This window comes from Impatiens glandulifera, chromosome 4 (genome assembly GCF_907164915.1).
Source record: "Impatiens glandulifera chromosome 4, dImpGla2.1, whole genome shotgun sequence".
NCBI lineage: Eukaryota > Viridiplantae > Streptophyta > Magnoliopsida > Ericales > Balsaminaceae > Impatiens > Impatiens glandulifera.
In genome coordinates this window covers 12,911,049-12,983,137 of record NC_061865.1, presented here as the reverse complement: position 1 = coordinate 12,983,137, position 72,089 = coordinate 12,911,049, and the positions used below count along the sequence as shown (strand labels likewise).

Genomic DNA, 72,089 nt, shown 5'->3' with positions numbered 1-72,089 from the left:
CCTAAACTTATAATAAACTCTACATTGTTAATTAGAGTTTATTGGGTTTTCTTTTTTTTGGTTTGGGCTTGGGCCTGACCAAAGTTATTTAGGTTTATTACCTGAATGTTTACCCTATAAATATGTAATTATTAAGGGTTTACATGGTGGAGACAGAATTCTAGAGAGATAAAGTGTGAAGCAAAAACTATGTATTCCTTCTTCTTCTTCATAGTAAATTCGGTGGTGGCTGAAGTGGATGTAGCACAATTTGAGTGAACCACTATAAATCTGTGTGTTCTTGTGTTCTTATTTCTTGTGTTTTTAAAAATTGTTTTCAAGTAGGTCGGATTTAGGAGATACAAATCCTAACAACTGGTATCAGAGAAGCTAGGCTAGATCTGAGAATTGGAAACAATGACAAGTGAGAACAGTATAAGACATGGGATTGGAAGATTTGATGGGACAGATTATGCCTTCTAGAGAATGCAGATTGAAGATTATCTCTATGGAAAGAAATTTCATGTTCATTTGAGTGAGAAACCAGAGAAGATGGATGAAGCTGAATGAAAACTCCTTGATAGACAAGGTTTAGGAGTTGTCCGATTGACGCTAGCCAAGACAGTTGCTCACAATGTAGCAAAGGAGAAGACCACCATGGGTCTGATGAATGTTCTTTCTGATATGTATGAGAAACTATCTGCTAACAATAAGGTACACTTAATGAAAAGACTCTTTTACTTAAGAATGGTTGATGATACTTCTGTCACTACTCATTTGAATGAATTCAATACAATTGTGAATCAATTGTTATCTGTTGAGATTGATTTTGAGGATGAAGTTAGTGCCCTGATTTTGTTAGCATCTCTACCAAATACTTGGGAACCTATGATGGCAGCAATTAGTAATTTAGTTGGAAATGCTAAACTAAAATTGTTGAAGTTAGAGATCGTATTCTTGCTGAAGAGGTTCGTAAAATTGATTCTAGTGAAACATTCAAAGGTTCTGCTCTAAATGTGGAAAACAGGGGTAGACATAATGATAGAAATTTCAACCGAGGTAAGAGAAGGTCTATGTCAAGGAGCAGTAGGAGTCAGTCCAAGTCTGGACGGACATTTGAGTGCTGGAATTGTGGTAAACAAGGTCATTTAAAGAGGAACTGCAAAGCACCAAAGAAAAACGGTGATGATAAAAATGATGCAGCCAAAGTTGTTTTAGAATCTATCACTGATGCGTTACTTCTGTCTGTTGATAGCCCGATAGATTTATGGGTTTTGGAATCGGGAGCGTCTTTCCACACCACTACCCACAAAGAATTAATGGAGAATTATGTGGATGGAACTGTGGGAAAGTTTATCTCGCAGATGGTGAGTCACTGGATATTGTTGACATGGGAGACATCAAATTGAAGATGACAAATGGTTCTGTTTGGAAGATTAATAAGGTGAGACAGATTCCAGGTTTAATGCGCAATCTGATCTCTGTTACACAACTTGATGAAGAAGGTCACAATTTCAGTTGTGGAAATGGTGCATGGAAGGTGACTAAAGGAGCAATTGTTGTTGCTCGAGGTCATAAAACTGGAACGTTATACACGACTTCAACTTGTAGAGAAACAGTTGCTGCTGTAGTTGATGACTCGAAAAACAGTGAGCTGTTGCATTGCAAGTTGGGCCATATGAGCGAAAAAGGGATGAAAATTCTTTTGAAGAATGGACAGATTCCAGAACTTAAGTCTGTTGAACATCAGTTATGTAAAAACTGCATTCTTGGAAAACAGAAACGGGTGAGTTTCTTAAAAATTAGGAAGGAGCTCAAGAAAGAAAGGCTAGAGTTAGTACACACTGATGTGTGGGGACCTGCACCTATTTCTTCTATTGGCGGATCACAATACTACGTGACATTTATAGATGATTCGACAAGAAAGGTATGGGTAGATTTTATGAAGCACATGTCTGAAGTATTTGCTATTTTCAAGAAATGGAAGGCTTTGGTTGAAAATGAAACAAATCAAAAAGTTAAGTGTTTGAGATCCGACAACGGAGGTGAATATATCAATTCATATTTCAAAGAGTATTGTGTTGTGAATGGGATCAGTATGGTGAAAACTATTCCCCGAACGCCTCAAGAGAATGGAGTAGCTAAACGAATGAATCGAACATTGAACGAGCATACTAGAAGCATGAGATTGCATGCAGGGCTTCCTAAAACCTTCTGGGCAGAAGCTATTAATACTGCTGCCTATTTGATAAATAGGGGACCCTCTGTTCATCTTGAATTAAGAATTCCTGAAGAAGCTTGGAGCAATAAAAAGGTAAACCTTTCTTATTTGAAAGTGTTTGGTTGTTTATCATATGTTCATATTAATGAATGTGATAGGAACAAGCTTGATCCAAAGTCTAATAAATGTTTTTTCATTGGTTATGGTGATATCGAGTTTGGTTATCGTTTCTGGGGTAATCAAAATTGGAAGATCATTCGTAGCAGAAATGTTATCTTCAATGAACAGATTCTCTACAACGATTGTGTTGGGAAGACATCAGATGGTGATTCCAAGTTAGAAGAGACTGGTATAGTCGATTTGAGAGAATTTTCAGCTGAATATATACTGATTGTCGAAGAAGAACAATATGTTGTTGAAGATGAAATCGTTGAGAACGTGGCCCTAGAGGTAAATCATTAAACACTAGTTATACAGTTGAGAAGATCATCAAGGAATCGAAAACCAGTTGAGAGGTGGTCTCCATCTCTGAACTATATCTTGTTGACAGATAGAGGTGAACTTGAATGTTATGAGGAAGCAATACAATCTGATGAATCAATTAAGTGGGAGTCTGCTATGAAAGATGAGATGAATTCTTTGAAGTTGAATCAAACTTGGGAGCTCACTAAGCTACAAAAGGGAAAGAAAGCACTTCACAACAAATGGATCTTCTGGATTAAAGAAGAACATGATAAAACCATGAGGTACAAGACAAGGTTGGTTGTGAAAGGATTTCAACAGAAAGAAGGTATTGACTACAATGAAATCTTCTCTCCAATAGTTAAATTGATGACAATCAAAACTATTTTGAGTTTGGTTGTGAAAGAAGACCTTCATCTTCAACAAATGGATGTCAAAACTGCTTTTTTTCATGGTGATTTAGATGAAGAGATTTATATGCAACAACAAGAAGGATTTAAAATCAAAGGAAAAGATGAGCTTGTGTATAAGCTTCGGAAGAGTCTGTATGGTTTGAAACAAGCTCCAAGGCAATGGTACAAGAAGTTCGATAGCTTCATGAAAAGTAACAATTTTCTAAGGTGTGAAGCTGATCATTGTTGTTATATCAAGAGATTTGATAAATCGTACATTATTCTGCTCCTCTACGTTGATGACATGTTTATTGATGGAGCAAGCTTGTATGATATTAACAAGCTCAAGAAAAAGTTGTCTGAAAAGTTTGCAATGAAGGATTTAGGTGCTGCTAAACAAATCCTTGGGATGAGAATTTTCAGGGATAAAGAAGTTCTCAAGCTTTCACAAGAAGAATATGTGAAGAAAGTTCTAAGCAGGTTCAACTTGTATGATGCAAAACCAGTTACTACCCCCTTAACTAGTCACTTTAGACTATCTAAAGATCAGTCACCTTCAACAGAGGAGGAGAAAAATTACATGGCTACTGTTCCGTATGCCTCTGTCATTGGTTGCATTATGTATGCGATGGTTTTCACAAGACCAGACATAGCACATGCAGTGGGAGTTGTTAGCAGATTCATGAGCAACCCGGGTAGACAACATTGGGAAGCAGTAAAGTGGATACTACGATACTTAAGAGGAAGTACGGGTCTCGCTTTGTGTTTTCGAAAGTCTAATATGAGTTTGAAAGGATATGTTGATGCTGACAATGGTAGTGATGTTGATAGTAGGAAGAGCACAACAGGGTACATTTATACTCTGGGAGGTACTGCAATCAGTTGAGTTTCAAAATTACAGAAGATTATTGTTCTTTCTAGTTGTGAGGTAGAATATGTTGCTGTGACAGAAGCTGCTAAGGAAATGATGTGGTTATAACCCTTTTTGCGAGAATTGGGTCATGACTACGAGGGAAATGTGTTGCGATGTGACAGTCAGAGTGTCATTCATTTGGCAAAGAATCCTGTTTATTATGGCAGGACGAAGCATATACAAGTTCGTTATCATTTCCTCTGGTCAACTTTAGAAGATGGAGTATTAGCTCTTGAGAAGATTCCCGGGAGTGAGAATCCAGCTGATATGTTGACGAAAGCTGTGACAAATGAGAAACTGAAGTTGTGTGCAATTTCAGTTTGTCTTCTTCGTTAAGACACCGAATGGAAAGCCACTACCGATCGAGAGATGATGAAGTTAGTCTCCAAGTGAGAGATTGTTTAGTTATGGAGCCTATACTTATAATAAACTCTACATTGTTAATTAGAGTTTATTGGATTTTCTTTTTTTGGTTTTGGGCTTGGGCCTGACCAAAGTTATTTAGGTTTATTATCTGAATGTTTACCTTATAAATATGTAATTATTAATGGTTTACATGGTGGAGACAGAATTCTAGAGAGATAAAGTGTGAGGCAAAAACTCTGTATTCCTTCTTCTTCATCATAAATCTGTTGGTGATTGAAGTGGATGTCGCTCAATTTGAGTGAACCACTATAAATCTGTGTATAATTGTGTTCTTCTTTCTTGTGTTTTTACAGATTATTTTCAAGCAGGTCGAATTTGGGAGATACAAATCTTAACAGTTCCAGCAGGATCTATGCTTCTCTTCCCTAGTGAAAGAGCAGTTGGAATTCAGGAGAGGAGGAAGATTGATGGTCATAAAGAAGTAAAGAATTTGATCGTTCTTGATGGGACATGGGCAAAGGCAAAGAGGATGTACAAGGAGAATCCATGGCTGGATCTGTTGCCCCATTTGAAGTTGGAAATGGAGATGATGAGTTTGTACAGTGAAGTAAGGAGTCAGCCAAGGGATGGATGCTTGTCCACCATTGAAAGCATTGTATATGCTTTGAAAGGCTTGGGAGAAGAAACTGATCATGGGCTGGATGAACTATTACAGGGCTTTGGATCGATGGTTGAAGATCAAAGACGATGCAAGGATCAAAGAAGATCAATGACAGGTAAAATTAATTAACTTTTTATTTATTTCATTTGGACTAGATTAGTATATCATCTCACCAAATCCAACAACATTAATATATATGCCATTAAATTCATTATGTTTCGTGTTCTTCCTTCTTGAGCGCTCATAAGCATGTACGTGTGGCCGGCAATAACAATGTCTACTGTGGCACCATATAACAACGGTTCTATTGTGGTCATCATATTTTCCCCTTCACCATGATGAGCATAATTACTGTTATACCATGGAACATGAACACTACAACCAGCCAAGGCCTTTTCTTCATCCTATCCACTTTCAAGAGATCAGTCTTCACATGGTGTAACAACTAAGCATGATAACATGAACTTTGGCAACATGACTGAATATGATCAGCGTGACAAGTCTCACGGGAGAAGGTAACGTCGTACTCACAATGTTTGATGTGTTCAAGTGTTGTTTTAGTCCAACCGGACTGACCTAAATCACCAGCCACACAGCAAAAGTTAATGGGTATTTAGATGGAGGGTTTTAAAGTTGAATTAGGAACCTAATCCTCCACATCTATAGAAATAGATAGTTTCATGTTTCAATGGGCCGATTACAGTATAATGAATCTTTCCTTATTTGTAGAGTAGAGATAAGTGAATGAAGTGGTTTCTCCTTGAGCTACATTGGTGTAATTATTTGTCAAAGTTCGGTATTGAACTATAGATGAAGCTTGATGATGTTCACTCTTTGTTATCCAACTCACTTGGATGTGTGCTTCACCTGCCAATGAGATATGCACCTGCAGATTTTTGTAAAGAAATATGAGAGTGCCCCAACAACCAGAGAGATCGAGATGAGTAGTGAGATTCAGGAGCTTTCTGGGCTTAGGACGGACATAATCACCGTTGACAGTGGCCACATCAATCAATAGGAATTATGTAAACTATAGTTCCATTTAAAAAAAACATAATTTCTGGTTGGGTTGATGAGGAAAGAGGAAGGAAGGTTAGCGGGTTGGTTGACATCGATCCTTTTACATTGCAGAAAAGAACAACCTTCAGAAAGTGTGAGAGAGAGAGACAAATCACGGTTCGAATGTTCATGATATTCAGTTCATATCTTTCATCCTTGAGCAGTAAAGTGAATTATACAATTAGAACCGATCAAATGATTCACAAGCTAGTGGTGTAAATAATGTTTGAAACATGTATTGAGTCATTTATCTTTGAAGTCTTAATAAAAAATAAGTGAGTTAATAATTTTTGAAAAATGAATATTCATAATATTAGCCATAACTCCTATTGGTCCGAAATTTTTATATGTGTTATATCAACCTCTTATATACAAATTTGTGTAGGTCAACAATTTTTCAAATTCGAACTCTAAGAGTGTCTATCGAATGAGACAAACAAATATGACAGTTAAAACCTGATTTTAGTCATTTGATAGATTTCTGGGGAGCCAACTTAGAACTCATTTTAACACCAATTTTTGTGAAAAATTTAAAAGATCTAGATGACTCATATATCTATATTTTTGTGTTGAACTGTTTTGTCAATCTTAAGTCTATGTAGGGTATATAGAAACAATATACTAAGGTTCTTAAATCAAGAATATCTTAATTTTTTCTGTCATAATTTGGTAGAATTTTATGGTGAGTTGGATAGTGATCAAAACTGAATGACTTTTTAATACATCATAAAATAATTAAAATTCTAAAAATAAATATGTAAATCAATAAAAGTAGTGAGAGAATTATTATTAAGACTCAATTTTTTATTAATATAATTTATTTGTTTAATATTTATATTTTATTTTAATATATTTAATTTTAATTATATATATTATATTTATAAAATTAAATAATGTATAAATTAAATAAAAATGTAAATATATTTAGACACGTGATAATTTGATAATGTTAGTGTAAAGGTAGATAGTTTGAATTAGAAAATATGAAAGAGAGTGGAAAAGTTGGGTATAAATTATAAATATATCACTAGTAAAAAAAACTTCAATAACGACAACAAATGTCGACGAGAAGAAAAACCGTCAGTATAGCACACCATTGCCGACCAAAGCAATAATGGTAGGTATTTAATAACGACCACTTAAAAAACCATCAATATTTGCGGCTTAATAACGACCACTTAAAATGCTCTCGGTATTGTAATATCTATACCAATAATATTAAGCACTCGGTATACTTCCTTAGTTTTAAATAAAAGGTAATATAATTACATATATCATATATTTTCAAATTAATATACTCTATATCAATTTGTTGAAATATCATAAAATTTAAAATTATTTATTAAATTTTTAATACATATTTTTTAACTCAATATCTTATTTCACAATTTAAGTATCTTATTTACCTTATTATTATTCATTAAAAATATATATAAACTAGATTTATTCTTAAAAAATATATCTAAATGAGATTTATTCGTAAATAAATTAACAAGTATAATTGAACTTGTTTGATCGTTTTATTTTTAATGAAAATTAACTGCGTTAATAATTAATGTTAATTTTAGAAAAAAATTGATTTAGGAAAACAATTTTTTATTATATTCCACCCAAATCATATATATATATATATATATATATATATATATATATATATATATATATATATATATATATATATATATATATATATATATATATATATATATATATATTATATTTTTAGCAATTACGATTGAAATTGATATATTGTCTATCAATTTGGGGGCAACATTAATTATCCTCTTTTAATATATATTAATACAAGTTTTTATATATACTTGACTGTGTAAAATATATAAGTACAAAATAAACGTGAACTTACATATAATTTGAGAGTGAGATTGTCTGCGTTGCGAGGAATTACGGTAAAGTGATCTTAGTCTCCATACCGATTCCCTCCTTCTCGAGCTATGTTCTACCAAAATTATTGATTTATGCAGCTGCAAGATTCTGTATTCACGTCCAAGCTTGTATATCTCTGTTCAATGTATTGTATGGAAGAAGAGACTATAATTGTCATTGAAGATGGTAATTGATCGATTTGAAAGGGACACCGGTTCTTCAAACGACATGCCTGCAGAATGGGAACCTCATTCTCATTGTTGGATCGGTTGGTCTGTGAGTTCAATCCACACACACTTTATCTATATCTATCATATGTACTTCTATTTTATTCATCTAAATAAGATTTGCACTTTGTAGTTTGGTTAAATGGGAGAAGTTAAAGTCCAAACATGATTGATGTATAAACGGCAAGACAATACAAAAATATCATTTGAATTTATGAAGTTATTTTTATTTTACAGGACCACTACAACAAAACCTACTTTTGGTGACATATAATTGCCAACCCACAATAAGCGTGGGCAAAAGTCAGAAGAAAAAAAAGTTTTACCAACTTTTGAGTATCTATGGCAACCTTTATTATTTTATTTATATTTTTCAAAAAAACCATTCAAACAAAAATGAGATAACATTTTATTTTTAATTATTTGTTTATTTGTTCTATATTTTACTTGATTTTTTAATTTTAACTTTTTTTAACAATTAAAATTAAATTATATATTTATTTTTAACTCAAAGTTCAAATTTATTTATATTTTGAGTTAATTAAATATAATTTTATTATTAATATTAAATTAATTAAATAAAATAAATATTAGATGAAATACAATAAATAATTTGTTTAAATAAATAATAAAATAAATTAACTATTAAATAATTCAAGTTTATAGTAAATGTATTTATAATTAATATAATAAAATGAATTTAAACAAATAAACTTTATAATTTAATTTTAATATTGGCTAGTCGGCTTTATCTGAAGTTAGGTTAAATGGAGGTGGGAAGTTTTCTCTCTCTGGTGGCCGTTCTCCTCAATCGCACCATCTCCGACATTGCTCCATTAGTTGATGCTAGCAGGTAAATGAATCATACGATTCTCAAGCTTCCTTACCTTTTTCTTTCTTGATTTGGTATTCTAATCTAGCTAGAGGAGATTAGAGAGAGAAGAGGTCATTTCAGGAATTCAGGGGTAACGGCGAAGACGAAGAATGAACTACTTTCTTCTTGTTCATGGCGAGGGGAAGAAGATGATAAGTTTAAAAACGCAAAAATTAAGGTCTCTTTCAATCTCTCTATCTCTTTCTACATTATTAACGAATATGTTGCGGCAATATGTTGATTTAGGATGTTAATTGTTGTTAGAGTATATGCAATTGACAAATTTCTGATTACTTCAGTTTCCTCATTCTATAATTGCTGCAATTTCTTTTTGTTTAAGTCATGTTATACTTTTGCAAAAGTCGACCTAGATATTCATCAATTATAGTCCTCATCGCTGGTTTTATTTGTTTTTTCTACGTGTTGAATGATAGGTCTAATTTCCATCCTTAAGAGTAATAATAGTACAGTAGTTTAGAAGATATGGACAAATCCCAATGTCATCAGCTCCTGCTCTAGAAATTCAACTTAAAAGAAACAAAGGTTTTAGATGGCTAGAGATGACTAACCCATTTAGAAACTAGTTTTTTTCCAGAAAATTTGGAATTGTACCTCAATCCTAGTTAGAAATGCCAATTTTCTAGCTTTATTGGATTTTCTTCTTCACTTGGCAAAGAAATGTAGTTGTAATTGGAACATGATCCCATGTTTTTGAGAAGCACATACTTCTGTTTGGTAAAAATAGTGTAGTTGGATCACAAGTTTAATTTTTGTCTGGCTGAAAAACAAAATTTGAGTTGGATGAGATCAAATATAAGAAATGAGGATAACAAAATGGCTGTAGATGTCCTGAAAAACCTGCCTCCATTTGAAAACATTTTTTATTATAGGTTCCAGCGTAATTTCCAGGTCTCTCATTAATAATGCTCTACTATCGGTTCTTTCTTTTTCACCAACTGAAATGTGACTCAATGGAAGGTCCTCGGAAAATGAATTTCAGATCTTTTCAGTATCCTGTATTCAATATATAATACATAATCTTATAGATAAAAACAATTTTTGAGGATATGTGAAAATGAAGGAAATAAATAAAAGTTACTTGACATGATCTTGGCAGAAACTACTGGAATTATAATGAGAGAAGAAGAATGAATATCACAATCCTCTTCCAACAACAGCTACCATCATCATCTCGCTAGCACAACTTACAGCTCCCTCTCTTCCAACAACAGTAGTAGTACCCATTTCTCTCTTGCTTTATTTTATTAGCCATAATCTCTAATTAATTATTAATGATGATATTAAACAGACCCTTGTAGTAAACAAGAATAAAAGTTTCATAGATATATTAAAATCTGCAAAAATCTCCCCACGATGAATATGGTGATGAACAATAGTTTATCATCAAAGAAGAACCTTTTTCTAACCCCACAAGTAACTAAGTACATATTTTTTTATATGTTTTTATACACTTAATTAACATGTGATTTAACAGTGATTGTTGATACTAAACGAGATAAAAAGAGTTAGATAACCAAACATCCCAACAAAGATTCTGAGATTAATTATTTGTTTTATTGAAAGTGTGAATAACATCCCAACATGCAGTCTTGTTTGATTAACCATTTATTTATTTATTTTATCTTTGTTGATCTGTAAGAATTGTGACTGTTGTGCTTGGCAAGGGGACTGGTGCTGGTGATTTTTAGGTTGATGAAGTCATAGAAGCAGGTTTACCTGACCAGATTGAGCGGCCACTTAATTCAGGTCTGTGGCATCTAGTTAATCCACTGCCATTATTTTTCCCATTTTCTTGGTGGTGCTTCTCTTTTCATGAACATATTTTGAAAGGAGTGGTCAAAATGCATTTTGTTCTTTTTTTAATGTGCTCCATTTTCCACTCAATCAAAATTCCTCTTTGCTCAATGCAGGGGAAGAAAAATATGTATTTTTGTTTCAGGACTGAGCATAGGTTGCACTACCGCCAACCCTCTCCAGTTTCAGCTTCTTGTTGATCATATCATGGGGGCACTTAAGAGATGAAAAGGTTCTTAGTACTTTATGGTTCCATTTTAATTTAGATGTGCTCGATTTTGTTTTATGTGCCTTTCTTCCATTTAGCAGGAACAAAGTATTGCGGATTTTAATTTTTGTTTATGGAGGTGTGTTAAAGAAACAAATTGATTATTCTATTTTTGTTGTGTTAATAACTTGTGACGGGTACTCATCATTTGTGAACAAGGGACAAGAATTTCATCCTTTTCTGACCTAAAAATGTACCCACACCCAACATTATGTAGTACATATAGATAGCACTTTCATATTAGGACTTATAAGACAAACTCTGTGATCAATCATAAATAGTTACTAAGTCTTTTCTAATTATACCATTTGTCTTTAATTGGTTTATGGAAGTGAGTTAGAGAAATAACAACATGATTAATTGATATTCTATTTTTGTTGTATTAATAATTTGTGACAGGTACACATCATTTGTGAACAGGAACAAGAAATTCAATTTGATTTTCAGCTTGATGGGTAAGAACTTACCATGGTGGTATCTCCTTTTAGCCATTACAGTTCATCTCTCTTATTTGGTTTGATAGAACATTTGAGAATGTCTCTAGATCTCAAGAAACGAGTTCATCCTTTTTTAACCTAATAATGTATCCATTCCCAGGATCTATATAGTACTACAATAATTACATATAGATAGAACTTTCATATTAGAACTTATAAGATAACCTTTGTGACAGATTGTGATCAATCATATATAGTTACCTGGTTTTTCTAATGATACCATTTGTCTTTAACTGAATTTTAATTTATGTTTATGAAAGTGAGTTAAAGAAACAACAATATAATTAATTATTAATTGATTATTATATTTATGTTGTGTTAATAATTTATGACAAGTACTGATCATTTGTGAATTGGGAGATTTACTGTCAAATTTTTTAATCCTAATCTACTATAAGGAGGCACAGACAAAACCCAAGGGACACGTCTACTTCGGTGATAATCGTAATTAAGTTTTAAATATTACACTCCACTTGATCGTTCATGTGTTAATAATAACCTAACTTCAGCTTGAGGTCTATATGTGAATAATTATCACTTTATTACAAAAATACATTTAGTTCTTATTTTTCTGAAATCTCTATCTCAGGACAAACAATAGAAAGGGTTTCACAATAGCTGATTTAGTAAAGTGTCTTGAAATGATAAAGGTATTTTTGTTTGTTCATTTGTTAACTTCAAATGTATATCAATTTTGTTTGGATGTTACATTTGATTCCACTTGAATCTTTCTCTTACATTTCTTTTTCCTATTATTACTATTCAGGCTGTACATGAACGTTCTCCTCATCGAAAAAAATTGCAAAAAAATTGGATGCAGGTAAAAAGAAAACAAAATAGAGTTGTTTTTAGTTTATCTAGAATTTTTTATTGGAAAATTTCTTAATTATTAAGATTTATCTATCTAATTATGTGTGTGATTTTTAAATATAGAACTTTTTAAAACTGCGGTACAGGTTTAATAGTAATGCGGTACAGGTTTAATAGTAATGCGGTACAGGTTTAATAGTAATTATTATGGATCCACAACTTGGTGATAGCATAAACTCCACAACTTGGTGATAGCATTGATGATTGTTGTGCTGCTGCTGGAAATTATTCATTATTCTGAAATGTGTAATATGTTAATTAATGTTTTTTTATTTGACTATAATATGATTTTGTGAAATAATAATATTGAGAGAATTTATTTTTATTTTATTATTATTTAAAATGTCAATGAGTAGAAATGATCTCTTAAATGTAATTTTTAATAATTATATAATTTTTTAAAAAATTAAAAATTCAGAGAAAATTGATATTATTTTTTGAAAAAATCAAAAATTAAAAATAAAATAAAATTGTTTAAAATTAAATGGGTTTTTGGCGACGCTTAAATTAATGTTACCGACGCTTAAATAAGCGTTGTTATAACTTGCGCCGACCCTGCTTATGGCGACGCAAGAATAAGGGTCGGTGATATTTTTGGCGACGCTTTTAAGGGTTGGCAGAAGTCTTTTTAAGGGTCGCCAGAAGTCTTTTTTGTTGTAGTGGACGTCTGGATAACTGGAGAGACAATGCAATCAATGGTCAATGTGCATATGTGGAAGTTACATCGGCCATATCAAAGTTTGAGCTAGTGACTGTTTGTGCTAGTGTTGCACAGGTTAGTTGAAAGAGAAAATGGATTTGTATTTGCATATCCAATTCTTGATTTATTTTCGTATCCTTATTCATCGGTTGTTAAATATGGGAAAAATGTAAGGTTGATTGAAATGAGTTTGAATGATTCTTGGTTTCGTGATACAGGGCCAACAATATGTTTTATCTCTTCTCTTTGAGGCATTTGATGTGTTTATTATAGAATACTTTTTTTCAAACATTCATTGAACTACTGAAATTAAGTTATCTTAATCTTAGCTTGTTGTTAAAGAAACCAAATCCACAAGCGGTTTAGAGATTAATGTTGCTGGGATTGATTGGGAATTCAACATTTATGGGGGTAAGATGGGTCAATTTTATTTTAATTTTCACTTTTTTATTGTCTGTCTTTTAAAACCAGAATCTCTGTATTAGAGTTATAGGCCTAATATTTTTCTAAGAAGGTGAATTTTATAAAATAAAATAATTGTGAATGCAAATTGCTTTAATATTTGAAGGGTGTCTTCACATTCAAAAACTTCCCCATAAATTATCATATATATATATAACTCTAATAATCCAGATTTCCTATTCTGGAACATTAATACCTAGCTATTCGGCATATATAACAAGTATTGTTGTAGTAAATAAGGTAAAGATGGATCCTCAATGGAATGATCTTCCGAATGAGGTTAAAACTTGTGTTAAAAATTAGAATTAGTTAAAAATGTGTATAAAATGAAGTAGTACATTAGTGAATAAGATAAGAAAGATGTGATCTGGAATTTTATTTATCAATTTGTTTCTTGTTTAGTAAATATAATCGGCAAGGTTAAGGTTAAATAGGTGCTTCATCATTTAGTAATAAGTTTTGTCCTGTTAATTGGATCAGAGAGGCACTATAGTTATCTGTTTTTATCACAAATTCATCTTTTCAAGTTATTTGGGTCATAAATGCTCTTCTTATTGCTTGTTTAAGATATGTATATTGTTTATTATATATTTTCATTGTTTAGTTATGATATTTTCATTTTCAATTTTTTTTAGATGATTAAGAGTTGCTGAAGGTTGCTATATAGATTGGAGTTTTGACAATCTTTTGGCAAGTAAGGTCAGTGAAGTTTTGATCTTGTGAGAGTATACAATTCAGTTACATGTTCTTTCATTCTTCAATTATTTTGCTGATTTTTCATCCTTTTTCTTTGTTTTAGATTCTGGATGTTGAACAAGTTCCTAAATTAACACTCTATCATTCTTAAAGATGGAAGCATTAATGTAGATGGAGAACGTATGATTTCCTATGCTACAAAGTGTTTTTTTGTCTTGTTTTACTAATACTAGGCCTAAGTCAAGTACACTTACCAAGAACTTGCTTGACAGGCTAAATAGATTTGCTGGAAGTTTGAAGCAAGCTTCAGAAAGTGATATATGCATTAAGCGATCAGTTAGAGATAATTTACCTCTTATGTCAATCCTTAACAAGCATCCAGTAAGTATTTATATTTTATAGTGAGAGCTTTCTTCAATTTCATCGGTGTGATGTTGTGCTAGCCTTCTCCAAGAAAAAAAAACGTTGGTCTTAAAACTTAATACTAACATGTCTAAATTGATGTTTTGTATTGAATATGCCCTTCCTATATTGTAGAGGTCCATGATGTGACTAGATGCAAATAAAGATGTTGTGATTGGGCCTTAAAGCAAAGCTTAGTAAGTTCAATTTACTCCATATTTTTAGTGCACAAAATGCAGTATTACTATTTTTCTAATTTGGACATTCATTTGATAGTAATTATGGATGGAGTAAATGAGTAGTGCCATGAAGATCTATTGATACAATCACAAGTTTCCTAATATAATTTATCAACCTTGTAGTTTTGCTGAATCGTCCTTCAGAAACTTAGAATTCATGTTCTAGAGTTTAACTTCCTCCGAACTTATAAGTTAGGAAACTCATAATAATTGCAGCTTGTTACTTCTCTACAAATATAGCAATAAAACCAATTATGATTCATTTAACTCAGGGATCTTGTTATTTTTACAAGTAGAAATTATCCAAATTAAACATATGAGTTTCAATTATTGTAAGTTGTTAAATGCGACCTTCTTATTTGGTGAGTGCTAACAATTAAAATTATATTTGGAATTTTACTTTTGTTTTTCCTGTATTGAATAGTCATTCTCCATTTTGACTATTTCTTACATTTTTTACTACTCTCCCTTCTTATTGTAGAGGCAATTGGAGAATATTGGTTCCCAATGAACAATAATTGAAAGACATGCGTAAGAAGATGAAGATAAAAGTATGTTTATTACACATTTTTCTCTGACCCTGCTTTTCTTAATAGGAGAGCTATATATGAGTACAATCTTTGTTCTTTCACCCTTCGTTCTAATGAAGATCATTTGATAACAAATGTTTAAAATCACCTAATTATTTAGAATTAGTTCAAATTAAGCTAAAAAATCTTATTTATTTCTTATGTTATAAATAAATTAAGTTTGGACTCTATTTAGAGCGTCCAAAAGGCAAATTAAAAGAGTAAATAGACTTTTAGTATTTTTCGAGTACTTGGAGTTTAGACAACATTTATTGTTTAGAGACGTAATAGATTCGATACTTACAATTCATTAACACTAAGTTTTCAGTGTTATCAAACACATTTTTGGTTGAAAAGTTATCATGTCGGTGTGTTTTAAGGAGAATTCATTTGAATTGGGAAGTGGAACTGATAAATTTTCTCTTGAAAGTTTCTCACTTTCTTTGCCTGAAATTGGTCATTTTGTTAAAACTGTTAAACAATTTCGATTTTTTTTGTTGTAAAGAAATATTTATGACATAATTACTATTTAATGGTAAGTTACAAAACAGTTTAATAAAACTTTGAAACTAAATATTTTATAATATTTGATGTTTGGTTTATGTTTTAAGAATATAATTTATTTAGTTTTAATATTTTATAAAAAATGACATTACAAATAGAGGTTACTCAATGTTGAGGGTAAGAGTGGTCGCTATAGAACATTCTATGGCGACAGTAAGAGTTGTCGTGATAGAGCATTTTATGGCGACGGTAAGAGTGGTCGTTATAGAGTCTTCTATGGCGACGGTGAGAGTGAGAGTAGTCGTTATAGAGTCTTTTATGCCGACGGTGAGAGTGGTCGTTATAGAGTCTTCTATGGAGACGGTTTAATTGGTCGTTATAGAGTGTTCTATGACGACAGTAAAAGTGGTCGTTATAGAGTCCTTTATGGCGACGGTAAGAGTAGTCATTAAAGAATCCTCTATGGCGACGGTGATAGTGGTCGTTATAGAGTCTTATTTGGCGACAGTAAAAGTGGTCGTTATAGAGTTCTTGACGATACTAAAATGGTCATTATATGTGTGTGCAATGCCGACAACTGACGACCACTTTTTCACCTTCCCTAATTATTTATAACGACGATTTATATGCAAATACCGACGACATTTACCGTCATTACGATTTATATTATTATTTTATTAAAGTTAAAATTATTAATATATTTTTTAAGGTATTAATAATAATTAAAATTATAAATAATTTAAAAGTAAAATGTAATTAATAAAATAATATCAAAAGAATTATTAATAGATTCAAATATTTTTTCATATTATTTATTTATTTGTTTTTTTATTTTAATTTATATTATTTAAGTTAATATTTTATTTTAATATTATATTTTAGTATGTTCATTTTAATTATAAATATTATATTTATGGAATTAAATAATTTATTAGTTGAATAAAAATATAATATGTTCAGAGAAAGTTAATGTAAATGTAAGTAACTTAGGTCATGTGACTAATTGTATTTATGTTGTTTTGTGTGTATACTCGTGTTGTGTTCGTGTCAACTTGTAATCGTGTTACGATCGTATAAATTCATAATCGTGTCGTGATCGTGTCGCCTCGTGCTTGTATCGTGTCATCCCAAGACCTAAGTGAGATAATATTGTATTGTGTTGTTACGTACAAATATCGTGCTTGATCGTATCAGTTCGTATTTATCCAACCCATTGCCCATCTCTAGTACACGATCCCAATATATAGGAGTCTTTTTCTCTTTGTGCAGCAAATCCATTTAGAATTTGAAAAAGTCTTCAATCAACATTTGACTAGGTCACCTGACCCGAAAAAAGCCATGTGGCCGAGGTAACAAGTGAAAACATGCCATCAAATTTGACAAAGGGAGCCACACATTTCGAATTTGTAGATAATTTTTTTAAAAATTATCTAGGTTAAACCTAAAACTGGATCAAAGTTTCTTATATAGTTTATTTATTCATTTTAGAGCAGTTTAAAAAAAAGGTTGTGAAAAAACTATATTGATTTAGAACATTTTTCAAATTCACTAGACTCCGATATTTTTATATTTTTTCTTAACAAATCATTAAGTTTGTCTTCTTAATATTTAGATCTAAGCTATTTGCATTGAAATTTGGTATATTTATTCTTAGGTAAGTCAATAAACATTATAACATTCATTGTATTGTAAACTCAATTTAATAAATATAATATATTAACATATTTTCACTAGTAGAAAAGGGGTATTAGTAAGGGCGAAAACCGTTACTGAAAGCCTCAAAAGTCGTTACTGATAACATTCTATAACGGCGAATAAAACCGTTACCATTCGTTATAAAAACGAGTGTTACTAATACTCTTCTAGTATCAGTAACGGCTTTCGAAAGTCGTTACTGATACACTTCTAACAACAGTAACGATTTTAGTCAAGGTTAAACCGTTACCGATAAAATATTAGTAACGATTTTCTTATTTATAATACCGTTACAAATATAGCATTAGTAAAAATTTTCTTATTTATAATACCATTACAAATATATCAATAGTAATAGTTTTTCTTATTTGTAAAACCGTCACTGATATATTACTAGTAACATTTTTCTTATTTATAAAATCGTTACGGATATATTACTAGTAACGGTTTTCTTATGTTTAATACTGTTACTAAAAAACATAATCATTTTTTTTAATTTTATTTTTTAGTATTTCATATTTGTACCTATATAAACAATAATAATTATCCATTTTACAAACCATTAATATATTCCAAAACCTCAATCATCAATCCAAAAATCACAATCATAATCTAAAAAATACAATCATCCACAAACCACAATCATAAATCCACAATTCATCAATTCACATAAACCATAAATTAACCAGACTTCAAAAACCACAAACTAACCAGACTTCAAAAACTATATAAACCATAAACTAACCAGAATTCAAGTGGGAGGGGCATCATCTCTAGTGGGAGGGGTAGGGGGACGTGGAGGGCGAGAGTTACCAGGAATCAAGGATAATATGAAGGTCATCTACTCCCTCATCTCGATCATCTCATTCCGCATTTGATCACGCTCTTGTATCGATTGTTGTCTCTCCCTTTGTACTTCTTCATGCTCCATTTCACGCTCTATTAATGTTTCTTCGCGCTCTCTTTGTGACTGAATTCTCTCAACTTCATGCTCCTCTCACATTCTCTACATCTTCTTAAATAAAACTCGATTTTCCTCACGGATCTATTGCGTGTCATTGCGCGGAGTGCTAGAAGAACCCCCAACCCCCATGATCATATGCTCTAAAAGATGTAGGTGTGACACCTGAGTCCATACCCACGACTCACCCATGACCTTGAGACCCGAACGCATACTCAGCCAACTACAGGTCATTCCTACTCGGGTGTTCTTCTATAGCAGTTCCCAAGGCAGTCTACAAATACAAATTACATTTACATTTGATTACAAACATAAAATAAATGAAACTAATAAACACGACTTACCACTTTTCTTGAATAATAAGGGGACCTCCAAATTTCGATATTGCAAAGTTGGTTTCTTTGTATGAGTGTGGATAAATAAGTCAGCAAAATTAGGCTAGGTACCGGTAGTCTTCTCCTATACAAATTTAATAATTGATAAAAATTTAATAACATTAGAAACTTCGTATTCAATGATAAAACACACCATTTATCTTTCGACTTGCGAAAATGAGATGTTGCCCGCATGATTCATGTACACAACATGCGACTTATTACTCACATTGACATTACTTGTTTTCTGCAAATAAGAAAAGATTTGTGTTTAATGAATGATTAATGTAAGAGCTCTTTAGAAAAAAATAAATTTTACCCTAAACTCCAGAGTGAAAAAGCGACGATCAAGAAGATAATGCCAATCACTTAGGGCGATCTCCAGAGGAGGATTTGCCCTAATTGCTGCCTCGTCACATTCACGAGCTCTAACATATAAGGTGTTCCATTGACATCTCCATCTATCCCATAATTTGTTTGCGTGAAGTAGACCTTGGAGGCGATAGTTGTTGATGTCCTCCCCCCCAGCCTCGAAAGGATCCTAAAAAGTCAACATTAAAATACAATTATAGATTGTGATTAATACATCAAAACTAATAACTTATTGTGAAAGCCATCCATATGTGATCTAGTTGTGTGGAGCTCAGGTCCGAACAACGCAAGGTCCTGTGAGGTAGTGCATTGGAGTCTCGAATGACACTCCCAATATTCCTTGACCACGATGTCTTATTCTCGCACATTCGCTTACCATCTATCGTGATGAAATAAAGAGTCATCTTTTGCTCCACTTGCAAACTACCAACTGCTGTATTTTTGTTCTTACCCTGTCTCCTCCTCAAAATAGATCCTAAAATTAAACACAAAATTATATAGGATCATATAAAAATAAGTAATCATACAATGATACCTCCATTTTGCTCCTTAGACGAGGTTGTGTCTCATCATCGAGGTTAGTGTTTGGTACACTATCAACGTTCATGTCATCATCACTACCTATTATACTGCCCCAATCGAGGTCCCCTATAAAGTTAAGTAGTGCTAAAAGGTCCTCTAAATGCTCTTCTGTCCTCTGCACGAGGTCTGTTAGCTGGCCGGTTAAACCCTTACCTACTACTATTTTAGGTGCCATGATAGCTGCAAATATAGAATGTAATGTTTATAAGAAAATATATAAGTAACCCTTAATAGAAATAGTTCGACCTTAATTAGAGTAACGTAGATTTATTGGTGTCACAATTTTTCATCCAAGCCTTGATGCCATATCTGTAGAGTAAAAGACTTGTTATGCTTGGTTTGCCATTATGAATGGTTCATTTAATTGAGTATGTAGAGTCCTGTTGATATTTATACTAACATAACCATACTTATCAACTTTAAAGCCTCGATCTTTGTAACGAATATCAAACTCTATATTTGAAGAGAACCACTAGTCTTCCACAAAAGAATATCACTTCTATGATTTCATTGATCACTCCATAGTAGTTAATAGTCTCGACCCATTATTATCAACAATCAAAACCCCGCTATTTTGGGTGGTCAAGCTCTCCTCATGTTTCTCAGTGTTAAACTTGTACTCATTTATTTTGCACGAGTTATATTTCTTTGCATACATTGTAGGCCCACCTCCTAAAATCTTAAGATTCGTTGTTCTATCGGATTGATCGATTAATTGCTCCACCGATTAAGTAGAAATTGTTGTTAAACTAATTGTCATCTACTAAAAAGAAATCGTTGAGATGATTACTTACTCTTTCTTAGAAATATCTAACATATTGTTTATCCCGATCTTCATTGGAAATATTAGGTGGGCATGATTGAAAGCTGCGCAATTTTCAAATATTCTTAATCAACAACCTTAATCTTTTAATCCTAAAATAATCAACTTAATCTTTTAATCCTAAAATAAAGGATATAATTAAATTTTTATTATATATACTTAACAATAAAATTATTCCTTAATTCTCTATTTAAATTTATAATATATATATATATATATTATAAATAATTCAAATATTCATTTTAGGATCTTATATAATTAACGATTTAATTTTTTAAATCTAATATATATTCCTAACAATATTATGGTTTAAAATTATCAAAACCAATATATACAATCTAAAAAAATTCTAAATATCACTAAATCTAGGTATATTATGAGATAATTCGAATATATATTGATAACACATGATAACATTATATAATCTGGTATAAAGATATATCAATCAAAAAGATAAATATATATATATATATATATATATATATATATATATATATATATATATATAATCCTATTTATTCAAATCTAATATATTCTTAATAATATTATCATAATCAATATATATATATATATATATATATATATATATATATATATATATATATATATATATTCCTAATAATATATTATTTGAAATTGTCAATATATATTATTTGAAATTATCATAAATACATAATATATATTATGCCGAATGATATATATATTCTCACTAATTTAATGGGTGAGAAATTAAAATTTAAATATAACTAAAAGCCTACCTTAATTTGATGAATCATGAATCTTCTTTTTAATATATTTCTTTGAACTTTCCTTATATGAAATCTTATATGGAATGGTTCTTACATTTGATGAGTACGTAAATATATGGGGACGCAAAGGAGAATTGACCGTATCTCAAATGAGACCATTACCGTTACATATAACTAACATTAAGTTAGTTATTATAGCTAGGTTATTTCTAATTCAGCCCCTTCATAAAATTAGAAATGTCATATCCTCACTTTATATTTATGACAAATACTCACATAAGCCATAAACTTAATTACATTATATCTCATTATTTTGGTTTATATTAAATATGACATTTACTTAATTATTTATTATAATAGTGACCCTAAAAATTTAACACTTTCTTCGTCAAACCCCTCTATTACAATGGCTGATTTTCAAAACAGAGTAAAGAAAACAGGTTTTAATTAATTTTATTACTTTCTATCCTTCTTATTCTTGGGCATATTCTTTACATTACTCAAGACGTTTTTTTTCTATTTGAATGAGTAGGATATCACAACAACCCTAGCTGGTGGTCGTCGGCGACCAGAGAGACCATCTCTTATTTCATTGGAGCAGCGTCTTTTAGCATTTTATTTTTCATAAAATATTGTATTCCCCTCGACGCCAAGAATATTCCCAAATTTTTATCAAGAAACGGCCAACGTATTTACATACATTTTTTTGTCGGCGTTATGCTTTCACTAATCTTCTCCGGTATGGGATGGTTATCCGTCGATTATAGTCGAAAGTGTGCAAATGTTTTTTATAATTTATGTATTGTCTCAGCCGTAGAAGTTATGGGCTATATATGTATGGTCTCCGTAACAGCTGCATTTAATTTTAGTGTTTGTTACTCCAAAATGTAAAGCCTTATTATCCTTGGCTTATTTATTTTTCTTAATTAATTATTAAAATAATATATATATATATATATATATATCAAAATATTATACATTGTGTGTTTTTTTTTTTTAATGTTTTGAAACTATTAATTATTTTTGTTTATATATAAACAAATAATAAACAAAATAACTTGATACATGACATCATAATATCAAACATGAGAAAGTATAAGTCCTATAGTTAGATCTCAAAAGTTTACGGTTCAATTTCATACGAAAAAGTTTTAAGTTAAGCAGGAGTCATATTAGCATGTTTGTTCTCCTTAATTAAAAAAAAAAATTCTTTCACCAAAATCCCACGGATTGAGAACTACTGCATCATCTAAAGAGAGATTATAAAATAAAAGCCCATTTGGAAATTTCATACCTTTTCTCGACCATTTTATAATAGCTGTAATTACATATACGAATATGTTTTTGTCCTTTTTATATAGACACCATTTGTTAAAATGGCTGATGTAAATTAAATAATTTTAACTTGCCCAAAATCCAAACAAAATGAACATGTGGCCGGACATAATATTCTTTTACGTTTAAATAAAAAATACAGTATATTGATTATTTAAAATTAAATATTCTGATAACATATTTGTTATAAAAATATTTAAATATAAATGTTTATCAATCAAGTTTCTCCAAACAGGTCTAAACTTCCAAATGCCAATTCCCAATTAAACTTCAAACTATGACTTGAAATATACCAATAAATATATTAAACTAACTGTATTTAGGTGGAATAATGTAATAAATGAATGAGGAAATAAGCGTGACACAATTATTTGTTAAAAAGTAATACAATTTTAATCTCTACTCTTTATCATATTTTTAATTTTAATTTTTGAGCATCATCCCCTCTCCCAAAACTTTAACAAACTTAAGAATCACTTTAAACGCTTCAATTTAATACGCTAGTGAGAGATAAAATTGTGAGAATATGTCTAAATTTCTTTTATGAATATTTTAAGAATTAATAAATTCAATTTATTCAAATTTATTCTCATATGATCATAATACATGGTTGTAAATGTAAACTATAGTAGATTCTTAGTATTAAGAGTAGACCTGTAGAAAAAAAATTAAAATTTTAAATTCAATCAAATGTAAAGTGTAAGAATATAATCTAAAAATACCAAATTTATAGTAGTAGACACTGTCTAACTAGACGAGCGTGTGAGACATAACGTTAATGTCGTTTTTCACACGTAACCAAGCACCGAACCTATTTTAGGGAATTTCTCATTCTTTGTGTTTTTACACCAAATATATTTTAGAGAATACTTGTATGCATATAATTATAATAGGATCGTGTGCAACAATAGAGACGGGGTCTGACTATGTTGAATGCTTATACACTCCAATTCGATATTAACTCTGTTAGAAGTTAATATATATTTCTATTCTTCACAAGTCTTTACAAACTCTTGAAAGAATTCAAGTGCAAAACTGTTTGTTTAGACTTGAAACAACATATAAAGAGTTGGAAATGCGTGAAGAAAAGAGTACAAGACACAAATGATCTCAAGGTATGAATATGATTTCAAAATATTTCTAGGATATGTCTCCCAAACAGATATTTTGATTAAGGCCTCGTTTGGTGTTTAACCCCAACATCATTTTCTGATATTTTTTTCAGGTACCCCTACTTGATCTTATATCTAAATCTTATATTATACGCAAACGCTCGCAGGTATTATCATTTAAATAATTTTGTATGATTATTTACGTTTTCCGTATTAACTCTTGCTTTGGACCCAGACTCATAATTTAAAAATAAATGTTATAAATAAATCTTTAGCAAACTAGAAATTTTGAAAAATAAAACCGTTTTTAACAAGCACGGAGGACATAACGCGAAAACTCTTTCCCGGGTGTAACCAACAACGAACCCCTATTATGAAACACTTATATTATTACGTTTTTACAAGTAAACCCAATGATTTATTTATAAATCTCTAAATAAAGCGTAAATACTGCATTTTTGTACAAATCATTCTTTTAAATAATATTTTATTTAAAAGAGATTTTTGACAATAAATCGAGTCTATATTTTTATAATTTTGACAAAACTCAGTCAAACTTTGACTTTCCAGTCATAAAACATTTCCCAAATCCCGATATAGGAATTTTTTACTAGACGGTTTAAATAACCAATTCTTGTTCTACCCACATTTCAAACATTTTTTTCCAAACTATCCAACTTATCATTCACATTCCCAAACTACTCACATTTCTCTCTATAAATCATTAATCAATCTTTTAATTACACATATTCCACATTAAATTCACTAATTACTTTATTTTATAAATACAAATATATATAATTAAAATTAATTATATATATTAAATAAAATAAATTAAATAAATATTAAAATAACACATATATTTTATTTTTATTTAATTTTATAAATATAATAAATATAAATAAAAATAAGCATTATAAATTAAATAATACAAATAAATATTATAAACTAAAACAAAAATCATTACCTACACCTTTAATATTATATATTAAAATAAAATATATTATATAAATATTAAAATAACACATATATTACATTAAATATTAAAATAACACATATATTACATTAAATATTAAAATAACACATATATTTTATTTCTACTTAATTTTATAAATATAATATATATAATTAAAACTAAACCTACTAAATTAAATATCAAAATAAATATTATAAACTAAAATTAAATAAATAACATAAACCTTAAATAAAATAAAATAAACCTTAAAATAAATTACCTAAATCTTAAAATATTTATAAAAGTATTAATTTAAATAACCTTAAAATTACAATAAATTACAATAAACTTTAAAATATACATGTTATTTTAATATTTATGTAATATATGTATTATTTTAATATTTATATAATATAATATATTTTATTTTATTTTAATAAATAATATAATATTAAAAATTTATGTAATGTAATTTATTTTAGTGTATAATATTTTATTTTAGTTTATAATATTTATTTGAATTATATTTATAATGTTTAATTTTAATTATATATACTAAAATATATATATATATATATATTTGTATTTATAAAATAAAGTAATTAGTGAATTTAATATGAAAGATGTGTAATTAAAAGGTTGATTAATGATTTAGAAAGAGAAATATGGGTAGTTTGAGAATGTGAATAAAAAAGTGAATAGTTTAAGAAAAATTGTTTAAAAGGTGGGTAGGACATAAATTGGTTCAGGGTTTAAAACTGGGCGCACACATGACAATTAAATTAAAAATATTTATATCAAGTTATCACTTACATATATTTAACTATGTTTATTTTTAATTAATAAAAACATGAAACAATATCCAATGCATATTATTATGCAGACTATAACTAAATAATAAAATATACTAATTAACTCATATTCTCTAGTCATGAATTTGAATTATAATAATAATAAACAAAATATTTATTATTATATTTTATAGGTAATATATATTTGAATGGAACAATAAAAAAAATTTAAATTTAAATATATTGTATTATTGTCCAACCTATTTACATATCATAGTAATTAGTAATTAATGGTTGAAAATTTTATTTACGATTAATATAAAAAATAAAAAATAAATTGTTGAGGAAAAGAAAAAATAAATAATTAAATATTTAAAAAATTAAAAAAATTTCATTTTTCTTATATATATATAAATTTAAATTAAAAAATATATATAACAAACTTAATATATATATATATAATAACAATATATTTTGTTATAATCTATTTACGTAATATAATATATTCTAACAATAATAAATATATATATATATATAATTTAAAAAATATAATAATAATTTTTAAATGTTATATACAATAATTTAATAAGAAAAAATTGATAAATCATATTATCTTATATAAAAATGCACTATATAAAATACAATATACAAAATTGATGATACAAAACTTATTGTCAAAATAAATTTAAGGGAATATAGATTCCATTGTAAGTTTTTACAATTACAATATATATTATACATACAAGAACAACAAAGAAAATCCTATTCATTTGTGAATTTATTGGACATAAGATAGTACTTGTCTTTTGTTTTTCTATCCAAGATTTAACCCAACCAACAAATCAACCAATATATTAAATGGGCATGCATTTGAAATTCTTTTACTGTAAGTAATTTAGAGCAAAAATGGTATCAAATGCTAGGACTCTAGATGCATTGGTCTTTGAACACCCTACATGTCTTCTGATTATTTCTTCTTTTGCTCTCTAACCAATTCATCAGATCTTCCCATCTTGAAGTCCTGTTTCTCAAACCATGGAGGAAAAATTATTTGAGTATATGGTTTTTAAATTTATAATTGAAAATCAAGCAAAAGAAATATAACTCACTCATTCATGTGCTGAAAACGACTGTTCTCCTATATAAACCATCATGGACGTTTACTGTTATCACTCTCCTGCAACAAAAATAGACATCATCTCCGTATCCAAAACTCTTTTCACCTTTCATCTTCTAATCAGAGCTCAGTCTCTAAAATCTTGATATGTATGATATATGGTTACTATTTTATTTATATACTTTAGAAAGGAGATAACGGCGGCCGCGGCTAGACAAAATCTAATTAGGTTAAAAATTCTTATTGGGCCTGATCCAAATTTTAACCTAGTTAGTAGGTAAAAAGTACATTGAAGTCCTTAAATAGGTTTATACTTTACAATTTTATCAGCTATTTGTTACGGATTAACATTCACCTTAAACTTATAATAAAACATAATATACAACAAAAATTTCATATCGTTTTTTTATTATTTCAGACTTTACAATTTTTATTAAATAAAAAAAATACAAATACAAATCTGTATATTTTTATTTTATTAAACTTGATTAACGAAGAATAAAACAATCTAAAACCACAAACTTCACTTCTAAAATAAAACATTTCCAATTTAAATGAAATATATGCTTATTTTAGAGGGACTTACAACTTTCAATCATAAAAAAAATATTAATTATATATATATATATATATATATATATATATATATATATATATATATATATTAATATCTACCTTTATTACATCTTTCTCCCTATCCATTTAATACTTGGTTCATAATTTTTTTAATTATTTATTTATTTTATCAAAATAAATTAATAATAATTTTCAGTTTTTTAATATAAACAAAATGTTTTTACTCAAAATTATTAAAATATTTCAAATATTATTAAAATTTGTATTTCAAATATTATTTTACTAAATATTATAAAATGTTTTGATTTTAGTTTGCTTTCTTTCGTTTTCGCAATTATTCGGTAGTTATTCGGTAGTGTTGTTGTTTTTACATTAAGGAATACTTAATCTCCTAGAATTCCAACACCTTTTATACTCCAGTCTATAGATGATAATTGTGCATAAACAGTCGTATTCGACTCGGATAAGTCGTATTTGACTCTCATTCGTGTTGTATCGTGTCATTTTCAAACTTATGTGTGTCGTGTCTTTATTCACTCAAAATATTATGATCAACGGACTATTTCGTGTCGTGTTAATTTGTGTCAACGAGTTTATTCATGTGCACGAGTTAAATTCGTATTTAAATTCGTGTTTTGTGTTATTCTAACTATAGTTGGTCATCGTTTTAACTTAATCGTGTTGTGTCGATGCTCATTTTTATGTGTGTCATGTCGTATCTTGACACATTCATGTTAAGTATATATATATATATATATATATATATATATATATATATATATATATATATATATATATATATATATATATATATATATATATATATATATATATATATATATATTAAATTATATTATTAATAAAAATTATAAAATATAATTATTTATTTATTTTAATTTAAAAAATTAAATTAATTTAATAAGTTAAATGAGTTATTTTAAAAATTAATTAATATGTTAAATATGTAAAATGTGATATAAACTTTTAACATCTCTTTAATTTTGACATTGAAATTTTAGTTATTAAAGAAGTTAATGAAAACTAAACCTTTATTATTATAACTTTTGACATCTCTTTATTCACTCTTTAATTTTGACACTAAACCTTTATTATTATAAATTTTTGTTATAGGTTTCTGAATAAAACTAGAATAACTGGATGGATGAATGAAATTATTTTTATATATATTTGTAATAGTCATAATTAGAGTTGGGCATCGTGCATAAACGATCGTATTCGACTCGGGCAAATCGAGTTAGATTTTTAATCGTGTCATGTAATGTCTCAATCTTATGCTTTTCGTGTCCTGTTAATTCGTATTCACGAGTTAATTCGTGTCGTGCTAACTCGTGTTTCGTATTATTCTGACTAGAGTTTCAACTCAATCGTTTTATATTGATGCTTGTTTTCATGTGTATCATATCGTGTCTTGACACACTCATGTTAATTAATTAATTAATTATATATATATATATATATATATATTAAATTATATTGTTAGTAAAAACTATAAAATATGATTATTAATTTATTTATTTTAATTTAGAAAACGAAAAAACTAATTAATATCATAAATATTTAAGATGTGTATTTATTAATTTTAACATATAGTTTCATAAATATATATTATTATATTATTAAAATTAAATTTTTATTATATATTTATTATTTAATGTATTTATAATAAATGTAATTATAAAATTATTTAAAATTTTAAAAATAAATAAATTAATAAAAGTACAGAAGTTCAGGATTCATACCAATAGCTGGAGAACACTCCTCAGATGTGTTGTAAGCTTTCTAGAATCCTGGATCGAAGCAAGGATTATCGAAGATGGTTTTCACAAAAATCAATTCTTGGCCAGAATTTTAAATCTTCGATTTGTAGTGTAATAAGTTGTGATTGTTTGATGGACTGGTTAAGGGGACCTAGAGCCTATTTATATTAAGCTAGGTCGGTCGAGGTAGAGTAAATCGAGTTCAATTTGATCATTTGAAATTCTATCCCTAAATCTATTATAAAAGTGGCAGCCTAGCTAGGGAATATGATAAGATCAATAGGTTTAGGGATAAGGTTGATGAGGTTAAGGGGAGCACGTGGAACTAAAAATGAAGTGATAAGGTGGAGAAATGACTGAGCTAGCATTTCTAGAAGATCTCCGACGATGGTCACAGTCTACAGGGATTCGCAAAGAAGTCGTTTTGATCTGTCCAGGACGCGCCGTTGGCGATCCATGAACTTCCGTTGGCGCTGGGCGATCTGAGCTAACGTGCGTAACATCTCGTTATTTGTTCTGCTGTGGACTGGGCGCACGCGCGCTTCACTGCAGCCGGCTGCGTGACGAGTTTCTAGGCGCTGGATGAGAATCCAGCGCTGATCCGATGGTTGAGGTCATGCTGCATAATTTAAATATAATTTCGACAACACTAGATCAACAAATTTAATTTTTATAAAAGGGTTATTTAAAATCGAATTTTAATCCCTTTCACGTTTTTCTTCACCAAAAAATTCACAAAAAATATTTCTACAAACTTAATAATAATTATGTTCATATTTTTATTTTTTTGGTATTTTTGGGAATTTGGGTGTATTTATTTAATTATTTTTAAGCCATAAATTATACATAATTTATTATTAAATCATAATTAAATATGTGTAACCCCTTCTTTTGCTTTAATTTGGATAAAATAAATACAATATTTTAACCTTAAATTATTTTTGAATTTTTGAATAATTTTCTTAGGGTTTAATTATCACAACAATTAACCCTTAATTAGGTTTTTTCTTTGTGTTATTTTGAATTAAAAATTTCAAAATAATCCTTTTTAAATTATATATATTTTTTAAACTGGGGTATTGTTGAATTTCATGTCTACAATCTCGTTTAACTAAAATGTAACATACTACACATACTCAACCATATCAAGATCCATAATGACTTTCTTGATAATAAATGTTATAAGCTAAACTCTATTCTTTCTCTCGTACCTAGTGATTCTTTTAAATAACTCGAATATCTTATTCAATACTATTGCTTTAATCTTTTTCTTAGTTCTCAAGGTCATTTTGAACCAACTTAACAAATTTAAACTCCGGAATATGAACTTGGTATCTAACTTTATGATTTTTATGTTGTTAGATCTTTTTTTTAGCGTGTAAACATTCATTTTTTACTCTTCAATTTTATATATAGTTTATATATTTGAACAAATCCCGAGTCAATTATTTCTTAAATTCATATACGGACTTATTATAAATATTTTTAAATATATATTTATTTTTGAAGACATCATCGTTTCGATCGATTCCGAAAATAATTAATTTATGACTAGAATAAATTAAAAATTATAAAATAAATGATAAGTTAGTAAATATATTAAATTTAGATGAACTAATATATTATTTATTTTGTATGTATTTTATAAAATAAAATAATAAGTCAAAATTAATGAAAGAAATAATAAATTAATGAATAGATAAATTTTAAATGAGTTTATTTGTTATTAATGTTATTTTTATTTGTTTTTGTAAGTATTTAAAAAATGAAAAAATAAAATAAATAAATAAATAAATGAACAAAACAAAGAGGGACCAGTGAATAGGAGTTGGAAGTCACTTGAATAGAACACGTGACAACGTCTACGAGACTTTTTTCTGTGTGCAACAAATTCCTATATATTTTTTTATTTTTATTTTTTGAAAAATTTGAAAAAGTATCTCTTTTGATTTGGGCACTTAACCCCCAAAAAAGGTCATGTGACGGAAGAAACGAGTAAAAACGTGCCACCAAATTTGACAAAGGGAAACACACATTTCAGTTGTAGATAATGTTTTTCTAAACTATCTAGGTTAAACCTAAAATTGGATCAAGGTCTCTTATATAGTTTATTTATTTTGAAGTAGTTTTAAAAAAATGATAAGAGAAAAAGTGATATCTATTAACAACACTCTCTAGATTCATTAGAACTCTAATGTTTTTTTTATTTGCTTTGAAATTTGGCATAATTATTCTTATGAAAGTCCATAAGCATTGTAAGGACGTATTTTATTTTCATTCATTGTTTTGTAAACCCAATTTAATAAATATAACTTGTCATAACAACCGATAAAGTCTTTTTTTGTCAAGAAAAATTTCAAAAAATGCATATATAACCGAAAGTTATAGTATCTTCCTTCCTCGAGACCCAATATGAAACTGGACAAAAATCTGAAACACCTTTTTGACATCAATTGGGTTCCTAATATCCACGACGTCATTTTCTTCTCAAAAGATGCATAGTTTCATAGTTTCGTATAGTATTGGGTTACCGTTCTTTGATTCTTTTTTTAAAAGTCCCTTGTTGACTATGTAGCACGGATACTCCAATTTTTTTGAGTATTCGATACGGAAAATAGGTATCGATCATTGACTTTTTGTGGGTTTGACCAATCGGATATGGTTTGGATACATCATGAATACGTTTTTGGATACGTTTCTGGTACATTTTTAAAAATAAAAATTTTAGGATCAATGTAAAGTAATTTTTTAAGAGGAGTGATGAGAGAAAATAACATGACATCACCTTAATGGTTAGAAAAGGGAAAAAAATGTGAGAAAAAATATAAGAAAGAAAAATTATTTTATTTTTTCAGCCAATTGGTTGCGCAATGTCTTCCATTTCTCATTCACTCTTCTAAAACATTGTCTATCTTTATTTATTTTAATATTAAATTTTTATAAATATTATATATATATATATATTTATTTTTATAATTTTTTTTAATAATTTATGTATCTTAGAATGTATCGTTTCCTATATTTTTAAAATTTGTCGTAACGCCGTATTCTTATCGTATTTGGTACGATAATCGTATCCGACAACATAACTTATTGAAGATCGAGAATGTTAGGTTAATCCTAATCTGAGAGTAGTTTCTCTTAGCGCTGTCCCATATATCTTTCAAAAAGGATTCCTTATGTTCCCCTCACAAGGAGGGACAAAACAGTCATATTTAAATATATATATATATATATATAAAATTTGACTATTTCCCCCTCAATGTGAGGGGAACATAGGGAATCCTGTAACATAAAATCCTTTATGTGTTTCATACCCGATGACATAAATCTTAGCCATCTTGAGAGTCGCGGAGTTAAAAATCCACAACATGATTAGACTATTGTTGAAAAAAATATAAATAGGTTGTCCAACAGATTATTGAGCTCGTAGATTCCCGAGAATGACGATTAACTAACTCCATAGTTTTCTGAAACGAATCTTAAAAACAACATAATAATAACATTATAAATGATACAAATCGGATGATTACAATCACTGAAGATTCGACGATTTCTTTCAAACCAGATCATCATCTTACCCAAACATGTAGACCATCCATATTAGCTGTCTCGATCCAAACTTCTCAGTAACTACTTAATTGCTTAAGGACTCGGGCATCACTTATTGAATTGTAGTAAGATTTCACAAAAGATTTTAATTATGAGTTACTTAAAATAATATAAAAGTATGTGAGTCATCAATTTCACCTCCTTATAACATATGTGACTTACAATAATATATTTTTATAATGCACATATCATTTGTAATAATTATAATATCATTTGTAATAATTATAATATGAATATCATTTCATCCAAATAAAGAGATATTAGATAGAATTTTTGACTCATTAATTTTTACTTTTATTTCAGGTTTATGTAATATATTTTATTTTTACGAAAGGAGCTTTTAAGCCCAACAAACAAGGCTTTGAATGAGTTAAAGTAGAGAGGGGCACTTATATAGATTATATAATGTATTTTATTTTAATTTATAATATTCAAATTATTATTTTTATTTTAATTATTTAATTATGCATGTTTAATTTTAATTTTATATATATATATATATATATATATATATATATATATATATATATATATATATATATATATATATATATATATATATATATATATATATATATATATATATATATATATATATATATATATGAGGAGTGATAGAGAGAAGAAATTTGGTGAGGGAATGACTTGGCATTACCTTCGTTAGTTGGAAAATGTAAAAGTGGAAGGAAATAGAGAAATGAGAGAAATTATTTGATTTTTTCAGCGAATAAGATTATGGCAAGTCATTCCCTCACCTAATCATTTCTCTCTCTATATGTATATGTATATAGTGTATTTATAAAATTAAATAATTTAAAGAAAGAACTTGGATAATTTAAGAATTAGAAATGTGAATATAAAAATATTATCCCACCAAATTAGTCTAGTGGTAAGAGTTGACTTAAGAGATTAGAAAGTCACGGGTCAATTTTAACTGAAGCGTTTTGAATGGAAGCAGTATGTTCGATTCTAACTAAAAACGTTTTGAATGGAAGTGGGGTTCATGACTCTGGAGTGCTATGTTAGTTCTCTTTAATTCGAAAAAAATAATGAATGAATAAAAATATTGACTTCTCGGATTATTTATATTTAAAATTCTTAATAATTTAAAATAATATTTACATTTTGTTAAAATTTAATTTTTATAAAATTAAAATTAGTTTAAAGAAAGATTATAAGCATTTGATTAGAAAGGCCCCTCTTACTGAATTTTGATAAATAAAATTTCCTTTTATTTTTCTTTTAATATCTCATTCAGATAAAATAAATGAAGTAGTGAAATACTTTCAACAAATATATGAATAACCAAATTTACATAAATGAGAAGCTGTTCTAAAAGTAGAGAAATATTTAAAAGAAACTCATTCATTGAGATTATTTTATGCTTTTGAAAATAATAAAAACATTGAGGGTGTGTTTGATGAGGGGGAATTGGAATTGGCATTGGAATTCTAATTCTAATTCCAATTCCATGGGAATTGGCATTGAATTACAATTCAATTCCTATGTTTGGAAAAATGATAGAATTGTAATTCAATTCCAATTTCTATGTTTGGGAAAATGATAAAATTGTAATTCAATTCTAATTTCAATGTTTGTAAAATAAAATATCGGTTCAAAATATTAACTTTTAAAATATGTTTTCACGTTTTGGCACATTTAATACGTTTTTGACATTTTTTCACATTTTCACACGTTTTTCACGTTTTCACACGTTTTTCACATTTTCACACGTTTTTCACGTTTTTCAAACGTTTTCACCTGTTTTTCACGTTTTCACACGTTTTCACACGTTTTAACACGTTTTTCACGTTTTTCACATTTTTCACACGTTTTCACACGTTTTACACATTTTCACACATTTTCACGTTTTTTACACGTTTTCACGTTTTTCACACATTAAAACATATTTTTCACGTTTTCACACGTTTTCACGTTTTCACAAATAATTCACGTTTTTCACACGTTTTCATACGTTTTTCACGTTTTCACGTTTTTCACACGTCTTAACACGTTTCACACGTTTTTCACGTTTTACACGTTTTTCACGTTTTTCACACGTTTTAACATGTTTTTCACGTTTTCAAACGTTTTCACGTTTTTTACACGTTTTAACACGTTTTTTTACGTTTCTCACATGTTTTAACAAGTTTTCAATATTTTCACACATCTTTCATATTTTTTACACGTTTTTCACACGTTTTAATACGTTTTCACGTTTTTTCACACGTTTTCCACATTTTTGGCACATTTAACATGTTTTTGACATTTTTAATATGTTTAACATGTTTTTCACACGTTTTGATAGGTTTAAAACGTGTTAAACCTATCAAAAACGTAAAAACGTGTTAAGCGTATCAAAAATGTGTTAAATGTGTCAAATAAGTGAAAAAATTGTTAAACGTGCCAAAACGTGAAAAACGTGTTAAACGTGTTAAATGTGTTAAAAATGTGTCAAACGTGTCAAAAACGTAAAAAACATGTGAAACATGTTAACAACGTGTTAAACGTGTTAAAAACGTTTTAAACGTGTTAAAAACATGAAAACGTTTCAAACATGTGAAAACTTGTTAAACATGCCAAAACGTGAAAAACGTGTCAAAAATGTGGTAAACGTGTCAAAAACGTAAAAAAAGTGTTAAATGTGTTAAAAACGTGAAAACATGTTAAACGTGTCAAAAACGTAAAAAAATGTGTTAAATTTGTCAAAAACGTGAAAACATTTTAAACGTGTCAAAAACGTGTTAAATATGTGAAAAACTTGTTAAACGTGCCAAAACGTGTTGAACGTGTCAAAAATATGGTAAACGTGTCAAAAACGTAAAAAAATGTGTTAAATGTGTCAAAAACGTGAAAACGTGTTAAACGTGTCAAAAACGTGTTAAATATGTGAAAAACTTGTTAAAAGTGCCAAAACGTGAAAAACGTGTAAAACGTGTCAAAAATGTGGTAAACGTGTCAAAAACGTAAAAGAAACGTGTTAAATGTGTCAAAAACGTGAAAACGCGTTAAACATATCAAAAACGTAAAAAAACGTGTTAAATGTGTCAAAAACGTGAAAACGTGTTAAACGTGTTAAATATGTGAAAAACTTGTTAAAAGTGCCAAAACATGCAAAATGTGCCAAAATATAAAAAACGTGTTAAACGTGTCAAAAACGTGTTAAACGTGTTAAAAACGTGAAAATCATGTTAAACGTGTCAAAAACGTGTTAAACGTGTCTTAGACGTGAAAAACGTGTTAAATGTGTCAAAAACGTGTTAAACATGTCAAGGACGTGAAAAACGTGTTAAATATGTCAAAACGTGTTAAACGTGACAAAAACGTGTTAAAAACGCGAAAATCATGTTAAACGTGTCAAAACGTGTTAAAAACGTGAAAATCATGTTAAACGTGTCAAAAACGTGTTAAACGTGTCAAAGACGTGAAAAACGTGTTAAATGTGTCAAAAACGTGTTAAACATGTCAAGGACGTAAAAAACGTGTTAAATATGTCAAAACGTGTTAAACGTGACAAAAAACGTGTTAAATGTGCCAAAAACGTGTTAAACGTGTTAAAAACGTGAAAATCATGTTAAACGTGTCAAAAACGTGTTAGACGTGTCAAGGACGTGAAAAACGTGTTAAATGTGTCAAAAACGTGTTAAACGTGTTAAACGTGCCAAAAACGTGTTAAACGTGTCAAAAACGTGTTAAACGTGCCAAAATATGAAAATATATTAAACGTGTAAAAAACGTGTGAAAAACGTGTAAAACATGTTTAATGTGTGAAAACGTGTTAAAATTTCAAAAACATGAAAAACGTGTTAATTTGGAATTACAATTCCGACCTAAAAAGATAGGAATTGAGAACTATCAATTTACACTATATTGAATTCCATTGGAATTCTAATTCCAATTCCAATTCTTAATATTAAAGTGTCTAACAAACATAAGAATTGGAATTGGACCCTCCAATTCCAATTCCAATTCCAATTCCAGGGTTATCAAACACACCCTGAGTGTTTTTGTAGATTTTGATTGGATAAATTTATTAAACGGTAATAAATTACTAAATGGATATTGTGTTAAGCTGGAGATTCTTTGATATATTGTAAAACGAAAAAATAGAATATCATTTCAAGATAAGTGCAGAAGTTAAGTTAAATACAAAGTAGGGTACTGCATTTTTTAATTAAAATGGATACATTACATTTTTTAAGATCTTGGAGAAAATAATTCTCTCAATATGTAGTGTGATAATCAATCTGTTATACACATCATAAAAAATCCAGTGTTTTAAGAAAAAACAAACATTGAGATTGTTTTTCATCTTGTGCGAGTTGAATTCAAGAAAGATTTTGTAATTCCTAAACTACACACCATCTTTTCTTTGTGATAGTAGCATAAAATACCCTAAAATTGATTATAGAGAAATGTGACTTGAAAAAAAGAATAACTTGTAGCATGCATATAACACACTAGTAATAAGGGTGCATGTTCAAGTTGATGAAAGATAGGCAGATAATAAGGAGTGTATTTTGATAAAATAACAAGAAAATTTATATGAGAGTTCTTATTCTTGATAAAAAAAAAGTAAAGTGAATGATCAAGGTTATACTTGTGTGTAACCATTATAAGTATAATGGATGCAATCAATCAAACTCCTTGTTGTTGCGAGGTTTGAATGGCCAACAATATTCATCCAACGATGCCCGAATTCCTGGTGATTTTGATGGATCAAAGTCAATGAATATTCATTGTCAATATCATTCCTAACTCGAACTCTAGTTACTAGTTCTTGGTATACAACTTGGGACAAAAACACAAATATTGACAACTAAAAATGCATTATATAATAGTGCGATTTCATATAAATTTGGAAGATAGTTTAAGTCAAATATAATAGAGATTATATCAAATGGAAACTCCTATTATTTTACATTTGTGATCACAAATTGGTGTCCATGTGATGTTAAAATTTATAGATTTTGCACTACTCCTATCTTGAAAACATTTTCAATAATGATATAATCTCACTATACAATAATATTAGTTTTTCTATATCATATAAAAAATGCAACGCAAGTAATTCTGAAATTTAAAAACATCTGTACTTACAAAGTTATTCACATTGTGAACATGAGATTAAATAGTATTCATTTATAGAAGACTTCCCACAAGATGTGGATGTCATGTTATTTCTTCTTTAATTTCAAAAAAAAAACTCTACAAGGGTCACCAGCACGGTTGCCAATATTATAAGTTAACAAACTCTCACTAATATCGACAATTATTTGTTCACTACTTTAATAAGTAGAATGAGTTTACTGATATTCTAGATCAGTAATAATATGATCTGATTCACTCAAATCGGCATACATATATTGTGGGGTCGGAGATGACCATTATTGATGTCATCAATTGCTATATGAGGATTAATAGACATAAATTTTTAATCAAATCGATGAAGTGCACATAATATTACATAATTGACATTGTATATGAGCAAGACAAATTATTAGAGGTGTCTAATTTCGATTTCGGAAATTTTGATGATTTCCAGATAAATTATTTTATACATTTTAAAACTCATTATTGAACCTATTATTTTTCAGTCTAGTAGCACCTAACCCATCAATGCCATCCACAAAAAGGGTTTTCCCATTAATCCATACACACCCATTATAAGAGGAATTGTGAGAATTCCTGAAGGAGGATGAGAAACATTGTGACTACCTTTTAGAGTTTCATTTGTGACTATTTTCGTTGATAATAATATTCGCAGATTTTTTTGAGTCGTCAGATGAGAAAGTTTGAGATGTTGTTCTTGATTTAAAAGATGTTCGGTGAGATCTTCAATGCTCACAGATTCAACTCGTGTTGTTATAACGACAACAATAAAATCATATTTGGGGCTGAGACCACTGAGAACGTAAGTGAGGAGATCCAAATTAGAGATTTTTTCACCGATAGATGTAAATGAATCGGCAATGGATTTCATAGATTGTAGATAAGCCGTCATGATTTTATTTTCTTTTAAGTTTGAATAAGAAGCCATAACTGAACTAACCTCACCCTAGGTTGAGTTGAAAATATTTTTTCTAGGGTTCACTAGAGACGGAATGAAGTTTTACAAGAATCACCAACAACTTGAGAAAGTATAAGTTTAGTGAGAGTGGAGATAAGTCAACTTATGATGTGTTAGTCATGTTCCTTGTTAGTCATGTTCCTCCTGTAATTCGAATACATGATTCACTATCATGGCTGCAACCGAAGTTCTTATTATTGGAGCAAGTAGAGTTGGGCTTGGGGGCAAGAATGGTTCCTTTGAGATAAGAAAAAAGATGATTATCTTTTAATAATAAATAATTTGAGATCACCAAAGTACAAAGTTTGGTTGATTCAATATCACATAAATAGGCTGGACGAAAGAAAAAGTTAATAAAGAGAAAATTTTGTTCCCAACCATTACTAGGATCGAAAAAGAAGCTATTCAAAAGCTCTAATACTAAACAAAGAAGATAAAATGATAGACAAAGAGAATATTAGAATAAAAATATTTGTATATTTTTATTGATAGACAATAAGTCTATATATATACATAAAATGAGATAATGAAAAGTTTAAGAATATAAAAAGCAATGGAAATATGAAAACTTAAGAATATAAAATATTTAAAATATAAAATATAAAATAATTCACTTTTATAATTTAATTGTTTTGTTTAATACATCTTCTTTTTTTATTTATTCTTTATTCTTACAACTGGATTCTTAGTCTTGAGAATTTTAGGATATGAAATATCCCTTGACGCATGAAAATTAGTATCAAATAATTGTGGAAACAGAAGCAAACAACTCAAGAACACAAACACATGATTTATAGTGGTTCGGTCAAAACAAACATACATTCACTTTGTAAGAAAAAACTTCTAACCTTACTATTAAGAATGATACACAAGTATTACAATGATTCTCTCACACTTAAAGTTCACACACTACTGAACAAAATATACTCTCAAAACAAAGTTTTAACTTTGTGAAGTGTCTAGTTGTACATTTAAATAAGCCTCAATTAGACCAACATCAATATCTTGTCAAAAACTTTGAAATAGTCTCTAAAATATTGTCACCATATATTTTTATTGTATTACTATGACAAAATATTTATTTTTATTTTGTGTTAATCATATTTTATTGTATTTAAGATTATACACACAAAAAAAATATAGTTTTTTTTTAATTTATTTAATATTCTCTTTCTTTATAATAAAGATGATGTATCATTCCTTCTCAACAATGAAAATGTTAATTATTTGATGTATCTTGGTATATGTGGCATGTAATATAAATAATATTATATAAAGTTAATTTATTTTATGATTATATTTTAGAATGAATTAATTTAAATATGAAAACTAGTTCATTTATTCGCAATCGTCACTCGAAATTATATTCACATTGAGTCCATCATAATTTTTCTCGATTCTGCTATGTCAATTTCTAGTCGTTTCGATCTTACTATGGAGCTCAAAGCTCTATCTCTCCTTCGTCGTAACTGTTTTATGTTAATCGTGTCTATGCTATAGAATTACATTATTGGTGGTCATAATCTATTAGTCTAATTCATTCTCCTCATCTCAACCGTTAAATATGCAGCAGGTCAAATTTCTTTCTAATTTGTCAACTCTCATGGCAAAGAAGAAGATTATATATGGAAACTCTTTCTAAAAACTTTGGAGTCAAAATTTGAGTGACTACGAGTTTATTTTCATGTTATTCATTATCACAAGCGTTGGTGTTTATAATGTTTTTGATGTTTTCTTAATGATATTTTAATAATCTGTTATAAATCATATTACAACTTATGTTGAATTATAATCATCACCACTATATATATGAATAATGAAATAAATTGTATTCTTTCAAAATGAAGAAATTATAACAACAAAATGATACGATTTAAAAAAATATATAATATATATGAAGCATGACAACAACAAAAGTTAATAATCTTATATACGAAAATCATAATTAATTATTAAAGAATCAATATTACAAGTAAAGACACGACACGACAAAACATAACAATATGAAAAACACCAAAACCCTAACTCACAATAATAACCGATAAGAAAATGAATGAATATGAATAATGATAACGAAAAAGTTAATAATCTTATAAACGACAAACAATAATCATTAGTGAATCACCCCATAACCCCAAATCAAGATAATAATATTCAACAAAGAAGATATAAAAATGTCCACATACTTTATTCTCAACAAACAATTATACCAATTATACGTGGATTAGTATCAAATATTAAAAAACCCTTGAACAACAATCAACAAAGGTGGTGGAAAGTTTCCTTTCAAGAAAATAAGTTTTTTTTTCTTCGAGAAGATATGCATGCTTATCTCTCATGCACAACTAGACATCTATTTCATTTTTTTTTGGAAAAACATCTATTTCATTTTATTGTCCCATGATCAGTTAATAATATATTTGGTAAGTAATAAATTCAATTAGAATAATTTGTATGACTATTAAATTCAACAATTTGCATCTTATATAAAATATTTTTTTTATCATATCAAATAAAAAATTATAAAAAAATAAAAAGTCTTTCTCCTAAGTTATTTAGACAATCTAAAGAAGATTTAGAAAATAAGAGTAATCCTACTTTTTCACTCGAAATAGATTATATAATCTTTGTATAATTCAATTTTTTAAAACAATGTTGGTTATTATACCTCATAAAAGAATTTATAAAACCAATAAAAAGAAAAATTAAGATTTAATATTTGAAATATTTTAAGCACTTATTTTTCAAATTAATATATACTCAAAATTGTAATAACCCAAAGGAATTAATTTCAACTAGAATTAATTAATTTTATAGATAAATATTATAGTAATTGTTAAAGAGTTTAGGGTGATATTGATTGAAGTATTTTGATATATGAAAAGGTGTATTATTGTCAACTACATGCATTATCTATATCAAATTAATAAATGTCTTTCTTTTTAAAAGTAAATGTCTTTCCTACCTGTAAAATTATAATATTATTTTCTTATCTTTCTTCATTTAAATGGGTCAAACTTACCTTTTCTTTTATCTTTATTTTATTAGTTACAAAGATAATAACAATATATAAAGAGAACAGTGATTTTATCAAAACGTTTAAAATAAGAAAGAAGAATAAGAAAAAAAAAAAGATGAATTCAAACTCAATCGAAGGAGATGTTTCAGAATCTTTAAATAGCGGGAGAGAGTCTGACTTATTTCCGCACCGACCTCAATTTCGTCACACTCCATATCAGATTCAAGTGCTTGAAATGTATGAATATTTATATCTCATATAACTTAGTCTTTTTATTTATTTATTCAAAAAGAAACATGTAATAATATTTTCTCTCCTAGATATGGTTAAACTTTTTTTAAAAGAGAACAAATTTGTCCTAAATTGAATTTAATTTGCTATATCTAGAGCTCTCAATCTTTTATTTTAATAAAAACCTTTTTTTAAGATGATCTATGATATGATAGATCTTAGATTTATATATGTCTATACAATTTATATATTTATTTTTACAATTCATTTTAGAATCATGAGACTTTTACGAGAATACGACAAATTCATCTTTATTGTTTTTTCCAAGTAAATGTATTTAATGAATACTTATTTTTCATGAGTTTTAAATGAAGGTATTTCAACCAATGTCCACATCCAAACGAATTGGATCGTTGCCGAATCGGGCAAGAGCTTGGCCTGACACCAAATCAAGTGAGATTTTGGTATCAGAATAAGAGGACTAATCTCAAGGTACAATGAAATCAATTTTAAGTTATTATATATTTCACTAAATAGTAATTGAATCTTTTTCATTTTAGGAATAATTTTAATTAGTAGTTGGCACATCAATAAATTGTCACACTTTCTTCTATTTAATTTTCATAACTTCAATTAAAATCATAAAAAGAAAATATAAAAGTTCAAAACTTTAGATTGGCTGAGTTGAAGCCAACATCAAACTTCTTCTCATTGTCTGTTTTACAATAATAAGTAAATATTTTTATGCAGGGAAAAAATGAAAAGGAACAAGGATATACTCTCCGAGAGGAGAACGACATGTTAAAAGTTGAGAGTCATTCTTTAAAAGAATTGATTGATGTGTACACGTGCAATGCATGTAAGGTTTTTACTCCGGCTGAACTCGAGAAACTTGCCAATGTAAGACAACTTCAAGCCGAAAACTTGCAATTGAGGCATCAGGTTGTGTTCAATTATTTATTTTCATTTACTATATTGTGTACCTTATTTGTTATTATACCCTAACTTAGATTTTTCAAATGTATTCGTTTATGTAAATTTACAATTGGGCGGCTGAATCAGTACTATGATGAATGTAATTCTACTATGGCCATGGGAATACCTGTCCAGCTAATCCAAGACTTCCTACCACCAATGCAAGTTCCTTCGTTCAATCAATCCAATGGAGGATTTTTAGGAGAATCATCAATGGAACCAATCAATCCCAATTTCAATAGTATGAATACAGTTATGAATCCACAACAAGATTCTGAGACGTGGAGCATGATGCAAACAATTGGGTTGGCTAGGGAGGAAGTAGTGAACCTATTGAATGTAAACGAGCCATATTGGCTAAAAGATATGACTGATGGAAGGTACAACATTCATAGGGATACATATAACGCCAAATTCTTGAACACAAGTGTCCGAGAAAATCGCCATCAAAATGGATTCCATACTCGCATTGAATCGTCGAAAGATGAAGCAATCTTGACAATGAGTGCTTCGAGAGTGGCTGAAATGCTAATGGATTCGGTTAGCCCTATATATATATATATATTTTCTTTATTTAAATCTTATAAAACTTCTATGTTTTACTCTTAGCTTATCTTTTGTTTTTATTCACAGAAAATGAGGGTAGACTATATTTTCCCTACTATCATAACAGAAGCTTTCACAATCAAAGAATATGGAAATCAAACCTCGCCTCGCCAAGTCGGGAGTATAAAACTGGTATAAATATCGGTTATGAATGAAAAAATCACAATATTGAAAAGAAATTGGCTAAAATGGATGTGTTTGCTTGCTTGCAGGTTTTTGAGCAGATGCATTTACTTACCCCATTTGTTACTCCAAGAGATTATTGCTTTGTTCGTTTTTGTGAAAAGGTCACTGAAGGAATGTGGCTAATAGTGGAGGTCTCTCATGACTTTAACGATAGTAGTTTACAATTGAATTCCCCCTCTCGTGCATGGAGGCTTCCTTCTGGCTGTCTAATCAAGGATGTTTCTCACGGAGTCTCTCAGGTAATTAATGAATGAATCCCAAACAAGATTATTTGAAAATTAAATGGTTACCTTTTAATGTTGTTGGTAGGTGACATGGGTGGAACATGTAGAAGTTGAAGACAATGTCCCAATTCATCTGCTTTATAAAGATCTGATCTTTCGTGGATTGGCCTTCAGTGCAGATAGATGGGTTCAAACACTATCAACGTCCTGCCATAGAATGAATTGTCATGATAATATCTTGCAAAACCAATTTGATAGCCCCCTGCAGAAGATGGGAGGTAATATATTATCTCTATCACTTTTCTTTCTTTTTTGAAAAGAAAATAGAAAGAAATATGTTTACATGATATATCTGCATCTTTAGTGCTAGGTGCCATGACGCAAGAAGATAGGAAATGTATAATGAATATAACCAACAAGATGAGGAAGAGATTTTGCGGCAACATGAACATGATAGACAATCTTGAAATGGTTCGACTGAATGACAATGAGGTTTATCTCTCTTTATGCCGAGATCAACAAAATGTTATCCCATCCAGTGGCCTGATTGTGAACGTTGCTACCTCATTTTGGCTTGACGCTCCATGTCAAGTGGTTATCGATTTCTTAAAAAATGTTAACCTAAGAGCTCAGGTATTGGTCATGATCAGCTGTGTTTTGTTTCTACTATGTAATTGAAATATAAATCTGGTTATTATCATTAGTGGGATGCTGTTTGCAATGGAGGAGCCGCGGAAGAGATTGTTTGCATTAGGTTTGGAGATCAACTAGATAATTCTATCTCTATTATCAAGGTAAATGAATATGAGACTAATTAATTACTTTATATTTTCTTTGAATATGAGATGGACTAAACATTGATATTATATTATATATTACAGCCTCATATTGAATCCACAAATAATCTGCTTGTGATCCAAGAGACTCTAGTGGATCCTCTTGGTGCAGTTATAGCTTATGCTCCTATCGATCGTGAAGATTTTATTGAGGAATTATATGGTTCTTGGTCAAAGCCTTTGCTTGTATCTGGTTTTATTATTTCTAAAGACGGAAACCCTGAATGCATGCGGATCAATCATGGAGGAGCTTCGACTTCTAGAAATGTTGCGCCAGCTTTTCCCAATGGTTCTCTCATTACGACAGCTTTCCAAGTTATGTCTTATTCTAAGGACATAAATATGGAATTCATGAACATTGTCACTTCTATTATTTCCACAACCGTGGACCGCATCAAATTAGCTTTCAATTGCCCTAATCCTTCTGTGTGATCCCTGAGGGTGTGCTTTTATATTTATCTATTTTATATTATGTTTTTATAAACTTCTACATTGAGAACATGGATGTTTCATTTTCTATTTTTATTATTATGCAAATTTGAACTTAAATACTTTAAGCATTTTACTTGATGAATTTATTTCATAATATATGCATATTTTAATCACTAGAATAGGATGCGTATTAATTGGGTTGAGTAACTCATTATAGCAAAATAGTATAGTCTAGCTCACATTAATGTCCTAGTCATGTTTCACCCTTCAAAACCACAGCAAGAACCGTCTTTTATTTCCTTTTTTCTCTATCTTAAATCCATCTTCTCTTTCTATTTATTCATAGTTGGTTGCTCAGAACTCCCTCCGTGAGTATTTAATCCGAAATTCAATCATATTAGAATCCAAAATATTAATTCAAATTGAATATTTTGGATTAAATTTAAATCGGATCGGATTAAGTTAGAATCGAATTAAATTATGATTGGATCACGATTATCCAAATTATCTAAATAAATATATTTTTCAATTTATTTTTTTCTTTAAATTAAATTTCACTTCACTTATTTCTATGTAGTTTAGTCAACCAGATTTTTTTTTAGCATTTGATGGACTAATGCGAACCGAATCCAAATTACAAAATTGAATTAACTATTTCGGTTATAATTAAATTCGGATTAAGTTTAATTTGAATTAGATTTGAATAATTCAATTTATTTAAAATAATTTAAATTAAAATTATAGTTTTTTCTTCCTACCTAAGATTTTTCTCTCCTCTAACCAATTTTTTTCACTTCAACTTATTTGTTTCTTCATATATATATATATGTTAGGATCGGGGACGCCCTTGGAGGACCGGGGTGTTTCCGGTTTCAGGAAGGGTGACCGCTTACACAACACACACAACACTTTGGTGATAGTCCGGTTAGAGACTATAACCGTTCTCAGCACTACACAAACTGTCACAGACTCTTGAACTAGGTTCAAGGGCGGAAATGTCTGTTTCAGGTTGAAGCAACGTATGCGACTTTAGATGATGTTTTTAGAAGGAGTCGGTTTTATGGATATGAGTGACCGGTTTTCGGAGTACGATTAATTTGGTTTGAGGTTAGGCTAAGTAAGTAAGTAATGAAAGCAAAAGAAAGAACACGAGACAAGGATTTTTTTATGGATGTTCGGAGCAAACCCTCCTACGTCACCCCTTCTTCTCAGGTTATGAGAAGGATCTCCACTAACTTTTATAGTTACAACAACACTGCCGGTCGAGCCCAACTTCGCTACTCGCCGGTTACACCAACTCACACTTTGATGTAATACAACAACTCAACACAACACGATACAGAAAGCTTCCGGTTTTAGACACACCGGTTTTGGAATGTAGAAGTTTATCTCTCTAACTTAATGCTTTGATGATTTGTTTTTCGTAATCTGTAATTTCACAACTGCGTTCGTAACTTGCATTAAATGAAGACGTTTCGTCTTCCTTTTATAGCTGTGAAGAGCCAACGGTCACTTTTCTTCTCTCTCCTCCGGGTTGGTTGATCATTATCACGCCGGTGCAGAGAGGTAGCTTGCACGCTTCATCTTCCTCAACACCTGGCAGTCATGCATGCAGCTCTAAGCAGAAGATGACATAGTCGGTTTTCAGATTTGGACACGTGTTGGACATCCACCTCGGGTTGTCAACTTCGGATCAATAAAGCATCATTGCTTTCCTCGCATGCTTCCGATCGGATCTGATCTTCTTTTATTCTTTCAAGACACGTTTCTTTCGTCATGGTACGTCACTCTTGAAGTTTGAATCTTCCGGTTTTGTGTCTTGTGCAGTATGATCCGGCTGGTATGTAAGTTTTTGTCTTTGCGGACCGGTCGCTTGAGAAAGTAAAAACCGGTTCCTCTGATCTTTAACTTGATCACTTGAAGCTGGTTTCTTTGAAGTATAGCAGCAACCGGTTTTGATACGCCAACCGGTTCATACAGTTTTGATCTGTATCTGCACATGAAAATTAACAGCTGTTTAGTTCGTCTGGCCGGTTCCAAAAATTAACTTACTTAATTTTTCTATCAATTTCTCCCTTTTTGATTATTTAGAATAAATATTCAAAACTTGTAATGAGTGGCCGGTTCCAAAAATTAACTTACTTAATTTTTCTATCAATTTCTCCCTTCTTGATTATTTAGAATAAATATTCAAAACTTATAATGAGTGGCCGGTTCCAAAAATTAACTTACTTAATTTTTCTATCAATTTCTCCCCTTTTGATTATTTAGAATAAATATTCAAAACTTGTAATGAGTGGGCGGTTCCAAAAATTAACTTACTTAATTTTTCTATCAATTTCTCCCTTTTTGATTATTTAGAATAAATATTCAAAACTTGTAATGAGTGGCCGGTTCCAAAAATTAACTTACTTAATTTTTCTATCAATATAGTATGTATATGTATATACGTATACATATGTATGTATATGTATACGTATATATATTTATACATATGTATAGATACCTATATGTACATAGGTACATACCTATATCTACGTATATACATAGTATATATACATATGTATATATATAATATATATATTAATGTTTGAATTAAAAAAAATTAATTAAATTATAGCTCTATTATCTTTTATATATATATATATAATATACTTAATTTACTTTTTCATTTTTTAATTAAATGCAAATAAAATAAATAAATAAATTATAAAAAATATTATTATAGAATAATTTGAAGTTCACATTACAAATATATAAATATTTTTTAGTTTGGATTGTCCAAACAATATTCAATTTAATCAATATCCAATCCTTATTAATTAATAAATGTTTAATTAAGAATTGAATAAATTTAGTTTGGATTTAATATGGATTGAATAAAACGGATCGGTTTTACATGTTTACTCACCCCTACTTCTCCCTCTGATACAACACATTTGACCTCTATTTCTTAAGATATTTCGAAGATACCCAAACTCCAGTTCCCTACCTGAAGTGCGTTTCATGATTTTAGAAATATTGATTCACATTCTTATATACTCAAAGCAACTTCACTTTTTTCTCATAGATTTCATTGCAGTTTTGGTTCCGTGAGTAAAAAAACCGAAAAATGATTCATTCTCTTGCCCATTTTGCACAATTCTCTACTCTTTTCGTCCAAACTACCTCTTTACCGTTTTACAATTTCTCTTCCCACTTTTTTATTCCCAACAACTATAACAATGCATCAAGACAGTGTTCAAAATTGATTTAGAATATTATAATTATGATATGTTCATGGTACAAAATCTTGGTACACAAGTATATTAAATAAAAGGAAACTATATCTTTTGATTTATAATCTTGATATAAAAAATAAGATTAACATAAAAAATATTAAATATTTTATATTAGATATTTTATTGTGGTCATACAAATAGGAAAATATGGTGACAATATTTTGGAGGCTCTTAAAGAATTTTGGACAAAATATTGATGTTGACATAGTTGTGACTTATTTAAAGATGGAACCAAACACTTTATAAAGCCAATTTTTGTCTTGAGAGCACCGTTTTCCTTGTGTGTGAATTTTGATTGAGATTGAATCATTATAACACTCTTTTAACATTCTTTATAATAAAAATTATAACTCTCTTATGTTTCGAAAGTGGATGTAGGCATGTTTTGGTCAAACCACTATAAATCTTGTGTTTGTGTTATTTATATTTATTTCGTTTCTGCAATTTTTTGGTGTTGTTGTTCTTAGATTATGAGATACTTCATCTCATGATATCCCAACAAGTGGTACTAAAGAGAGACTCTTTGAGAAAAGAGAAAGCTTAAGATCTTGGAGTATTCTTTAAAGATTATTGACAAGTTTTAGGGAGGTTTCCAAATTTGTCGAGCTGCAATTTTTGTTGGTATGAATGATTATCAAGTTTGAGGTAAAGAAGTACGAGGTACTTGATGTCCATGAAATAAATCAAGATGACATATTGTAGATAAGAATACAAAGATGAAAACATATTTATAAGAGGTAAACAATTTCATGAGAAAGAAGGTAAAACAATAAGAGTTTTAAGTCTATCTTAAAGACTAAGAAAAATGTGAAGTACTTTCGGTGTTAAGAGGAAGGATGCTTCAAAAGAGACCGTCTAAATCTAAAATAACATACTAGAAAAGGTTATTAAGCCAATGTTGAGAAGGGATGTGAATTTATAGGGGTGTTTTCTATCATAACTAATTTTTCCAAAGGTGAGTGTATAATGGATTCATGGTGTTCTTTCCACATGACACTTTATAAGGAGTGGCTCCATGGGTACTAGAAGGAGAATGGTGGAATGGTGGAATGGTGGAATGGTGTTGATAGACAACAATCATGAATGTAATGTTGAAGGAATTGGAGTCGTCCATATCAAATGGATGAAAGTGTTACCCTTGTTCTTCATGAGGTAAGATATATCCCTAAACTAAAGAAGAATTTGATTTTTCTTGGCAAGTTGGATCAACAAGGTTATGCTTGGAAGGTAAGAGATGACCAATTACTAGTGAGCAAAGTTACTTTAGTTTTTATGGAATGAGTAAAGAAAATAATGTGTATTCTCTATAAGGTAACTCACAAGTTTGTTTAGCTATTATCTCTGAGGTCACTAAATCATCAAGATTTTGGCTTCTAAGGATTGACTAGAAGGCTTCAAGTATTAGGTAAGAACCAAGTTTTTGGTTCAAGACCTTTAATTGATTGTAATGTAAAGTATTTCATTCTATTAATCAATTACTTCTTGAGAAGATCATGGGCAATAAATCACAAGAGTGGAGAAATTCAAAAGTTCAAAGATTATAATAGTTTAATGGATAATCAAGTGATTAAGAGGTTTAATAAGGTGATGAACTACATTGGTTATGAGTACGTAAACTTGGAGTTCAAATAACTAGGCAGGGCTCTCGAAATTGCAATATATTTCTCAGTTAAGGGGAAGCTTCAACAAATGGTGGGGAGGAAATTTCCAAAGTTAGCTACTTGATCAATAGAAGCTCATTAATTGCTCTTAGCTTGAATACAACAATTGAGGTATAAATTGGTTCATCTATTTCATATTCTCATCCAAAAAACTTTTGATTGTGTTGCATATGTGCATGTGAATAAAGGAAAGCTAAAACTAATGACAAAGAAATATTTCTTTATTGGATTTCTAGATGATCTACAATGGTATAGAGTTTGGTTGGAATAAAGTGGAGATAATGTTATGCTAGGTCGAGATGTGAAGGTTGACAAAGTTGCAACACACACAATGTAGACACAAGTAGTAGTGATTCAAGATGAATCACAACTCGAGGTGGAGATATGTCATCAAAAAGGAACACCACCAAGGGAGAATAAACATATGATTATTGAGATTTCTTCTAATATTGGGGAAGAGGATGACCTTGGTGAAAAGGTGTCATTGGCCATGGATGGAGGAAAAAATGTTACACAATAAGTGTTATAAAAAAATGTGTTTACTGATGAAAACATTGTCGACACGTTGACAAGGTAATCTTTCGGACTATTTGGAAGATTGGATTAAGTTAATAAGTGATTAAGGATTGACAAATTGCTAGTTAACACAAAATATTAATGAAATATCAAAAAGTGGAAGACTAGTAAAAAACACTTACAAACTTAGATGTTGACATCTTGAGAGCAACTCTCAAACGAACCAATAAAAAATCACTACATTATCTTATAATGTGATAAGATAAATAAGTCCTTGAGTGAGATTCCTAGTCATAAAACATGACTAGATTGGAGACTTGATTAATTCAATGGTGAGGATTTGATTACTTCTTTTGTTTTATCTTAATTGTCCATGAATTATGGATCATAGTTTAAATGAATGAGAATATTGATTTGTCCTCTTATTAAGAAGAGGATTGAGACCTTGAATAAGATTCCTAGTTATGAAAAAGGGGCTAGATGAGAGGATCGGTCAATTCGAATGCGAATGTGATCATTAAATTGTCATATATTGCGAGAAGATGAAAGAGACCTTGAATACAATTTTTAGTAATAAAAAAGGGGCTAGATGAGAAACTCGGTCAATTCAAATTCAAATGAGATCATTGAATTGTTATCTAATTTGAGAAGATGAATGAGACCTTGAATGAGATTCTTAGTAATGAAAAAAAGGGTAGATGAGAGGTTCAGTTAATTCGAAAGTAACAAGATCAATAAATTGTCATCTAATGTGTTAAGTTGAATGAGACCTTAAATGATATTCCTATTAATAAAAAATGGATATTTTATTTTACAAGAACTATAGATATTTTATTCTTATAAAATGACGGGCTAAATGAGAGGGCCGATCAATTGAATGAAAGGATATTCGTAATTTTTTTCGAATAAACTATGGATAATCATTTGAAGCACACAGTGAAAACAATTAAAGAGATTTGGTAAATCTTGAAATGATATTCTTTAATTGCTAGTTGTTATGATATTTTTCAAAAATTAGTAGATTGCAAGTTAATTTGTTCAATGAGAAATATGATGTTTAAGTTGGTTGAGTGTGCAAAGTTCAAGGAAAGGTGGGTGATAAATGTTTTGCTAGATCTTAATCTTGAGTAAATAGATGTCAAGAGATACCTAATTATTTGGTACGAAGTAAACGATAAAAGTTCATCTTAGGTATTCTCGTCTTTTGATCAGTATTTTATTTTGAGCATGTAGACGATGAAAGTTCGTCTTGGGTGTCTTCAATTTTTAATAGATATGTGATTTTTAAAAAAATTAACAGTGTATGTTTTCTTGGAATCTTTACATCGGTGCCTTAAGCAATGACATTAAATGTTTGATACTTATTGATGAATCATTCATTTACAAGAACTAAGTATGACAATAATGTCTATTTAAAGGAGATTTGTGCATCTTCCATTATTTATTTGTTATTATTTGATAATGACATGGCGAATGCTTGTATGGATATAAATGATATCATGGAATTAAAACATTATTGGGAAAGGAGTTTGAGATAAAAATTTTGGGTCATTCCTAAAAGTTTTAGGGTATGATATTCAATGGAATATGGAGATGAGATAAATTCACATTTTTCAAAGTGGATACATTGAGAAATTGTTTCCAAATTCCTTGTGGATCGCGCTAAGGGTGTTGGTGCTCATTTTGATATCTCATTTTAAAGTTTCTAGTGGAAACTTTTCAAAAATAAAAGAGAAAGAAAAGTATATTAAAAGTTCTCCTTATGCCAATGCCAATTTGAGTATATTGTATGAAATGGTTTATTTGTACAATGGGAGAACTAAGCACATAGATGTTGGGTTGTACTATGAGAGAGGCATAGTCAATGAAGAGAAATTGTTATCAATAGACAACAATGTTATTGATATGCTGACAATTCTTTGATTTGGGAGTTGTGGAGACTTTTCTTGTTGGAAGAGTGGAATACAAGTGGAGATAGTTTGTAAATCAAGGTGGAGTGTTGATAATGGATTTATAATATTGAAATTATGGTATGTTCATGGTACACAATCTTAGTTCAAGGAAAGAGTATATTAAATAAAATTAAACTATATATTTTTGTTGTGTATAATCTTGATAGAAGGAAATAAGATTAACACAAAAATAAATTATATATTTTATAATGGTAATATAACTAAGAAAATATAGTTAAAATATTTTGGAGGCTCTTGGAGAGTTTTAGACAATATATTGATGTTGTCGTAGTTGTGACTTATTTAAAGGGAAAGAAGAATGGTTTATCAAAATCTATGAAAATTAAAACTAGAGAATAGTTTTACCTAAAAATGTCTTGTTTGAGAATATCAATGCAGATGTCAAAGACGGTGTCTTGTATATTACTTTACCAAAATCACCTCAACTATCCAAAATGATTGAGGTTAATGTTAAATAATTCTATTAAAAAGACTTTGTTTTAATATAGATGGATTTGTCATATATATATATATATATACAATCATCTTGTTGAGGTGTTCATTGTCATTAGGTCAGGTTTTATCTTCTAAGTAAACGGGTCAGGCTTTTCTGTTATGAAAACGGGTTAGGGTATAAATAATTTTTTTTGGTATTTTTCTCTTAACATAGGAAGTCTGAAAGAGAATGAACAGATCTAAGGTTTTCTGATTCCTTCTTTGTTCTTTGGCTGATCCAGAGAGAGAGGTTGAGAGTGAGATTTTGATTGTGGAGTATTCCAATCATTCATAGTGTAATCATTTATTTCATTAGAGAGCAGGGTTTGATTTCTAAGAAGATTCGTAGTTTTGTTATTGTAAAACTCAACAGTGGTATTAGAGTAGTATTGATTGGTTACCTGTTTTAATATTGGAGCAGAGTGCATTACTGGTTACCCGATGAAATTCAAAGAGGAGATCAACTAGTTTCTTTGTTGGGGTTTTCGTCAGTTGTGAAGACAATAATAATGGGGAAATCTAGACCTAATATGGTGAGTCTGAATGGTACCAACTACAGGAAATGTAAACTGATGATTAGTGATCTATTAGTTTCAAATGATTTGAATGAAGCAAATGAAAATGAGGGTGTTAGACCTGAGAGTATAAAAGAGGCTGACTGGAAAAAACAGATAAAAAAGCATGTAGCTTTATTCGTTCCTAGGTTAGTGTAAATGTTGTGATCTATGTTGAGAACGAGACTAGGTCGTATGGTGTGTGGAGAAAACTTGAAGCTCTCTACACTGGGAGGTCAGTAGGGAATAAAGCAGCACTGGTACGAACACTAGTGAATCTGAAGTACATTGATAATAAATCAATTTGCTGAGCACTTGACTGAATTTTAAAATATTTTGAATTAACTGAGTAGTATAAAGATAAACTTTAATGATGAGGTGCAAGAACTTTTAGTCTTTAGATCTTTGCCTAAAAGTTGGGAGACACTTATTATCACTCTCAACAACTCAACACCAAATGGTAAAGTCAACATAAAATTTGTCACCAGTTCCTTACTTGATGAGGAGAATCGAAAGGGGGATGAACCCTCTAAGTCTGATATGTTGGTGACTGATAGAAGAAGATCAAAGGATAATAGAAGTGGTTCGAGTATGGGTAAATCTAAAAGTAAGTCTAGAGCTCCGAAGAAGGATGATGCTTGCCATTAATGTGGCAAAATGGTTCATTGGAAAAATGAGTACTGGAAATTTAAAAATGATAAAGCAAAGGGTACGGTGAAGCCCAGAGAAAAGAAAGACCGGAGTGCATATACATCTACTTGTGCTTTAGATGGTGAACTAACATATGCTTAAAAATGTCAAGACTCCTGTCTTAGCACGTCTTCAAATGAAACAACATGGATTGTTGACACAAGTTCATTATTACCTATTACTTCACACAAATGTTACTTCTAGTCCTATAAAGTTGGTGATTACGGTGATGTTCACATGGGAAACAATGGTGTGTCCAAGATAGTTGGTCTTGGTGATATTAGAATCGAGATAAATATGAGATATTTCCTGATTTTAAGAGATGTAAGACATGTTCCTAACTTGAGAATGAATTTAATTTCTGTAGGTAAGCTCAATGATGGAGGCTACCATAATATTTTCAAATGTGGAACATGAAAGATATGAAAGGGCTCCTTGGTTGTTGCACGAGGTAAGAAATGTTGTTCTTTATACAAGACAAATTTGAAAATTGTTTATGATGTAGCATATTCTGTTGTGATGGAGTCATCCTGTGAGTTATGGTACAAGAGACTATGTCACATTAGTGAAAAGGGATGAATGTTTTGATCAAGAGGAATGAGATGTCGAATCTCAAGGATGCTCATCTTGAAAGGTGTGAGTATTACTTGATGGGTAACCAGAACATAGTCTCTTTAACTAAGTTGATAGTAGAATTGAAAAAGAATGTCATTGAACTGGTCCATACAAATATCTATGGTCTTATGAAGATTAAATCCATAAGTGATGCTTCTTAATTTGTAACCTTCATAGATTATGTATCTAGGAAGGTTTGAGCCTATGCTATAAACCCAAGAATGATGTTGCAACAAGATTCAAGGTCTTTCACAAGTTGGTTGAAAGAGAGACAAGCATAAAATGATGAGGGTGCGGTCAAATAATGGGGATAGTACATATGCTCATTTGATGATTATTGTAAAGATCAGGGTATTCGACATGAATAGACTGTGCCCAAGACTCCACAACAAAATGGAGTGACCGAGAGGATGAACAGAACAATGTTGGAACGAATGAGGAGTATGTTCTCACATGTCAGGTTGGCTAAACATTTCTAGGCTGAAGCCATGAGCACTATAGTGTATGTAATCAACCATTCTCCCTCCAAGTCATTGCATAATAAGTGTGCATAAAGCATCTGGTAAGGTAAAGATGTTAATAATAACTATTTACGTGTTTTTGGTTGTAGAGTCTTTGTGCATGTTCCAAAAGATGAGTGGTCAAAAATAGATGCAAAAACGAGATAATGCATATTTTTGGGTTATGGTCATAAAAGTTGCGGATACAAGTGTTATGACCTAGTGGACAAAAAGGTTTTGATAAGTCAAGATGTAGTATTCCTTGAAGATTGGACTATTGAGAATTTTGAATCATACGTGATCTTCTTGGTCTTGAGATGACTCATGATGTTGAGAAGACAAGGTCAGATGTAGCTTCAGACTCGGATAGTGATGATGATGTTTCTTAGGGTCAATCTATAGGCCATGGAAATGATACAGAAGCTGATCTTGGTGATAATATCGAGGCTGAATTTGAAGTTCAACAAGAAGATGGAAATCAAAAAAATCAATAAATAGAGGTACTTAGAAGGTCTACTAGGAAGAAACGATCAAGTTCTAATTATCCAACTATATAATATGACCTTTTAACTAATTGTGGGGATCTTGTATACTATAAGGAGGCTCACAAGGAAGAATGGCTAGCTGCCATGGATGAAGAGATGAAGTCATTGCTAAAAATGACACATATGAACTGGTAGAAAGACCAAAGAACAAAAAGGTATTATAAAATAAATGAGTGTACAAGATCAAGCAAGAGGGTGATGATAGAAAGTTAAGATACAAGGCTAGGCTGGTTGGCAAAGGTTTTGGCCAGAGGCATGGAATCGATTATGATGAGATCTTCTCAACGATAATGAAGATGAATTCTATCTAGGTGGTGTTAAGTCTAACTATTTGTATGGATCTTGAGGTTGAACAGCTTGATGTCAAGATTGCACTTCTCCACGATGATTTGGATGAAGATGTTTATATGGAGAACACTGAAGGTTACAATAAGAATTGTGAGGAAAGAAAGGTGTGCAAACTTGTCAAAAGTCGGTACGGTTTGAAGCAAAAACACCAAGACAATGATATCTTAAGTTTGAGTCATTCATGATCATCCATGGGTACATGAAGACGTCTACAGATCACCGTGTCTTTGTGCAAAAGTTTGTTTCTAATGATTTTATTATACTTCTTCTATATGTTGATGACATGATAATTGTAGGGAGTGACAATCTCAAGATTGCCAAATTGAAAAAGGATTTGACCAAGTCTTTTGAGATGAAAGACTTGGGTCCAACAAGAAAATTTTTTGGAATACATTTCATTCGTGATCGGGTGAAAAAAAGGCTATGGTTGTCTCAAGAGAGATATATTGAGAAGATTCTAAAAAGGTTTTGTATGGACAAGGCAAAGCTAGTTGCTTTTCCATTGGCTATACACTTGAAAATAAACAAGACAATGTCTCTTAAGAATGAAGATGAAATACAAGAAATGTGCAAGGTTCCATATATTTCAGCAATAGGTAGTGTGATGTATGCAATGGTCTACACAAGACTGAATATAAATCATGCGGTTAGAGTAGTTAGTCGTTTCTTTTCAAATCTCAGTAAGATACATTAGGAAACGGTTAAGTGGCTAATGAGATATCTTCGAGGGACCTCCGAATATGCTTTGTGTTATGAACTGGATCACCACATATTGAAGGGTTTTCTGATTCAGATATGAGTGGTGAAATTTTGACCTAAAAACGGTTTTGAGAAATTGATCTTTGCAGAGATCGATTGATCGTGATTATGGTTAGGGCTTTTATTCCCTACAATTATGAGTTGATTGCAACTTATAGATCACGATTTCATTATCTGTATCAAAAGACACAAGACCTACTATTCTTGACCAATTCAAGAACACTTGGTTCCCAACAACCGAGTCATATAGAATCGGGACCGAGAACATGACCGAGAATAAGGATCGATGTTCTTCAGTTAGGACCAAGATCGTGGACCAGTGTTCTTGAGAAATGACTGAGGAATCCGGTTGAGGTTTCTAACCTCAGACCGAGAGGTCTGACCTTGGACCGAGCCTCCTAGGTCCACGACCAAGAAACCTAGACCTAAGACTGAGCCTCCTAGACTTAGGACTGAACAACCCAGGTTCATTACGAGCCTCTAGAACCCCAAGACCGAGCCCTTCGGTCCATCGACCGAATAGTCCGACTTCGAGACCAAGCCTCCCGAACCCAGGACCGAGCCCTCCAGATCCATGGACTCCGGTCCTAAGGCCTATTTGGTTCCACTTTTCAAAATCCAAAATTATTTTTGTAATTTTGAAACTTCAATCCATTTTTAAATAATCCCGAAAGGGTTTTTTACTTAGTTTTATATTAACGCAATAACATGTTCTCTCTTTTAAATAAATTTGTATAATTATTTACGTAATCTAAACATATTCTTGTTTAGGACACCAGACTACTAATTAAAATTAATAAATGTTATATATAAATCTAATAGCCAGACACTGTTTTAATAAAATAAAACCGTTATTTGAAGGGCGCGGAGGACATAGTGCGAAAGTCTTTTCTCGAGTGTAACAAAAAACGAACTCCTTATAGAGACTCTGGTATAAAATACGTTTATACAAGTATTTTTTTTTTGATGATTTTCTTAAAAATCATTTGGCAACTCTATTTTCAAATAAATATTATTTTAAATTAGTTATATTTTATTAATTTAAACCGACTTTTAACCAAATTGTTATTTGGTCCTTAGATTATTAAAATTTTAATAAAATTAATTATTTTTACATTATTAATTTTAAAAGCTTTCAGATATTTTCAAAATTTTTTAAAATAATGTGTTCTTTTAAAAGACACCGAATACGCAAACAAATGTTGAAACGCTTCGAACATCAAGCCACTCTGCGATTTCCCGTATTATCACATGTCATCTAAACACATGCTAAGCTACGGAAAAGAAATATCTTGTGGATTACAATGTAATTCTTTTATTTCAAATATATTTACTTATCTATTTCAATTTTTAATAAAAATAATATATATATGATTTTTAGGTTTTAGTTTGATTCAAATCAAGAATTTATTAATTTATTTTATAAAATATTTTATAATATTGAACAAAATAATATTTGAAATACAACTTTATTTAAATTCAAATAATTTTAAGTGAACAATTTTTTTGTTTATATAATTTTTTTATAAATTTATTTTGACAAAATAAATAATTTATTTATGACCTATTGTTGAAAAGAAAGAAAAATATATATATATTAAAGGTAAATAGGTGGGAGACTAATTCACCAAATTTGTAATATTATATAGTCATATACGTTTGTATGAACTTTTTATAATTTATAGGATTAAATGAGCCAGTAAATATTTCAAGGGACATTAGCTTTCCAAAAACAAATATAATATTATTAGTTATATAATTCATTAATAAATATATATTATAAATAAGTAATATACGATTCTCTCAATCATATTAATATTTTTTAAATTTTAATTTTCAATAGGATTTTATATTTAAACTTATAAATAAATTTTTATATTATTAAATATTATTATTTAATAATGGTTGGAGATTATTCACTTATATATGTAGTATAAATTAAATTGTTAACAATTATTAATTTATTTATTTTTAATTTGAATAAAATATTAAATACTTTAAATTAGTCTAATATGTTGGAAGTATTAAGTTATTAATATTTAATTAACTAAATATGTTAACGGTGAAATTTTTTTTATTTTTTATTATTTTAAATTAATGTTATTTTATTAATATATTTTTTTAATGATATTTATTAATTTAACACTTTAAAAATATATTATTTATTATAATTATAAATATATATTATTATATAATTAAATTTAAATTATTATCATATATTTATTATTTAATGTATTAATAATAATTTAAATTATAAAATATTTTAAAAATAAGTAAGTAAATTAATAAAAATTATAGGTGAAAGAATTATTATGAGTCACATTTTTATTCATATAATTTATTTTTTTATATTATTTTTTTATTTTAATTTATATTATTTAATTTAATATTTTATTTTTTATTTTAATTTAGTATATTTAATTCTAATTATATATATTACATTTATAAAATTAAATAATTTATTAATTAAATGAGAATCTAAATAAATTTAGAAAGGTGGGGTAGTTTAAGAATGTTGAATAACTTTGGTAAAAAAAAATAGAGATCCTAGTAAATTTAATGGATTTGTAGTTGACATATTTATAAATATATTATTATATTATAATTTCATAGAAAGGTAAAAGTGAGTAGAAATTATAAATATATATTATTATATTATTAAAATTAAAATTATTATTATATATTTATTATTTAATGTATTAATAATAATTGAAATTAATATAAAATAATTAAAAAAATTTAAAATAAATAAGAAAAATAATAAAAAATAATAATATCGAAGAAAATTATTAAAAGACTCACCATTTTAAATAATTTATTATTTTATATTGTTTAAGTTAATGTTTTAATATATTGTCAAGAATATTGAATATAGATCCTCAATTGAAAACACAAACAATCCTTCATCACATATATCACTCAAAATACTTATCATGTTCTTATTCATCTTCATCATTCCAGTCAAACTGAGGCAAACATGAATATCATTTAAAGCATCCCATTCACATTCAACAAATTCAAGCCCTTTAAAAGATATCATTTTCAACTATTCACCAAGATATGAAAGCATGTGATCATTCAAAATAGTCTAGCATTGGTATCATTCAAAGTGAATTATCAATTCAATTAGTCATTTTTTTCCAATTTGAATCATCAAGCATTCTCCCTTAAAAATCTTTAAAAATAAAATCAATTTAATAAATTTAGAAAGAATTTATAAATATTAATTCGAAAAGAGGAAGAGTGGTTAATTAAATATTTACCTTCAGCAATTGTTTCTCTCTCTCTCGATAAACTTAACGATTCTCCATTAAACGTCATCTTCAACACAACAATATGCCCAAAGCTTTAGAAATTTTATAAACCCTTTCTCTTCATCAACTCTTTATAGTGCAAGTTCTTAATAGAATAATTAGGCTTATGAACATCTGAAGATAAGATGTAGATATCCCTAGCATCCATGAAGTATTGGGTTCGAGAGACCGTTCCGCGACAAGTTCTATCCTCCTTGTTAAATTGGTTGAATGTGTTTGCAAATTATGTTCTTAACCCGATATTAGTTGCAATCTGAATGAGAAACTTAACCAAATCCCTCTCTCTCACAAGGTGCTACCCTAGTCATTCAGTTTATCCGTAGATTAATTATTCGTTCCAATTACATATGAATGTATTGGGTGCTTTCTTGCCAGCATTCCTTCCTCTTATAATTCGATCTAGAATTACCCACTAAGGTTGAAAAGAATTTGGACAATGTCGAACTAACACTATCACAATGTAAATGGTCTCTCTCAAATGTAGAGAGGCCAAAACCTACTACCTTCTAGCGTGACAAGACATGCACTTTAATCAGCTTGCATATATATTTTTATTATGATATCTCCGCTCATTATGTATACAAATACTAGTGTTGAGAATATGGTATTTTTATGGTACACAATCTTGATATAAAGAAAGATTATATTCAACCAAAGAAAACTATACATTTTGGTTAAGTATAATCTTGATATTAGGAAATAAGATTAAGACAAAAAGAAATTTGATATTTTGTTATGAAAATACAATTAGGAAAATATGGTAAGAATATTTTGAAAGCTCTATGAGAGTTTGAAAAGATATTGATATTGATCTAATTGTGGCTTATTTAAAGGTACAGTTGAACACTTTAGAAAGCCAAGTATTTTCCTTGGGTGTATCGCCTCCTTGTGAGTTGTGTGTTAGCTCTAATTGTGAGAGAATCATTGTAACACTCCTCTAACATTTTTGATAATATAGTTGAGAGTCTCTTTTGCTTTGAAAGTGGATATAGGTTTGTTTTGGCAGAACAACTATAAATCTTGTGTTTGTGTTCTTAAGTGGTTATATTCCATTTCCACAATTGTTCATTGTTGTTGTTATTTTGCATTAAAGGATACTTCATCTCCCGATATCCCAACAAGTGATATCAGAACAAGGTTTTTCGAGAGGAGAGGAAGTTGAAGAGCTTGAAGGATCATTGAAGGTTTCTTGACAAATTTTATGGAGGTTTCCGAAAATGTCAAAGTTATAGTTCTTGTTGGTATGATTGTCTGCCAAGTTTAAGGTGGAAGAAGTACGAGGTACTTGATGTCCCAGGAAAAATAGTGAATTGTAGACAAGAAGAAAATGAGGAAGACATATCTGTAAGAGGTAAACAACATCATGAGAATGAAGAAAATGTAGTAAGAAATCTAAGTCTATGTTGAAAACTACAGAAAATGTGAAGTGATTCCGATGTTAAGATGAAGGATACTTTAGAAGAAATTTCCTACAACTAAAGAAGCATACTAGAAAATGTTGGGTTTAGAAGGCAAGAAATGGTTCATTGCTAGTGAGCACAATTACTTTAGTTGTTATGGAAGCAGTAAAGAAAACAATGTGTATTCACTACAAGGTAACTCACAAGTATGTTTAACTATTATCTCCGAGATCAATAAATATACATCAAGGTTTTTACATTTGAGGTTTGTCCTCAAAGACTTGCAAGATTTGAGTAAGAAAGGAGTTCTTGGTGCAAGAAATTTAACTCATTTTAATGTAAGGTATTTTATTTTATTCATTAATGAGCTTTTGAGGAGGTCATGGGCAATGAAGCACACGAGTGGAGCAAATTCAAAAGTTCAAATATTAGAAGATTTTGGAGGAGAATCAAGTATATAAGACAAATAAGAAGACGAGTACTTGCAATGATTATGAGTACATAAATTTGGAGTTCAAAGAATTAGGCAAAGCTGCCGAAATTGTAAAACACTTCTTGGTTAAGTAAACGCCTCTACAAAATGGTAGGGAATAAATTTCCAAAGTTAACTACTAGATCAATAGAAGTTCATCAATTTCTCTTTGTTTGAAGACACCAATTGAGGTATAGAATGGTTCATTTAATTCATATGCTTATTCAAAATTCTATGATTGTGTTGCATATGTGAATGTGAATGAAGGGAAACCGAAACCAAAGGTAAACAAAATTATCTTATTGGATTTCCAATAATGTCAAAGGTTATAGAGTTTGGCTAGAAAAATGTAGAGATAAGGTTATGCTAAATTGAGATGTGAAGTTTGACAAAACTAGAGCACATGGAGACACAAGTAGTGATTAAGAGGAATCACAACTCTATGTGGAGATATGTAATAATGAGACTATTGAGATTTCTTCTAATGATGGGGGAGGAGGATGACATTGGTAAGAGGTATCATTAGCCATGAATGGAGGAAAAAATGGTACACAACAAGTGTTATCAAAATGTGTTTACTAATCATAACATTGTCGACATGTTGATAAGGCAATCCTTCGGGCTAAATTGCAAGATTGCATTGAGTTGGCAAGTGATTAAGTATTACTATATTGCTAGTTAACACACAATACGAATGAAAGACCAAGAAGAGTTAGACTAATGAAAGAAACTTATAAGTTTAGGTGGAGATATCTTGAAATCAACTCTCAAAAAAATCAAGAAAAATAATTATATTATCTTCTAATGTTAGAGGATGAATAAGACTTTGAGTGAGATTTCTAGTCATAAAAATGGGCTAGATGAGAGGCTCGATCAATTCAAAATTGGTGATTTGGGTACTTCTTTTGTTCTATCTTTTATTGTCATGGATTATAGTTAAGTTGAATGGGCTAGATGAGAGGCTCATCAATTCGAATGTGAATGAGAACATTGAATTGTCATCTAATACGAGAAGATGAATTAGACCTTGAATGTAATTTCTAGTCATAAAAAAAGGCTAGATGAGAGGCTCGATCAATTCAAATGGAAGAACATTCACGATTGCTTACGAAGAACTATGAAGCATGGTGAAAAGAATTGAAGATAGTTAGAAAATGTTGAAAAGATAATCTTGAATTACTATTGTTTTGACATTATTCAAAATTAGTAGTCTTGCAATTTGTTTAAGGAGAATTGTGCGGTTTAAGATGCTTGAGTGTGCAAAGTTGAAGGTAAGATGGGTGACAATTATTTTTCTAGATCTTGAGCTTGAATAAAATGATGTTAATATCACCCAAAATAAAGCAAGTTTTAAAATTTAGACGAGTCATTCCAACATATCACAAAGGAAGTGGATTCAAAGGTTTTCTCATTGAGATTTAAAAGAACTAAAATTGACAAGTTTTGAAACTTTTATGTGATAATTCATCGAAATTTAAAATAGAATTCAAAATGGATAAGAAATTAATGATTTAAGGATACAAAATGTGACAACTTTGACCTTTAACATCTATTTTCCAAGAATATTTTGGTCTTAATCTATGTGATTAATGCCATTATTTATTGCAATAGGTATGATTCTACATTTCTTAGAATTGCAACAATGGTAAAGGGAATTATAATTTCCCAATTATCTTATAGGAAAAAATAGTAACAAATAGATGGTAAAAGAAACAATTGAGTTGCTATTCATTTTTTGGTTCTACAAGAGCCAACTAAAAATTATTTGATTAATAATTAAAAACAAATGAGGAAATATTCTATTAAATGTAATTATTTGATTATTAATTTGTAAGCATGCATTTTCCCATGAATGCATATAGTCATATTAGTAATAGAGTGGATTTGAGTAAAGATTGGATTAGGTTGGCAATTTCACTACTCATGCTAGATCTAAGATAAGTTTTATTTCTTACTAACATGAACAAATAATTTAGAGCATTAGAAAAAATTATATATAAATTTATATATAACCTTTATTGGATTTATGCCCAAAGTAGTATCATACAATTAAAATAATATGTATGCATAAGAATCAATCCCACCCCAATTTCACCTTATGCCAAAAAAGTCTATATATATTACATTTTGAAACCAAACTATAGTTATTCAACAACACAATGTAGAGATGAATCTCAATTATCTATAACTAACATCATAGAATAGAAGATAAAAGAAAATGATAACTATAAACTCATTTTTGCACGCTTACAAGTATTCATAAGCTCCACCGAGGTTTTTGCATCGCATTTCATCAACCAACCTATATCTATTGATTCATCTTTGTTTCTAATTTCAGGTCTATAATCTTCGGATAAGGTAAATTTTGTTCAACTTGGAAAAAAAACACCAATGAGGGATACCCTTGCCTCATGCATATGAGAAACATTTTCAATTACAATCCTTGCTCTTCCAAATAATGTGATAAGTGAACTTTTACTTTCGGGAGACAATTTAATCTGTAACTTCTGAGTAAGTTTCTAGTTCTCTTCTATCCTTGAGTAATAAATACTCATTTAAAGGATATCTAATAAAAGATTGGTGCTCCATTTTAGATATTTCAAAGGTTGTTCAACTATCATCGATGTATTTCTTCCTCAATGTGTTTAGTTGCCTTGTCGTCGTTAACACCATTACCATATCCTTAATTAGTGTCTCACTCATTATTAAAATTCATGTCAAGTGGAGTTGCACCCAGGGACGAACCCAGAATTTCGAATTGGGGTGGACTTGAAAAAAAAATTAGGTTGGGCTTAAAATAATAACGAATTTTTTTTGAAAAAAACAAGTATATAAAAGTAAAGTTTTACCATTTTTTTAATAGTTAGATAAAAAAAACAATGAATTATATTAATTTTTTTTAAGAAATTAAGGGTAATATCATATTTCTACCGTAAAAAAAAAATAAATAAAAAATATTTCGGGGTGGGCTGAGCCCCTACATAGATTCGTCCCTAGTTTCACCTAAACTTACGGGATTTCAGTAGAGGAACTAGTTTTTTAAACCTTGTCATTATCACCTGTAATGGTCTTTTAGAAATACAACATCTCTACTTATCACAATCTTTTTCATCATCGAATCCCATAACTTGTACCCAAACTCTTTGTGACCATACCCCATGAAGACAAATCATTTTTCTTTATTGTCAAACTTTAATCTTTCATCTTTTTGGGATATGAACGAACACACTACTATCAAAGACTCTCAAATTCTTGTAGGAGACATTTTTTCCTATCCAAATCATCTTCAAAACGTTATTATTCAATGATGATGCATGAGAATTCAATATTTTCTAATAGTCATCACTCATCGTGTATGTCTTTTTCATTGCTTGTAGAGGCCTAAATAAACTCTACACATCAAGGTATCAAGCATTTTGAATTTCCACACCGAAAAAAATGTCGTTGTTAGCTTAATCATCCCCAATTGAACTTTTCTCCTTCATTTGGCACACAAAAATTTGATCAATCCAACCAAATGAGTTGATAACAATTATAAGATTATGATTTCTCTATATATATTATAGGATTATGATTTCTCTCTATATATATATGAGCTGGACCCAACAATTTTAACATTTACAAATTAAATTATTAAGAATTCATTATGAAAAAGAAAGAATCACGGATATAATTGATAAAATTATTAAAAAGTGTAGATAAAGAAAGAAAAACAATTTCAAAATACTAAAATGGAGACACCATGCCCGATTCTAAGAAATAGTAGAGGTTGCTGGTAACCTGTGTTAGAATTATTTATAATATTTGAGTACATATATTATTTAATAATTATATATTAGTTATTATCGTAATAAATATTAAAGTTCAATCAAAGTGATCTATTAAAGTATAAATGTAATGAGATTATTTAGACATTTATAATAAATATGTCGATAAATATTAAAGTTCAATCAAAGTGATCTATTAAAGTATAAATGTAATGAGATTTTTAGACATTTATAATAAATATGAGGACATATTTGTGTAAAAATATAAATATCATTTACTATTTTGTTGATTGATCAAAAATAATTGGCATATTAGGGCTAGGCAGGGACTGATGTACCCACCCTTAATTTTCTTTTTTTAATATATTCTTTTCAGTTTTCTTTTCCTTTCAAATGCAAGTATATATATATTTAGAAATTTCTAGTCATTAGCTTCACTTTTGTTTTCAATTTTTTTTCTTTTGAATGCAAATGTATATATATATCCTTTTCAATTTTATTTTTCTTTCAAATGCAAGTATATATATAATTAAAAATTATTCCTAGGCATTAGCTTCACTTTTCTTTCTAATTTTCTTTTCCTTTCAAATGCAACTATATATATATATAATTCTAAAATATTTTTAACAATTATTTCCTTCTCACAATTTCATGTTTATTTCACTAATTTATATTCTCGTACTTTTCTATTATCTAATTATTTTCATTTAAATTTTAATATTTATTTTCTATTTCTCAAAAGAGGTAGAATTTAATCTTCTTTAAATTATTTTTTCTAATTTTCTTCCCTAATTTCTATCTCTTAAATGATGTATTTGTTAACTTAATCATGTATATAAATGATATATTTGTTAACTTAATCATGTATATGATATTTATAATTGATTTTATTATGTTTGATTGAATATTATAACTTTGAAAATTTATCATGTTAGACACACTTTTTTTTCATCTATTTTTTTTATAATTGAACTCTAATTGTTCGATAAAATGTTTACTTAGTTTTAACATTACATTTTACCGCTATAATAGAGCAAATATTTTCAGCAATGAAAGAGGTGAAAACAAAATTTCGCAATAAAATGGGAGGGTGATTTTTTAGTCGATTGTTTGACACTCTATATTGAATTAAATTTATATTTTATTATAAATGAATTATATGTTTTTAAAATCCGGTATAACTCAACTTATTTAAATATTATATAATATAATGTACTTGACTAAATTTAAGCCCACCCAGTGTTAATTCCTGGGTCCGCCCCTAGGCTAGGTCCCCAAGCTATATAAATAGCGTGGATTGAAAGACTTAATCTCGCCCACATTAGTCATTTCGATCTAGATCTAGAATTAGGAAATTCAAAATCGAAAGAATCTTCGAAAAATTACGAAAAATAATTTAATGAACCGTTATTCATTAAAGATTCAGGTATATTTCTGCAACTAAAATTTATCTTAATTTATTGACATTTAGTATTAAGATTATTGATTTAAAGAATTTATTTGCTCTGCTTCAACATTGGAACTCGAAATTGACCTCTAACCCTCTTCATGTGGGGATTTTAATATTTTATGGAATTGTATTTGTTATTATATTTTATTTTACATGTTTCATGCATTATTATTAATTATGAAAATATAGTCATAACTTAAATTTGACTTTGGTAATTATATTTATGTTTACCTTGACTTATGTGGCATTAATGTTTACTTAGGAATAAGGAAAATAGTTTTATCCTTGCAAAGAATTATAACAGATTTTTGTGAGAGAACAATTTTTTGTGAGAGTTTCTTTTCCTTCATTGGTTACAATTATGGTCAAAATAAATAATCATAAATAAATGAGAGCGCATATATAGAACTTGGGGTGTAATTAAGTGCTTCAATTTAGTTGTTTAAAAATATTCATCCAATCCATTTGCATCGGTGTTTCAAGATTTTTAAATTGGCGGTTAAACGACAATTCAATTTGGATGGGTAAAAGGTTGACTAGTTTAGTCGATTTTCCAGTTTGAATAGTTGTAGCTTTGAAGTTAGCTCTACCAAACTAAGGAAAATCTTATATATATATGATGTTTAATAATGTGTTGAGATGATATTATTTTGTGATGGTGTATGAAAATGAAATATAAATTATTTTAACAACAAAATATAAGACTATAAAAGTATAAATCCACATAAATGTTCATTAATATTGTTATTATTCATAACAAATGTGCCACATTATTGGAAAGGAATTTGTGACCATTCATTTTTTAGCATTTGATATTACAAAAGCAATATGTGTGCAAAATAAATTACACATCAACCTCGCTAACAAGAATAGAAGTGATGTAATCTTTAGCTTTGGTTTTAGAATTTGTGTATCCATCTTCTTCCTTATACATCATGTCCATGTAACGAGCCATATTCATCACCCGACTAAGTATATTCATTGGGACCTTTGTTGGACGAATACACTCAAAGTTGATATCTTTCCAAGCATCAGTTATTTGTTTCCGCAGATTAATTGTCGCCAGCTCCTCCAACGCGTCATGTTGGTTCATATAGCACTCTACTGCAGATGCAACATGCTCTCTTTGTTGTTCAAACTGTAAACATTTAGCAAATATAAGTTAAACTTATTTTCTAAAATGAAAAATAATTCAACTATTGATATAATAATTATTTCCAAACTTAAATCCTAATATCTATAATATATATTGTTGTCTACCTTGAAACCAGTAACATCATCAACTAGTCTAACAATGACACTTGTAGCTTGGATGATGAGTGGGTCACTAAGCATCCATTCAAAACCTTCTTTGGTCGCTAAATTAGAGTGCATTCCTAACAAGAAAGCGATGGACATAACTTCGACAGCAGAAGTTATCTTTGCCACATTCATATATTCCTCTAGGGTGGGAATATAACTTTTGTGAAGCCATGTTGCTTCGTCCATATAGCCGTTGGCCAAAACCTTTATCTGTTATATATAGAGAGTCTATCCATTATCATTCATACAAATTGTTTTTACAATAATATAAGAAATAAACAAGGAAAATACATTTCCTTATATGGAAATGATGAAATGAATGATATATAAGATACTGTTAAAGTTTGCAAAACTCGATTTCAACACTTGCAGAAATTGTACCAAAGAAATTATTTGATTCAATTATATATGCACATAATATATTTTTTTGTGAAAATAAAAGTAGTGTGATGAGAGAACTTCCCAAGAATACTTGTTTCAATTACATCAAATGATAAACTTCAGTTCATTTTATTAATAACTCAATAAAGATTACCGAGTGTTTGATATGTTTGACGCCATGCAAGATACCTCGACGGACACTCTCCTTCTCCAACCATTTATAAAAATCATCAAGTATTTGGTAAAAATATTTCATGTATTCCGGTAATTGATATAAGTAATTTGACAATCCATCGAATTCATTTCTCTCCCAACTGAAAAGATGTGTTAGCTCATTATAAACAAATGTCATCTAATATGTCATGTATTAATGATGCTGAATAATATATACCTATTCATTGTGTTGGTGAAGAGCACGAGTTCTTCCCAAGTACCATAAGCATCATATATATCATCCATAACAGATAAAAGGGTAATTACCATAGTTATTATTGTCCTTCCATATGCATATTGAGGCTCAAAATAAATTCCGATACTCCATAAGTAACATTCCACCAATATGTCCCTTGCGAAGGGGAATTTATTTGTTAAGTCTAAATCTTTCCACCATCTACAAAATCAAAGTTAATTAGTTAAGAGCACATTTATTATATTTGTTAATAATGACACAAGTATCATGTATTCGAACCTAGTGAGTTCACCAAGCTCTCTTTGGTGCAATTTCTGCATGATGTTGAAATCGAGTTTTGCAAACTTTAACAGTAATTTATCATGCATTTCATCGTTTTCGTATAAGGAAATGTAATTCCTCGCCTCTATCCTTATCAATCCCTTATGGATTGACTGGTTGAGAGCATGTTTTACTTGTTCAACAAAACATGATTTGGTTATGAGATCATTATGCAACATAGCCTCAAATTGACTTGTGGTAAAGATTAGGGCTTTCTCCAACAAGTCTTCACCTCGGAGTCTGAAATGTGTCGCCTCATACAAGCTTAACATCCCCTTTATATCACTTGCTATGGTGGTATTGAATTCACCTTTGTGATTAATGAATTTCTTGAATATATCCTCTATGAAAAAATTAATCAGATGAAAACAAACACTAAACTTTTATATAGAAAGAATAAATAAGAAAAATGTTGAAAGCAAAAATCACCTGAAATTTTATATCCATGTTCTCTAAGTAACCGAAAACGTAGAGAACATGTATGGAGATCACTGTCTACATAATCACGACATGAAATCAAATCCAAGTATTGAATTACATCTTTGATCTCGTTTTCAAATTGGTATCCTATTCCTAACCGTTGGATAGCATCAATTAAGTTTAACTTATCTGTATTCGTCACACCATTTGAGAATATAAATTTTTCCTTTAATTTTTCTCTAAGGTCACAATGAATCGTGTGCTCCATTCCAACCACGGCTTCATTTTCCTACACAATAAAATATTTTGCAAGAGAAAGGAAAATTATGTTCCTTGTTTATTTCTTATGAATCCATTTGAAAATATGCACATATATATATATATATATATATATATATATATATATATATATATATATATATTAAATTAAAAATAGTTGAATTTCAATGTAGGTGATACTTTTTTTTCATAAAATCTAGTTTGGTGATACACATGCAATTCCTTAGACATTATTTATTTTCATGTGTGGCATTGTTTGTATTTGAATTATTTAAATAATTTTATCTTATATATACTATAAAAAGTTGGATTATTGGGTGAAAATATTTAAATAGTATTAATATTTAGAAAACAAAATATAAAATATATTTTAATTAATAAATCGATTAATTAATGGATAAGTATAAGGTCTCTAGATTATTTAAATAATTCTTAAATATTTATTTAGTATGAATTTATTTCAAAATAAATATTTTTAAATAATGTATTTTTATAATATTAAATAGTATTTAACCCAAATAAATTAATTAAACTGACCAAAACTCTTATTTACATCATTCTTTAATTTAAATGTGTGCTTTTATAAAAGAAAATCTGAGATATGATAATTAGTTAGAGCTAGTTAATCTCGGATTATTTTTGTTTATTTTATGGATTTTACCCAATTTTTTATAAGTTTTATTCCAATCTTATTACTCTGTTCTAACCAATAAATTACTCATAGTTTGAATTATCAAATTACTAATTTCATCGCTCAAAATTTTAAAATAACCTATTTTTTATCGAACAATTATTATTTATTTATTTATTAAAAACCCAAATTGTGACCTGCCCTCAGAGATAAAAGAAAGCAATTGATAGAAGATGTTTGTTACCGATATTGTTGAAACATATTTAAGAAAATAATCTCCCCAAACTGATGCATGAAAGTTTGCAATTGGACGATCAATTACAACAACTTTAGACGTCATCTTTTCCTTCTCTAATTTCTCTCTAAATTATTTTAGTGTCTATCTACTTTCAAGCCTAATTACGTGTATATATATAGGCCTCATTAGGCCAAAATACAAATTGATCTCTGAATTTGCATTCGATATTCATTCAAACCCATATTAATTTCAGTCATTTAACTTCATTTTTATTAATTTAATTATTTTTTATGATTTGATTCAATTTCAATTTTAAAA

General features: G+C 29.2%; 3 protein-coding genes and 2 long non-coding RNA genes across 6 annotated transcripts in view; 4 read left to right on the top strand and 1 right to left on the bottom strand.

Annotated features, from left to right (window-relative positions):
* The window catches only part of LOC124934763, a 6,635-nt gene extending 623 nt beyond the window's left edge, over window positions 1-6,012 (top strand). The window contains exons 2-6 of the mRNA XM_047475269.1: window positions 2,467-2,549; window positions 4,702-5,109; window positions 5,380-5,509; window positions 5,787-5,790; window positions 5,887-6,012. Of these exons, the coding sequence (XP_047331225.1) occupies window positions 2,467-2,549; window positions 4,702-5,109; window positions 5,380-5,509; window positions 5,787-5,790; window positions 5,887-6,012 (751 nt within the window). The remainder of the gene's footprint in view (window positions 1-2,466; window positions 2,550-4,701; window positions 5,110-5,379; window positions 5,510-5,786; window positions 5,791-5,886) is intronic.
* A 2,903-nt stretch (window positions 6,013-8,915) lies between these two features.
* Window positions 8,916-10,422, top strand: LOC124937030. The gene is made up of 3 exons (XR_007099209.1): window positions 8,916-9,017; window positions 9,085-9,216; window positions 10,156-10,422. It is a non-coding gene; the product is annotated as an uncharacterized LOC124937030 (long non-coding RNA).
* Window positions 10,423-10,633: 211 nt separating this feature from the next.
* LOC124937031 lies at window positions 10,634-12,244 on the top strand. Of its 2 annotated transcripts, XR_007099211.1 has the most exons (4): window positions 10,634-10,805; window positions 10,970-11,085; window positions 11,521-11,576; window positions 12,208-12,244. It is a non-coding gene; the product is annotated as an uncharacterized LOC124937031 (long non-coding RNA). The 2 variants fall into 2 exon arrangements; XR_007099210.1 differs by lacking the exon at window positions 12,208-12,244 and having other exon boundaries at window positions 11,521-11,611.
* Window positions 12,245-42,598: 30,354 nt separating this feature from the next.
* On the top strand, window positions 42,599-45,471 carry LOC124934762 (homeobox-leucine zipper protein HDG12-like). Its single transcript, XM_047475268.1, has 9 exons — window positions 42,599-42,676; window positions 42,963-43,154; window positions 43,275-43,727; window positions 43,821-43,925; window positions 44,006-44,218; window positions 44,289-44,481; window positions 44,568-44,836; window positions 44,908-44,997; window positions 45,085-45,471. The coding sequence occupies exons 1-9, from the start codon at window positions 42,599-42,601 to the stop codon at window positions 45,469-45,471; spliced, it is 1,980 nt and encodes a 659-aa protein (XP_047331224.1).
* A 23,163-nt stretch (window positions 45,472-68,634) lies between these two features.
* LOC124934760 (sesquiterpene synthase Cop-like) lies at window positions 68,635-70,891 on the bottom strand. The gene is made up of 5 exons (XM_047475267.1): window positions 70,633-70,891; window positions 70,162-70,546; window positions 69,954-70,083; window positions 69,051-69,302; window positions 68,635-68,928 (listed from the first exon to the last, which is right to left on the bottom strand). The coding sequence occupies exons 1-5, from the start codon at window positions 70,889-70,891 to the stop codon at window positions 68,635-68,637; spliced, it is 1,320 nt and encodes a 439-aa protein (XP_047331223.1).
* Between the last annotated feature and the right edge of the window lie 1,198 nt (window positions 70,892-72,089).

What these genes read in the sequence shown, in the direction of transcription:
- LOC124934762 (XM_047475268.1), top strand. Translation starts at nt 42,599, where the DNA reads ATGTCCACATCCAAACGAATTGGATCGTTGCCGAATCGGGCAAGAGCT. An exon ending in CTGAAATGCTAATGGATTCG is followed by an intron (nt 43,728 to 43,820) that starts GTTAGCCCTATA and finishes TTTTATTCACAG; the next exon opens with AAAATGAGGGTAGACTATAT. An exon ending in ATGTTAACCTAAGAGCTCAG is followed by an intron (nt 44,837 to 44,907) that starts GTATTGGTCATG and finishes TATTATCATTAG; the next exon opens with TGGGATGCTGTTTGCAATGG.
- LOC124934760 (XM_047475267.1), bottom strand. Translation starts at nt 70,891, where the DNA reads ATGGAGCACACGATTCATTGTGACCTTAGAGAAAAATTAAAGGAAAAA. An exon ending in GAAGGACAATAATAACTATG is followed by an intron (nt 69,303 to 69,953) that starts GTAATTACCCTT and finishes TATATATAACAG; the next exon opens with ATAAAGGTTTTGGCCAACGG. An exon ending in ATGATGTTACTGGTTTCAAG is followed by an intron (nt 68,929 to 69,050) that starts GTAGACAACAAT and finishes AAATGTTTACAG; the next exon opens with TTTGAACAACAAAGAGAGCA.